This window comes from Durio zibethinus, chromosome 13, assembly GCF_047325235.1.
Source record: "Durio zibethinus cultivar Kanyao isolate XHJ-2024 chromosome 13, ASM4732523v1, whole genome shotgun sequence".
Taxonomy (NCBI): domain Eukaryota; kingdom Viridiplantae; phylum Streptophyta; class Magnoliopsida; order Malvales; family Malvaceae; genus Durio; species Durio zibethinus.
In genome coordinates, this window is record NC_143174.1 from 20,704,924 (window position 1) to 20,777,012 (window position 72,089).

At 29.8% G+C, this 72,089-nt stretch overlaps 4 protein-coding genes and 2 pseudogenes across 7 annotated transcripts; 3 read left to right on the forward strand and 3 right to left on the reverse strand.

Annotated features, from left to right (window-relative positions):
* Window positions 1-6,292: 6,292 nt before the first annotated feature.
* On the reverse strand, window positions 6,293-7,699 carry LOC149515410 (uncharacterized). Its single transcript, XM_089742476.1, has 2 exons — window positions 6,950-7,699; window positions 6,293-6,887 (listed from the first exon to the last, which is right to left on the reverse strand). Exons 1-2 carry the CDS (start codon window positions 7,387-7,389, stop codon window positions 6,815-6,817), a joined length of 513 nt encoding a protein of 170 aa, XP_089598602.1. The 5' UTR covers window positions 7,390-7,699; the 3' UTR covers window positions 6,293-6,814.
* Window positions 7,700-11,140: 3,441 nt separating this feature from the next.
* Window positions 11,141-14,592, reverse strand: LOC111304113 (zinc transporter 4, chloroplastic-like). 2 transcript variants are annotated; one of them, XM_089742008.1, is made up of 4 exons: window positions 14,129-14,592; window positions 13,979-14,036; window positions 12,977-13,648; window positions 11,141-11,812 (listed from the first exon to the last, which is right to left on the reverse strand). In XM_089742008.1, exons 1-4 carry the CDS (start codon window positions 14,188-14,190, stop codon window positions 11,357-11,359), a joined length of 1,248 nt encoding a protein of 415 aa, XP_089598134.1. In that variant the 5' UTR covers window positions 14,191-14,592; the 3' UTR covers window positions 11,141-11,356. The 2 variants fall into 2 exon arrangements, with proteins under 2 accessions (XP_089598134.1, XP_022756363.2); XM_022900628.2 differs by having other exon boundaries at window positions 12,977-13,662; window positions 14,129-14,578.
* Window positions 14,593-30,829: 16,237 nt separating this feature from the next.
* On the forward strand, window positions 30,830-32,024 carry LOC111304114 (uncharacterized). Its single transcript, XM_022900629.2, has one exon. The coding sequence runs from the start codon at window positions 30,917-30,919 to the stop codon at window positions 31,853-31,855; it is 939 nt and encodes a 312-aa protein (XP_022756364.2). The 5' UTR covers window positions 30,830-30,916; the 3' UTR covers window positions 31,856-32,024.
* Window positions 32,025-36,066: 4,042 nt separating this feature from the next.
* LOC111302544 (uncharacterized) lies at window positions 36,067-40,579 on the forward strand (annotated as a pseudogene). The gene is made up of 8 exons (XR_016326881.1): window positions 36,067-36,611; window positions 36,718-36,816; window positions 36,917-36,943; window positions 38,766-38,866; window positions 39,301-39,421; window positions 39,532-39,654; window positions 39,899-40,038; window positions 40,454-40,579. The product of XR_016326881.1 is annotated as an uncharacterized LOC111302544 (transcript).
* A 3,497-nt stretch (window positions 40,580-44,076) lies between these two features.
* Window positions 44,077-45,529, forward strand: LOC111304115 (NDR1/HIN1-like protein 13). Its single transcript, XM_022900630.2, has one exon. The coding sequence runs from the start codon at window positions 44,293-44,295 to the stop codon at window positions 45,124-45,126; it is 834 nt and encodes a 277-aa protein (XP_022756365.2). The 5' UTR covers window positions 44,077-44,292; the 3' UTR covers window positions 45,127-45,529.
* A 6,425-nt stretch (window positions 45,530-51,954) lies between these two features.
* On the reverse strand, window positions 51,955-54,102 carry LOC111304116 (acyl-lipid (9-3)-desaturase pseudogene; annotated as a pseudogene). Its single transcript, XR_016326562.1, has one exon. The product of XR_016326562.1 is annotated as an acyl-lipid (9-3)-desaturase pseudogene (transcript).
* Between the last annotated feature and the right edge of the window lie 17,987 nt (window positions 54,103-72,089).

A 72,089-nucleotide genomic window follows, 5' to 3' on the forward strand; every position in this document is an offset into this window, starting at 1 on the left:
TTTTATTTATTTTATTTTGTTTATTTTTATTTACTCTTATTATTTTTTATTTTAAATTGAAAAACATACATTACATATTATTATGATTTTTTTCGTTGTGAGTTTCATTTTACTTATTTATAAAAAAAATAATAATAATAATAAAATGTTTCTAAAATCGATTCACCAATCTTACCAAACTCTTTGAGGATTTTTCATGAATTTAACTTTTTATTGATTCTACCAAACTATTAAAGAATTCTATAAATTATTTTTTTGATAAAGTATCATATTTTTCATCTTACCAAACTATTGGAGGATTACATCTTAAATTAAATCTTCTCAAACTATTAGAATATTTAATGAATTTTCTCAAAAATAAAATTTTATAAATATTTTACAATAAAATCTCAACAAACTATTAAGAGATCTACATCAAAATAAACCCAACCAAACTATTGAAGGACTTTACTAATTATTTTATTAGGTAAAATACATTAATAAATCGATGATGAAACCTCTTTAGGGTGGGACACTAGTCTTCATGAATATTCTTGAAGTAAGAAAATTATCTTAAATTGTTACCAAACTATTGGAGTAATTTTAGGATTAATTTTCAATATTAAATATTTTGGTAAAATATAAACATATTTAAGGCTTAGATAATTTGAAATCAAACTAATATTGTCTTTTGAAAGGGTGTTGTGAAGGTACTATAACCTTCCTCACGTGTAACCGTACTTTCAAACCTGAAATCTAGTTTCGTTGACTAAAATTTACTATTTAAATAAACCTAAGTCAATCTTGAGATTGTTCGTTAAATAGGACAGATTCAATTAGGTAGTCAATCACAACTTAATAAAAAAAATTGGTGGTGACTCCTAAAAACTATATCTAATGGTAGGTTCACGGATCTATACGTTATGATAGATAATAACATTTTAAAACCAATTAATAGGGTTGGTTTAGTATATGAAGTATGCAATGAACCTAAGCTTGTTGCAATATTTAGGAAAATGGTTACTATACATGTTTATGTGTGTGGGATGATTGAAATGGGTTATTTGATGATGACTGTGATTGATAATAAGCTAAGGGTGGTTTATGACCCTTATGGGTTCAGGTTATTAATAATGGAGATATGGGATACAAATGAGGTTATTTGGATTAGTAAGGAGGCAAATTATTGTGGAATTGGTAAAATGATTGGTGGGTTTACTGAAAGTGGTTTATATAAAGAAACTCAATTGTGTTTTTTCTAGAAATGAATGGTAATTATGCCATAAGACTTGAGAGCGAGATTTTTGTAACTGTTGATACTTACATTGGTATAGGACTTTTTGGTCTTGTTAAGCATTTACATGTTCAAGTAATTATGGAGCGCTTGAAGCATGATGATTATGATTGTCAGTCTTATAATCTTATGATTATTGGTTATATCTATATGGGGTAGTGGAGAAAAATTCAACATGGGTTTTATGTAACACCTATCAAAGATAAGGCCTTATGGATTTCAATAATTGATGTTTATTTGATTACTAAACCTATTCTACAAAGGAATCCTAAAATGCAAAATTTTCAACTAATGGCCATCTTAGTGATCAATGGTTTCGGCCTCAAGGTTCATCCATGGTTTCTTTTAGCAGAATTTGTGGAAGGATTTATTCCAAATCAACAAATGTGGGTGTTAACAATGTTTGGGATAATATTGGTGTTATAACTGGAGTGGTGTCTAATTTTTTTTGGGTCCTATGTTGGATTATGTGATGCACTTGTTGTTGCCACCCTTCCTTCCCTTAGCATCAATCATAAGTTGTCTTGAATGTTATATCCTTTCATCATTAGTATTGTTGAGATCAAGACTGCTAAGGAAATAGATCATTGCAAAAGCAGTTTATCATTGCTATGGTTCGCATGAAGGTTAGAATCCAATTTGTTTGTGGGATGGTTCTTTCGTTTTCCTCTACCATTTTTAGCCTTGGAGATCAGGAAGATGTGATGAAGTGGCAACAATTCCTATGTGATGCTGTTGGTCTTTGGGTTGGCGTAATTAATGGTTTTCTAGTTGACTATCATATTAATAATACATATAGCCTTGTACAAGATGTTGTCTACAGGACTAGCGCTGCAAATATTGTCATTGTTGGTCTTGCATTGAGCTAAAGTCTTGCTGAAGGAAATAGCACTGCTACTATTGGAGAAGGTTTTATCATTGGTTTAGCAGCCTTGGTGTCCTTTGTCTTCTTTGGTAGCTGTATGAGCTATGTTTCTGTTATTCCAACAATTGATAAAATGACTAGTGAAGTTTTCATTGGTTTGCTTGTTGGGCAATGCTTCTTTATAGGTTCTTTGCTTTTGGTCATGACTTTTTTTTATTTTTGAAAAATGGCTAAAAGGCTGAAGTATTTGGGTAAATGTGATCATAAGGTTGTCTGTACCATTGAAGAGTTGGGAGAGCACATTGGTGCTGTGGCTGGAGAACTCCACCTTGAGTTTTATCTCATGCATTTACAAGAATATTTTAAGGGCGGTGGTCAGATTATTACAACTTATGTCGATGGTGCTTCGGTATATGCTTGCCACAAAATAGTTAAAAAATCTGTTGACTTGGCAATACTAAGACTTAGCTTACTTATTCTGTTAACCATCATTGACTAGTCCTTTGTTGTAAATGATCAATTTCCATATCATGAAGAAGTTGTCATTATGGAAATTCTAAAGCTACAAGTATCTCTCTTGCTCTCCACTAATGTCATTACTGCTGATAACTTTGCTAATAATGCTAATAGCATGGTGGTATCAAAAGGTGATACAAGGAAGGTTTTGTTGGAATTGAAGAACAAGTTTTTGCATTTAATCCTCGAGGACAAGGATCATTTCTATGAAGGAGGTATTGATATGGGCCAAATAGTGATTGGGTTACAGCCATTTAGTGTCATTGGGTCTATCTAATAATCCTGGACCTGAATTCTGGACTCACAGGAAGACTTCATTTTAGACAATGCCTTAATAGTTTTATTTCAATTTTAACTACTTTTTACAATCGTTAGAGGTAGTTGCTGCTGCGTCCGATTTTCTCGGGTTACATCTTAAATCTATTAGAGGATTATAAAAAGAGAGTGAGAAAGGAATTGTAAAGGATTCTATGCAGTAATATCAGAAAATATCTTCTTTCCAAATTTTCTACTCTTTTCTTCTTTTTTCTTCTTCTTCTTCTCTATTTTCCTTCTTGTCCTTCTTTCTTCTATTTCAGGATCTGATATTCCAGTAGGCTAAGCAAAGGTTCGTATCACGGGGGGCCAAGAAGAGGCCTGAGAGGCATTCACGTGACCCAAACAAAACAAGGTAAACAAGATAAAGTTAAAAAGGTGTAGAATGCTACTATTCAAGTACCCAGTTATGACAAAACAAAACCCTGTCTGCAAGAACCTTTCACCTCTTTGCCTCTCAAAAACATTTCAAAAGAAGAAAACACTTTCAATATATATTACTATATAATAAAAGGGATAAATATCAACTAATAGACTTTGCTCTTTATATAAAGCATTTGCACATGCAAGTATTTGTCTTCAATGTTATTGCTCAAAAACTCATTAATGTCATCCAATAAGTTGTTCTACGCTGATATCCGGTACCCCGATGTATATCCCAAGTGGAATGAAAAGTTTAAGTTTCTATATTTAAGTATCTGAGCTGTATAGCTAATTAATTAATTAACTTTACAGAAATAAATCTTATTGCAACAAACAAGTTCCTCTGCAAACATATGAAAATAAATTATAACCTGTTTTTAGTCAAAGAATCCCTTAAAAATTAATTGGATATATATATATATATATATATATATATGTTGGTGAAATACTAAAAATGGAATCCTTTTTCTTTTGTTTGGGAGGGGGTGTTAAGGAGACTGCATGTACAAAAAGGCCATATTATATGTATAGCCGTTTTGGAAGATTTGGGAAAGAATACGAGAGGAAGAGGATTTTACAGATACGAAAAGATGTGTTGTAGATTTGCACGGTAGCATATGATCTTCTGCTGCCCTTTTAGTCTTGCCAAAAAGCCATCAATATGCTTGTGCAGGCTGCCCCTTTAGTCCCCACACCTTTTTGCCAAATTAATCCACCATTTTCTTCATCTTTCTTATTTCTTTTTACCATCCTCGATCGGTTAACTTATTCAAAGTACTTTTAATATATTTCTCCCTTTTATCCTGCTTCTGAGCTGTTTTTTGATGCTCAAATATCAAGGGTGCCAAGAAAAAATGTGCCCCAGAACAATAATATAACCTCTTACAACTTTGCTTTGTCTGCCAAATGCGAAGAACCATTGGATCAGAAGTTCAAAACATTCCCGAAATGGTATAAAAAATAAAATAATGCTAAACCTTTTTTTTGGAAATTTAAGTAATTATGTTTTCAATATTCAAGCTAGCTAGGTGCTCATATGAGAAAACAATAATTACACGAATCTGCAGTTCCAAGACAACCTGTTTTTACACCCTTTTGGTCACAATTTTATATATTTTTGCTTATCCTGATATTTCCTCCTGTTCCTCTTTCTGTATTCGTACACCATTATATATTGTATATATTTTATATATTCTTGTCTATAATGATGTTTCGAGTGAGCAGAAAATTTTGAATATTATTAATTTTGAGGATCGCTCAGATTAATATTTTAATGATGGAAAGAGATGCTACGAGAGTGTCGTGAACCACTCCTATGTATGCATGAATGTCTGCAAGTAGATAAATTTTAGATATATTTGTATACAGAATGTGATGATTAATCATGATTGGCTTTGCTTGATTAAGGGACCCGTTCCGCCGTGGCATTTCGGCTACATGAGCTGGCGAAAGGTCCCCATATATCCCCTACTCCATCCTTATTCATCTCTACCATTTGCAGACGATCATTATTAATTATTAGGACAGAAATTGGATGATCGACGGATGACATGACCAGCAGCTATGTTTAAGTGCGTCCGGACATTTAGCTTAACCGTTGTAAAAGTAGAGAGTTACAGGGACACGGTGATCGAAGGTTATGGAAGTGAAAGCGAGGGACACGGTAGAGGAGAGAGTGGATTGTGCATTGATGAAAGAGAGGAAGAAATATTCCCTTTTCCCAAATAATAATAATAATAAAAAAAGTTTATAGATTGAATATGATTGCATAAAAAAAATACCAAAGAATGTTAGGAGTTAATGGTATTGAATTTTTTTTTTTTTTGGCCATATGGTATCGGTAAATTCAATATACAGATATACATATATATTAGGGTGGAAATGGATATAAATTCGTAAATAGATTAATTCTAGCTTATGGAACTCTTTTGACAAGCAGAAGTAGGAAGTGTTTTGCTAGCTCTGCAGCTTCTGCTTATAAGCAAATCTACATCCTGAACTTAATAAGCAAACAAGAACCAGAGAATCTTTGCTTTGTATTAACATATGTAATACTTTATCAGCTTTGGAACTCGAAAGAGATAAAATTTCACTTGGGCTGTCAATAAAAGTAACAATCACCACTCTGGTTCTGTAGGAATATCCCTTCAAAATGGGAATATCCCTTTAAAATGGGAACACTGTGTCCATATACTTGGGCTTTAAAGCTACTGACTGGGGCAGATGAATCATTGGCCCTGCAATTTACAATACTGGACCAGCCAGTTTCTTCTTGTTTTGTTCTTTATTTTTCTGCACCGACCGTTGCTTCAAATCAGCCTAGTCTGGACTCAGCTTGCTTACAACTCGTCCGCTTTATGTTTCTTCGGTTCATTAAAATGTAACAGTAGCTATAACTTAATGCAATTCGCTGAATTCGATTATAATAAAATGGCGTAAGAAAAAGAAGAAACAGAAACCACATAATACATCAATATCAAACAATGTATTTATATGTACAATTTATTGACTATTACAATTGCGCAGGTCTTCAAACTTTTTTGTTTTCAAGGTGGTGAGTGGATTATGATTATCATTAAATTCCTAGTGACAGATTTTCTACCCTGAAATTGAATCAACAAGTGCTCTCAGGTGTTTGTTTTCTGATCATAATTTATTGATTAAGCGTCGAATAACTATCACATGATGATATCTGATTATCTGATGATATCCTTGGTGGAACGCATTACAAAAGCTTTTGTTATTCTTAGTAAGGGGATCTTAATTAGGGGATCAAATTGGTATAACTCAGGTCCCCAAACACAAGCATTTGTAGACTACCCAGTACCCACCCATCCACCTTCCTAAAACATGAAAGTTAGGGAGAGGCTTGAATATAATGCACGAATACTCACAAAAACTAGACATTTAAATCCCACATATTTCCAGTGATTCAACAGAAATAGTCATCAAATTTTGCATCATGCAAGAAGAATCAAATTGACCATTTCCTAGCTAGCTTTCTAACACAATTAGCCTAGTAGTAGTACTTCAAAACAAATTCAATTGGGGTGCCAAAATTTTAAGCCCAAAAATAAAGACTAGTTATTATTAGTATTAAGTTAGGTAAGTCAGTATAGTACTGCTCATATCATTGATTATTTTTTGGATTCAACATTTACTTGGATTTTAGTTGAGATAAACTCCAAATCCGAGGTGAGTGAGTCGAGCAGCATTGCTAGAATTCATGCAAAAAATTACGGTTTTTTAATTACTTTGTTTTGTTTGAAAGGCACAAAAGAGAAGCTTGAAAAAAAAAAAGAAAAATACAAGGAACCAAAAGATACCAAAAACTACCGTGAGAGAAAAGTAAAAAACTATGCAGAGAACTATTAGGGACAGTCGTTTATCGAAAAAATCCTCGAGTTCCACTGGACCCCACCCTAGAACTCTTGCCAGCCACTGGCCATCACCAACCTCCCCTTCATTTTCTCTTTTCGCAATCCCTCTACACCCCTGCAACAACATTATTGTTATTATTATTATCATCATAATTAATCAAACGACATCCCCATTACCCATAAATTGTTCTCCGGTGATCCGTTTCGGTCTCTGGTAACCCTATCTTTCCGTCGGATAACTTCCTGTTGGGCCCCACTAACTCAATACCGGCCATTACCGTGGACAATGAGTCAGACATTGAAGCCCCACAGCTCTCACTCTTAACGTCGCTAACGGAAAAGAACGGCAGACAAGACAAAGAAAACGGAGATGAAGACGACGATGACGGTGACATCAAGGTTGCCGTTGGTGGTGAAGTGTTATAACAAGAGCTTGTTATCTCTTTGTAAAGTTCTTGCATCATCGCCTCTAGTTTCTCTTCTTCGACCAAACCCTCATTGGAGAACTCGCTTTCGTCGTCGGATTCAGTCAACAAGGCGTACAACTTCCCCGCAACATAGCCGGGAAGTTCAGTCTCCGGCGACTTTGAATATTCTTCTCCTCCTAGCATCATCATTATGTTTTTTTTTTCTTTGTTTTTTTTTTTTTTTTTGTGTTGAGAGTTGAAGGGAGTGAAGGAATGAGAGTAACTAGTAATATTATAAACAGAAAGAGGGAAAGGGGAGAGTAAGATCGTGAGGAGTGAGGAGTAGGCAAAAGAAAGCTGTGAGGCCACGTAAGATGGAAGTGTAAGAGAGATGGCGTGGCGAGAAGATGGAAGATTAGATTTGTAGTAAGAAGAAAGAAGGAACACGACTTTTGTCTTTGCTTAAAGGAAGAGAGAATCCGATTCTTTGCCAACGGAGTGTTTCAGTTGGGTAAAAGGACAAGGATTGGCTAGAGGTAGAAGTGAGAAAAAAAAAAAAAAGAAAAAGAGAAATTCGAAAGTTGATTTGATTTGGATTGATTTTTTTTATTTAATTTAAGTTAAATTTAAATATTAAATGTATATATTAAGTTTAAATTGAATTTTAAATTAAACGTTAAAAGTTAAAAAAAAATGATTCGAATTATATATTTTTTTAATTTTTATATATATTTTAAATTTTTATAAAATAAAAATAATAATTTTATATCAAAATTTATTTAAAATATTAAATTTTTATAATAAAATAATATAAAAATTAATAAATCATATCAGATAAAATTTTAATTGAATTGATTCAAATCAAATAAAATTTTGATTTAAATTTAAATTAAATTTAAATTTTTCATAATGTAATATTTTAAAAAGTTGATTCGAATATAATGTAAACCAAATCCGCATCGTCCTTACTTAAAGAAAATATAATTTTGTATTTTAAGTTTACGAGACTACCCCTATCATTAATTAATCGACAAATATGAGCTTACATCTATCCACTTTTTCTTTTTCCTTTTAATATATTTTTACTTTTCGTTTTTTTCTATTTCTTTGCAAATTAATTTATGTATTTTTTTTTTAATTTAAAGCAAGTTTTAAGATTAAATTTGATCAAAATTCATGATTCTTAAAGCTTGACTATCTTAATTTTTTAATTTAAAAACATCAAAATCATGCTCACTTGCTGAGCAAGTGATACGTCGTTTTAATTTATAAGTAGTATATTTAGTTTTTTTTTTTTTGTTTTTTACTTTCAAATGAAGATATGAATTAAAGAAATTAATTAGGTAAACATATTTAGTTGTGTTAAATGGAGTACAAATAATATAGTACGATTAAAGAATACAACAAAATCAATTGAAAAATGTAATTTTGAATTTAATCTCAATACTAGGAAGTAGGACCAATTACCAAACAAATAAACAAATTAAATACAACAAATGTAGCAAAAAAAAAAAAAAAAAACCAAGAGAGTACTGCCTTGGTACTTTTTATAGCATGGAGCTTGATGAGTGAGTGAATTTTTTTGAACTCCAAATAGAAAGATTTTGCTTCTTGTGAGAAGCAGGGATTTTACTTTGCTTTTTACATCTTCTTTTGGCACATATATGATTAAGGCGTTAACAGAATATGAAGCACTCAAATTAAAACTTAAAATTTTATTAGCATTAAACTATGAATTTATTATTAAAATTTTGATTTTTTTAATGAAATATGATAAGATTCCATTAACCTCAAATATAACTTTCATATCAACAATCACATTTTCACTTACGCATCATTTTTAACATAAAAATGAAATTCCCATCTTATAAATTTTAAGTTACACATTAAAAATTTTAGTATATGAATTCAAATTTTAACTTAATTGATTCATTTATTTATTTAAAAAAAAGGACATGTAATGAATTTAAAATTAAATCTTAACGTTCAATTTTTTTTTTTTTTTTCAGAATGCAAATTGTATTGTATATATTTGAAAAAAAAAAACTTTAGTATATAAAAATGAAAATGGAGAGCAGGAATAACAAGGAGTGGTGCATGCTTTAAATTCAACGGTTGAGAATAGCGGTGGAGATTGAAAAGTACCACAGTACTAGAAATTGGTAGTTGCTTTCTTTCGAGGATTAGCTTTTCCAAGTTTACGATTTCTTTTTCCTATTAGAGCTTCACTGAGAAGGTTAAATTATTTGGTGTTTTGGCAGAGCCCACCACCATTACCGATTTGAATCAGTCCTAATAAATTATGTACTCAAGGGGAACAGAAATGTATCCACCATACAGGGTGGAAACTAGACAGTCTCAGTAACACTATTAGGATCATTCTTCTAAAACCACTTTCTCAGATTATCATATTCAACATTATTCTCAAATTTACTATTATACCCCAGACTTTCGCTACCTCCTGCCTCTATGTCTGTGTATTTGATGAAAGACACTTGCCATCTTATTTACCGATGAAATCATTCTTAAACAACAAGGAATGAGCCACTCTTTAAAGAAGAGACCTGTTTCCCTCTCAAATACAACTCTAGCTCCACCGTCACTACTTTGATTCCTCCATTAACACACTTCAGCATCTTTATGGTCTTTTGGTTTCTGTTGCTCATGCAAAATTAGCAACAAAGATCTTCCGTCTTCTTTTAGTGGTTTTAATGCGGGAAGGAAGGGAAAAAGAGATTTTTTAATTGCAAGCCCACAAACCTTCCCTGTAAACCAATTTTCAAGCAATACAGGTTTAGATAGAAACTAAGGCCAATCACTAACGGATGGTTAACTCAAGAGAATGTGCTTCAATCTTCGTTAGCTAGGTCAAAATCATTGAGAGCCCGTGGGAAGATAATTTTTATGAATTTTTTATGTTTAATGCAGATAAATTTGTTTAGATAAAACCAAAACAACAAAAAAAAGGACTGGTTTAGATTCAAAAATCTTTTCCTGATAAATAAAAAATAATAGAGAAAGGCCAATCATTTCATCTAAAAGCAAAACTCTATGAACTAACACTATGTTTGGATTGAAAGGAGGGAAAGAAAAGAAAAAAAAATAAAAAAAAAATAATGAAAACAGAAAAAAAAATTTATTTGGTTAAATTTTTAATTTTTTTTAAAAAAGAAAAGAAGTGAAAACTCAATAATTTTTTATTTTTTTTAATCCTTAATTTTTTAATACCTTAATTTAGAAAAAAAAGCTAAAGAAATGAAAGTTAAAAAAATTTTACTTTTATAAAAAGATTATTATATCTATATTTTTATTATGACATTAGATTTAATTATATAACAGACATTTTTTACAAAAATAATTTTTTTATGAGTATTTTATATAATATCATAGTTTATAAATATTTTATGATTTTTCAAATCTTGACAACAAAACAAGCTAAATTATTGTTGGAATAAATTAAAATATTGAATTAAATATAAAATTAAAAGTAAATTAATAACTAACTAATACATCTTACTATATTAAACATACTTAATTATGTTTAGAAAGATTTATTTATACAAACTTAATAGTATAAAAATATATTTATATATTATATGTTAGTTTATAAAAAAAAAGTTATAATTGAAAAAAATATTATAATAAATTTTTTTTTTTCATTTTCACTATTTATTCAAATAATAGTTATTAAATTTTTTTTCATTTTATTAATTTTAATTATCTAAACAAAAAGTACATGCATAGTTTCTTTTCTTTTAAAAACCTTTCATTTCTTTTTCTTTTCTTTCTTTTATTAATATCTATTCAAACATAACATAAATATCAGCTAATTATTGTAACAAAGTGTTCATGGAAGAACCTTGGTGCGGAAAAAAGAACAAAAGGAAGGAAAAAAAGAGTAGTTCGAAGGATTGAACCATTAATTCCCTTCCTTTTGGGGTATTGCTGTTCATACATAGACTAGAGGTGACAACGGTTTGAATCGAATCCTACTTGAAAAAAAGGTACGGAGCCTACAATGTATCATCCGTCCAAGGTTACTTCATATTTTTCTTCTTTTTCTGCAGCCTTCTTTTCCGTCGTTGAAGAAATTAACAAGTGAGAAATTTATCATTTCCGCTTGCATTCCAAAAATAATAATAATAATAATAAACAGACACCTCTGTTGTAGCAAAATTTAGGCCCAGATTGCAAGGGAAGCCATCAAACCAGCTCCGAGGAAAAGCATGAAGTAAGATACTACTTGATGTCTAAAATTGCAGCTCATCCTCTTACTCAGAAAATCTGCAGCAATTAGATCTACTAAAGCCATATAAACTAGAATTCCAGCTGACAAAGAGTCTAAAATGCCTTCAATAACCAGAGCCGCTGGGCTGTAAGGATTGTAGAATGAAGCAATGGCAGTCCCAATGCCAATTCCAGCTGGGGTTGTAATGGTAAAAAAACATGCCATGATTGTGGCTGATAGAGTTTTGAAATGAGCTTGGGAGATGCAGCCTCCAAGTGCAAATCCTTCAAAGAACTGATGAAACGATAATGCTGCAATTAGAGGTCTTATTGTGCATGGACTCTGGGAAACACCCAGTGATAGGCCAATGATGACTGAGTGTGACACAATTCCAAGCTCCAAAATCTGCAAAAATAGAAAGAGACGTGCCTTCATTAGCACAGTTCTTAAACATGCTACATAAAAAGGGCTGCAATAATTTTCACCACAGTTTCAGTTCCTCCTGCAGTACACATTCCAACTATGACAAAATATGCAAATATCAACATCTCCAACTTTTTGACCAAAATTTTATCAGCCATTCATTAGAAGAAGATAAAGTTTAGAAAGCAATTAAAACAGGCATTGAATGGAAAAAATCCACAAAGTCAATAGTTGGAACAATTTGTCTAATTCACAATTAGGATAATTTACTTGCTGGGCAAAGACAAGGGAAGAGACTAGTATGCTTATTGTTGTAGTAGAAAAGTTAATCACTGCCAGGCTAAAGCTCAACACAGCAGTTTGCACCGGCCAGACATGGAAGATTGATTACCAAAAGTTACACAAGGGTGAAGCTTAGAAGGTTCCAATAAGCTTTGAATGAACCGAGAGAAATACGGACAAAATCTTTTCCTAGCGATCATTATTTTGTTCGGGAAAAAAGAAACACTTCGATCTTGTGGCACATATTAAGTGAAACAATGCCCAACTTTAGGAAAAAGGAGCAGATCTCTGCTACAAAGACTAAATGAGAGACACAGGAATATGTCATTTGTTGGTGTAGTGGAAAAGCATCCCACTAGAATTCTACCATTAGATATGTTAGCCTAAGTCGAAAGAAGACGACTCCTTGGCAAAAATTAGTTACTCTTTTAACATCAACTGTCATCTTTTTTTTTCCCATTGACAATTTGAGAACCAACCAGCAAAGCCGTAAATCTATGTAGATCTCCAATTCCCAACCCCAAAAACCTTTGATAGGAAGGAAAAGAAAGCCACACAGGAGGCCCCATATGACATAAAACAAAATTCCACTAAGTTCTCATAGGGCGTTAAGGCAAATTTTAAGCCACCTCAAGCAAGCACGATCAGAATAAATAGCACTAATTTACTTCCAAACAACACAGAAACAAAGACAAAGTAAAGTACTTAACCAACACGTTATAAGTAAAGAAAAAAAAAAAAGTTCAGCAAGACTGGGGTTCGATCCCAAAATTTGTAAATTCTCTTTCTCTAATTTTCTTTAGGCTTTGCTTCCAAGTTCCAATGTACAGAAAAAAAAAAAAAAACACACACACACACACACACCTGGGAAACGATGACGTGCCTCACTCTGCTATCATCATCCCCACCTCCATGTTCATGTCCATGTCCACGACTCCTCAATAGCCCATCACAGCCGTCTTGTCCATGTGGATGACTATGCCGATGATGTGCTGCATGCGCACGCATGCCAACAATGTGCACGCCCCCACCTTCCTCTTCCCCAAAAACCTTCCTATCCACAACTTGTATAATCCCAGACTCTGAATCCGCATCCAACGACCCGACCCATCCCTGCTCTTCCGTACTTCCTCTAATCAAACCTTGTTTCCTCTCATAATACTGAGTCCCCACAAAATCCACAAGCAAAGTAACCAAAGAAGCAATCATAGCAAAGAACCCTGAAAATGGGAACTTTGACCAAGGGTATTTTGGTAAGCATGGATCCGAGAGAGCATCGGAACCATCAGAGAGCATGTGGACGAAGCCAGTAGCAAGAATTACGCCGGCTGCAAAGGCCTTGGCGGCAACAAAGAGGCTCCCATCTGTACGGAGGAATTTACGATGCCTGCCAATAAGTGGAATAGCAATGCCAGCTACACCAGCGAGGAGGATTGAGGCTATGGCTATGAGCTTTAAAAAGGCGGCTGACTCGTCACGACAAACGTCTACCTCCGAGTATTGGCAGCTCGTGTTGCTCATTGAATCGGTTATTGTCTGCAAAAGGGAATCTGTTTTTTTTTTTAATCGAACAATAATCCGTTAGAATTGAATTAAACAAAGGAAAATTTGAAACTGATAAAATTTCCAACCAAGTTAAGAATTTTGACAAAAGTATATAATTTTCTAAAAAGATTGAAACCAATAAAATTTCCAACCAATTGAATAACTTTGATAAAAGTAGACACATTCGTAGTTCGATTGGGTTGAATTATGAAATCCAAAAACCCAAAAATCAATGTTTTCGAATTTTATTTCATTTGAAACGTTCCCCACCTGTCGACAACCGCAGAAAGAGAAAACAAACAAAAGGGTATTGAAAGTTACCTGAGAAAAGCCTAGTCCTTGATCCGAAACGATCAAGGCAGAGCAGCGGCCAGATCTCCTGAAAAGAAAATGGAAAACCCAATATACACCTTGAATTAAGAAAACAAAAATCAAGACAATAAAAGGATTTGGAATCCCGGAGAAGCTAACCTCAATGAAGAACATGGGAAGAGAAAATCTAAAGCAAAGCTGGTGTTGTGTTCAATATACATAAAAAAATAGGAACAAGGGAAAGGTTTTCCTTTTTTTGTTAGTTTTACAGTGACATATGAAATGGCAAATCAAAATGAAGAAGACGAAGGAAGAATCTCTATATTATACTTATATACGTATAAAGATTGTGAAAACTCTCTCACAATTAAAAAAAAAAAAAAGAGATCAAAGGATGATGGTAGTATTGTTGTTAAATGATGATGTTAAAGGAAGAATTACATGTTGCCGCATTGGCATAGCAAGCAAAGGTTCGGAAGATATAGATGAGAGAAATTAGAGGCAATATGGAGAGATTGTCGACATTTTTGGGCGAAAGAGTGTCGACATTGTTGGGCGAAAAGGTAAGGTAAGGTAAGAGGTGGCGTCTACAGTTGCAAACCTTTTGTCAAAAAAATGACCCCGACTATGTCCACATTGTTTCTAAGGGTCCGTTTGAATCCCCAGTTGGTTGTGACGTGATGCGGTTGGCACCGTCAATCATGCTGACATTTCATTTGGATCACTTGACTGTGATGTGATGAAGTTGTTTTCATCGTGTTGCTCCGTCAATTTTTTTCCTGAAGCTCAAAGGTCGGACAAAGATTTTGAATCTTCAACGGCAGCCTTGATTCCCATTATATCCGTGCTTCTCCCTTCTTCTTTTTTTTTCCCTCATGGCAATAGTATATGATATTTTTAATTTCACAGCTCATTCAAATGGATTCTAAATCTTTGTTTCTTATCTCGCCATTTTTTTCATGTTACTAAGGATATAAATCGGGTATGAAATGAATAGAACATCTTTCATTTTCATCTCTAATTTTTTATATTACATCAACTTATATATCCATATTCAAAGATATTTTAAATTTATTCTCATCTTTATGAATATTTAATAAGTATGAATTTTAAATTTTTTTAAAATTTTAATTTTTATCTTATATATTTAAGTAATTTTTTTATAAATATGTATTTTTAAAATTTAAATATATTAATTCTAATAAATTTAAAATAAAATTTATATTATTAAATAAAAAATTAATTTATTAAATATATATAAAGTATAAGTACAGAATGGATATTATATAATCCATCCCCGTATCATACCTTAAAAAAAATTTAAAATTATACATATTTTTATCCTATCTTCGAAATTTAATATTCATCTCATTCCTATTAGGTTAAAACATAAAATTTTCTGTCTTGTGTCATATTGATATCCCTAGATGTTACTATTAATTTTCTCTTTTTTTGTTTTAATATTACTCACATTTATTTGTTGAAATTAATATTTGTATTGGTCAGTCTTGAACTCAGAAGAAAATCAAATTTTGATTCATGTACAATAATTTAAATAAATTTATTGTTTAAACTTTTTTAAATATAAAATATCAATCTCAAATGTAATAAAATTAAAAATTCACCACGAAAAAAAAATTTGTTCCATGAACAGTGCTGATGTGAAATTTTCATGCTCCTTATTTGGATATGCGGATATGGCATTTATTCGGATAAATTACACTAACAATTACTCAATTAGGTTTAAAATGTTTATTAAATTACTAAATTTTTTAATTTAAACACTAAAAGGTAAGTAAATAATTTTTTTTAATCATCTAATCGTTAGTCTTTAATGGCACTATTACGTGGTAATATCACATTAGTTATTAAATGTCATGTGACACCATCATGTCAGTAATTTTCAAAATTTATAATACCACATAATCAATGTTACTCGAAATATAAGACAACATTGTAATGTCATATAACATCTGACAGCTAATATGGCAATATCACTTCAATACGTTGTTAAAGACCAACGATTGGGGGTACAAAAACAATTAGTCAAACTTTAATGATTAAATTAAAAAATTTAATAACTAATGACTATGTTTAAAATATGATCATAATTGAATGATCAATAATATATTTTATTTTTTCTTAAATATTTTTATTTTTCTCACATTTTCTCTCTATCTCTTTTTCCTCTTTCTTTAAATCCTTTCCTAAGAATTACATCTCAAATGCCCAGAATTCAATTAATGGGATGTTTAATTCGTGGATTCTTAGATTTCATGGGAGAAAATGATTTCGACGAAAGTTGATATTAAAGGAGAATATGTGATTCTTAAGTTTTGTTGAACTATGAAATGTTATATTTTTTAATAAAGTCTTTTAATAAAATATTTGATTTAAAAGAATGTAAGATTTTTTTAATAAAATCTTTTATTATTATTATCCTTGATGATACGTAAATAACACATGATATTCATAATATGTTACATGTGAATAATACATTTTCGTTGAAATTAAAGAATTTTGAAATTTTTTTTCATATTTTCAACAAAGATAATTTTACTATCCTAATTACTATCCTTATGTTGATTTTCTCTATATAGAGAAAATACACAAATCAACTTTCGTGGTAAGCTTAACATGGGAGTTGGAAGGAGGTGGTAAACTCTTTCTTAAAGGTTTCTGCCCTGAAACAAATTTTATATGTAATAATATTAAGTAAATATATTTTAGATTTTAAATAAAATAATATTAAAAAAGATATATTTTATTATATTATATTATATTTTTGTTATAAGTAGCAACATTCACTATATTTTTATTTTTAAAAAGTGTATTTGTAAAAATTTCAGAATTAAAAAAAAAAATTCAACATCTATAATATTTTATGCTCAAAATGCGATTTTTGTTAAAATCTTAGAATTGTAAAAATAACATTTTAATATCCACTACGTTTTATGCTAAAGAAGTGATATTTGTTAAAATTTTAGAATTTCAAAAATAAAGTTTCAACATCTACTACATTTTCTATGCTCAAAAACAGTCTTGTTAAAATTTCAAAATTATGAAAATAAAGTTTCAACATCCACTATATTTCTTAACTTAAAAACATGATCTTTGTTAAAATTATAGAATTTCGAGTATAAAGTTTCAACATTTGCTACATTTCTTATCTTAAAAACATGATTTTTGTTAAATTTTCATAATTTCAAAATTTTAAGTTTCAATGTTCATTATATTTCTTATCTTAAAAATGTGATCTTTGTTAAAATTCTAAATTTTGAAAAATAAAATTTCATCACCCACTATGTTTTTATCTTAAAAACATGATCTTGTTAATATCATAATTTCGAAAATATAGTTTATCTTTCAAATCTCAAAATAGTTAATATTTAAAATAATTTTAATTTCAAATAATTTAATATTATTGTTTTTTAATTTTAAATAATGTAATATTATTTAAAAATATACATATGTTAATGTGAAAAAACTAAAAAATAAAACTATATGAAAAACTAAAAATAAAACTAAATGTATATTAAAAAACTACTCATAAAAAATTATACAAGTACATTCGATTTATATATAAGTAACTAGTGAGTCAACTGAGAAACTAAATCTTTCTAATTCTATAATTGAGCGATTATCTATCATAATTTCTATCATTCATTCTAGGGATACAAATATAAATATACAAATTACAATATTACAACCAGCTGTAAATAAGTGTTTTCTCATACTCCCCCTCAAACTAGTGAATAAGTGTTTTTCATTCCCAACTTAGAAATAATTACTTGAAATGTTGCACTGCTGAGACCTTTAGTCAATAATCTACAAACTGACCCTTGGTTGATACATAAGGTGTATAAATCAACCCACTGTCTGATTTTTCTTTTATGAAATGTCAGTATATTTCAATATGTTTTATTCTGTCATGTTGTATAAAATTATGTGCAATACTTACTGCAGACTCGTTATTACAGTAGAGTCACATTGGTCTATCCCATTTAATCTTCAAGCTTTTAAGATAATCTTTAACTATAGTAGTTCACAAATTCCTTAAGTCATTACTTTGAACTCTGCTTCAGCATTTGATCTTGCCATAATATTCTATTTTTTACTCTTTTAAGTCATAAAATTACCAATTAAGAGAGGACAGTAGCCTGAAATAAATCTTTCATTAGTTACTGAACTTGCATAATCTGCATCTGTATATGCCTCTAGAATTAGCCTTGAATTTTTTTTTTGTATAAGATATCTCTCATAGGATCGGCCTTCAAATAGTGCAATACACGATAAAATAACCTGTAGGTGCATTTTTTTTAAGACTGTGCATAAATTAATTTATCACACTCACAACATATGCTATACCAGATCTAGTATGTGAGAGATAAATGAGTATTTCAACTACTCTCTGATACATCTCTTTGTATGTAGTAGCATTTTTATTAGCTTTTTCAAGTTTATAATTAAGATATATAGGGGTATTTGTAGGTTTACATATGAATTTCTCAGTTTCTTTCAAAAGATCCATCATATATTTCTATTGTGAGATGAAAATACCATGTTGTGAGTGAGCTACTTCAATTCTTATAAAGTACTTCAATATCCCTAACTCTTTTATCTAAAATTCTCTAGCCAAACATTGTTTTAGAGATTTTTTTTCTTTTTCATCATCTCCGGTTATAATTATATTATCAACATACATTAATAGAACTATGACTCTCCCTGAATCAGACTGTTTGATAAATAATATATGATCTCTTTGACTCTGCTTATATCCCATTGCTAACATCATTTTGACAAATTTCACAAACCAAACCCTAGAATACTATTTAAGACCATATAAAAGCATTTTTCAACTTGTATACTTTATTTACTTCTAGATGATTTTCAAATTTCAGTGGAACCTTTACATATATTTATTCTTTCAAATCACTATGTAGAAAAGCATTCTTTACATCAAATTGTTGAAGCTACCAATTGTAATTTGTAGCCAATGATAACAAAATCCTAACCGTATTCATCTTGACAACTAGAGCAAAAGTTTATTGATAATCTACTTAATAAATTTAAGTGTAGCCCTTAGCCACCAACCTGATTTTATACTTTTTAACAGTACCATTCATCTTATATTTTATAGTGAAAATCCATTTTCATCAAACTAAATTTTTTTCGTGAGGTAACTTTACCAGTTCTTATGTCTTATTTTTCTCTAAGGCCTTCATTTTTATTTTCATGACTTGCTTCCATTTCTTACTGGATAATGCCTTGAATAATGTAATTGAAATAGAAATAGTATTTAGGGTCACAAAAAAACTTTTATGGGATGGTGAAAATTTTTCAAATGACATAAAATTAGAGATTATGTATAGTGGATGCTTAGTACATTCTATAGTTCCTTTCTTAATGGCAATATCATAATCACTAATTATATTTTTAGAAGATTCATGCTTATTTTGAGCAACAGAGTCAATGATTGTAGTTACCCCATTTTTAAAGTTAGGGTCAGGTTCTTAGACTTGTACTAGTTCAAGATCTGAAACTTTTCTTTTTGAGTACACCTGTAATTCTTTCATAGAATCAAAAATAATGTTATCATTTGTCATATCAATCGTATTTGAAACGGGTTTAAACTCAAATTTAATGTTTGACTTGGACTCAGAAAAGATAGGTTTAGACTCAGAAGAATTAATGGGTGAAAATGTTGAAGAAGAGGACAAGTTAAGCCAAAATAAGTCTTTATCTTTATCTTTCATGAATGAAGTCTCCCTTTAAAGATAAGATTGAGTAAAAAATGATTTATATTCTTTAAAAGTGACATCTGTAGACATATAAAATTTTTTTGTAAGAGGATGATAACACTTGCACCCTTTTTGAGTTAATGAATCCCTATAAAAATGTACTTCATTGCTTTAAGATCTAACTTTATCCTATTATGACTGTAAATATGAACAAATGATATACAACAAAATATCATAGGTGTAAGGTTATTTGTGGTATTAAAGTCATGATAGAATTGTGAGAGTAGTTTCATAGGAGTTTTAAATCCTAAAATCTTTAAAGATAACCTATTTATAATATGTGTGGCATTGAGAACAACTTATTCTAAGTAGTATTTATGTATGTTTGTTTGAAAAAGTAAAACTCGGGTTATGGCTAGTAAATAGCTATTTTTCCTCTTTGTCATTTCATTTTGCTTGGAGTATTAACACAAAATGACTTATGAATAATTCTAACCTTTTGAAAATAGGCAGATAAACTCTTACTGAAATAGTCTCTTGCATTATCAGACCTAAATCTCTTGATTTTTACTTTACATTGATTTTGGATCATGTTTTGAAAGCTTAAAAACACAGTATTTATGTTTGATTTAGATTTAAGTAAAAATATCCAAAAGACCTTGATATAATCATCTATGAAAAAAAAACCATCTTGTAGACACCTTATTTTGTCCGGGATCTTTTGTCAATTGAGACTAATCCTAGCTCAGTTGCAGAGATTTTTATTCATTTTTGTTTTAGATTTTTTTTATTTCATATTTATCAATTTTATTTTTATTTTTATGATTTATTTTCTTTTTATTTTCTTTTGATTATCTGATTAAAAAAAAAAAGGCTGAAAGCTTGGTGATTGTGATGATTGTTATCTAGATGCTAATCTTTAGCATTGGATAATTAATTGGAATTGAATTGAAACTCTATCAGCATGAGTCTATATATCAACAATGAATATACAAGTTGAAAAAAAAAAAAGGAAAAAGATAGAAGAAGAATCTGATTAGGAAAGGGAAAGGAATCCAAATAAGAGAAGAAAAAGAGAGAACAAAAAAAAAAAGAGTCATAAAAAGACTCTGACATTCACCTATTCCCCTGGACTCTAGCAGCAACTTAACCCAACGTCACCCTTCCCATCATTACGATCACTAGCCTTAGTCTCGTGGGATGCCATTGCTAAATTGAAAACCAGACCTTATATTACACCGCCATTTCTGCTCAAGCCAAACTCCCTCCATTGCTGCCAGAGCCACTATTTCCATTCATAACCATTTCCAGCAGTATCCAAAACTACTTTTCACCTAACCACAATTCCAGATTCGATAAATAGAACCCAAGCAGTCAAGAGCTAGCACTCGACAGCGACGTAACGTCCACAGCTCTCAGCAGGCCAAGGTCGTATCAGTTACGCCACAAGAAAGTGAAAATCTTCTGACACTGGTGCTGTAAATACTGACACAACAGACAACACTTTCTCCTGATTTAGTAGCTACGGTGAAGCATTTATATGAAACTAAGCTGAAGGATGCTACCATCCTTATTCCAATGTTATCTCACTTTCCAAGAATGAGGTGTTACCTATTTTCCCTCTGCTTGTTGACTTTCCATTGGAAAAGTTCCAGCTTGCACTTGCTCGCATATTACAGGGTTCTGCTCATACTGGTCCTGCCTTGACCCCAACTGAAGTGTTGGCTGTCATACATGACATCATTCCTGAAAAATGTGGCCCCTCACTCAAAAAGATAATGGATGCTTGCTTGGTTTGTTTTGAGCAGCACACAGTTTTCACACAGCAGGTCTTAGCAAAGGCCTTGAATCAGATGGTTGATCAGATCCTTCTTCCTTTACTTTTCATGAGAACAGTTATCCAGGCAATTGATGCGTTTCCTACCCTGGTTGATTTTGTCATGGAAATGCTATCCAAACTTGTAAGTAAACAGGTCTGAAGAATGCCAAAGTTGTGGGTTGGGTTTTTGAAGTGTGTGGCTCAGACACAACCACATTCTTTTCCTGTATTATTACAGTTGCCTCCTCCATAACTTGAAAGCACGCTGAATAAATATGGTAGTCTCAGAAGTTTTCTAGCTACTTATGCAAGCCAACCAACTATAAAAGCTTCACTGCCTTCATCTGAGTTTTCCTCTGTGGTGGTGCATTACCGTGGTACTTCTGCTCGCAACTTGCCCTCATTTTGCTGTCTTGCCGTAATGTGTCTTTTTCTTCTTCCGTGTAGGATGAGACCCAGACTAATTTTCTTGAGTTAAAAGACTAACAGGAAGAGGATAAAAAAGAAACTGCTGTCTCTGCTGGAACTACACCACGTTCTCTTTTGAAACCTCTTATCTCTTTTACACATTCCCTTTCTGTTATTACCTCAAGACAGTTGTATTCTGCTCCCTCCTACCCTATCCTGCTTTTTACTGAGCGAGAGCCTTCCTCCAGCTCTTTTCTATCCACAATTCGATTAAAAACTATGGTGACGAAGCACTGTAGCCCGATAACTACCAGTGAGCGATGATTTCAACCGGCGTCCACCCGTGAAGAGGGAAAGATTTGAAGAAAGCAAACATGAGTCACATGCCTTTCTTTTTTTAATTGTTGTAAGATGGCTTGCGATGTGCCAGGTCTCTTCGTGTACAGTAATAGGATTTGACAGCATTAAGGATGGCCAAAGTTTTAGAGACACATCCTAAGCCTTGAGGTGGATGGAGATGGCCACCATTAAATTTGTTGATGCATTGAAGATACCATACATTGCTTCATCCTTTGGTGGCTGTAGAGCATTGTGGATCAACCGGCTCTAATGTCCTATTGTTATTGTTTCTGAGCCAAATTATTCAATCACTTTTTACATCTCAAGCCATCTTTTATGCCTAGAGTCACGTCGAATTCCACAAGCCAAGATATTCTTTTATTTGGTATTTTATTCATTCATTCACTTATTTTTTTTTTTTTATGTGTTAGTTATTTTTAGGAGTATTTTTTTTCTTTTTTGCAAAAAAATAAAAATTTTCAAAAAGAAATATTTTTGAGGAAAAGTTGAAAGTATCAATTTTTCTTGAAAATAAATTTTCTAAAAGATATTTTTGAGAAAAAGTTGAAAGTATCAATTTTCCTTGAAAATAAGCTTTTTAAAAAATATTTTTTGAGAAAAAATTGAAAGTATCAATTTTCCTTAAAAATAAATTTTTAAAACGATTTTTTTGAGGAAAAGTTGAAAGTATCAATTTTCCTCGAAATTAAGGTTTTCAAAAAATATTTTTGGAAAAAAGTTGAAAGTATCAATTTTACTCGAAATTAAGGTTTCCAAAAAAATATTTTTGGGGAAAAGTTGAAAGTATCAATTTTTCTTAAAAATAAATTTTCAAAAAAAGAGTTTTTGAGGAAAAGTTGAAAGTATCAATTTTCTTCGAAATTAAAGTTTTCAAAAGATATTTTGGAAAAAAGTTGAAAGTATCAATTTTCCTCGAGATTAACATTTCTAAAAAATATTTTGAGCAAAAGTTGAAAGTATCAATTTTTTCTGCACAAAAATAATCATTCTTTTATTCTTTTTTATTTTCCTTAATGTCAAATAATCCGACGACGGAGCCTCTGCAATTGAAACAGTAGTTTTTCTTGCATACTCTTGAGGTGAGGGAATTTTTTCAATTTTTTACTAAAAGTATTAGAGTCAATTGAGAATAATTTTCAATAATTAATTACTTGATAAAATTTTAAGGCTATTTGGATAACACAAAAATTATGCTGGTACCATCTTTTGATGGGCGTTGTGAGGGTGCTATAACCTTCCTCATACGTAACTGAACTCCCGAACTCTGTTCTAGTTAGTAGACCTGAACCTATTCTTTTAGGAACCCTTAAACTTAGGCATTTCCTAAAAGGACAGATTCTTTAGGTGGCCAATCGCACCTAGATAAAAAAGATTGGTGACGACTCCCTTAAGTCAATGTCTAGCGATAGATCCTCGGATCTAGACGTTATGACACATCTTACACTAGAAGTATTAAAAATTATAGAGAGACCTTATATGTTACTATGAATCAAGTAAAAATGAGTAAAACTTTTTTTATTGCTAACTGAAAAAAGATATAAGTCTATGCTTTGCAAGTTCACAAACATCACAATGAAAATTTTTTGCATATCATTTGAACAAAGAAAGAAACATATTTTTTGAAATTCTAAAAAAATGATGTCTAAGATGAAAACGATAAAGCTAAATTTTGTTTTTATTAGAAGATTTTTTAAAAAAAATGACAAATGTAAACTATTCCTGATATTACTTATGTTGTTTGATATATCAAGATAGTATAGTTCATCTTTTTCCTCAGCAAGTCCAATCGTCTTCTCCAAACTTTGATATTAAAATTCACAATAAGAAGGATAAAAAGTTATTTTGCAGTTCATTTGTCTAGTAAGTTTTTGTATAGATATCATATTAGTAAACAATTAAAAAACATAAAGAATATTTTTTAGAACAAACGAGAGATTAATTTGAACATTCCCTAATCTTGGCACTGTAGTAAGTGAACCATCTGTAATAATAATTTTTTTATTCTTAAGACACAGGGTATATGTACTAAACTTTTATGAGAAATGTGTTATATAGTATGTGGCTTCTTAGTCAATGACCCAAGAACTCGTAATAAGCTTAATCGAAATATTTAATTCGTTAGAACTGAAAGTTTTACATGAACTAAAGATCTTAAAAACAATACCATAGTAGACTTTTCAAGAGTTTTCAACAAGCTTTTTAGTTTTTCAATTTCTTCTCTATCCAACTCTTTTTGTTTTTGAGACTTCTATAGTATTCTTATGGTTTTACTAATTATCACTTTCTCAAAATCAGATAATAGTGACAAATTCTACTATCTCTGATATGGTTATCTTTCTCATGATTGAAACGAATATTGGTAGTAAAAATTTAATCGGAGATGATTCTAGGTAATAAAAGTCAAAGAAGAAAAAATAAGATTGAAAGATTTAACAAGATTTAACTATGGAGGCCTGAAATAGAATTTAATAATAAAGGCTAAAACTAAGAAAAGCCTAAAGCTTTTAATATCATGTGAAAAAACTAAGAAATAAAACTGTATGAAAACTAAAAGTAAAACTGAATGTATATTGAAAAACTGTTCATAATGAATTATACAAGCACTTTAGTTTTATATACAATTAACTAGTGGGTAAATTAGAAAATTAAATCTTCTTGATCCTATAATTAAGGGATTATCTATTTTAATTTTTTATTTTTAATTTTAGGAATACAAATATTTAATTCTAGATATATAAATATGAATATATAGATTATAAAATTATAATTAACTGTAAATAAGTGTTTTTTCACAATTAATAATTATTGTATTTGTATTAAGCAAATTCAAATCAATTGTACAAACTAAATATAAATTTAACCTTAACAAATAAAAACTCAATCAAATAAAAATTGAATTAATTTTGTATTGTTTTAAAAATAAAATTTAAACATAATTATTACTAGGTGTCAAAAAATGATACTTGAAATACTTTGTGCATGTCAATTTTGGTCTCGATTTATTATGCAACTTTTTTTATATTAAAGGGTAAAATAAATCATAAAAATCATTTATCTATGACAAAAGTAAGATAAATTTTATATTACATAAAGAATTTTAGAAAACCTTAAATAGAGAAAAGTTTATAATTTAAGGCTATTTTTGTCTTCTTGATACTGTTGAAAGTTCTAAAAAATTTTAAAGAATTATATTACAGAAACCAAACATAAAAATAACAATCAATAAATCTTGCTTTCTCCTGAATCAAACACCTTTAAGGCTTCGTTTGGAATGCATGTAATTGTTATGAAAAGAAGTGCTAAATGCGACTTTAAAAGTCAAACAATATCACAGTACATTTTGCTTTTGACCGAATATTCACCGGAGTCTGCCCCTCCAGTCCACCACCATCCCAATTCCTTTAAATTTTTCTTTTTCTTCTTCAACTTAAGAATTTTTAACTTTTCATTTTTTATTTTTTTCTATTTTATTTTTTATATAAAAAATATAAAGTAATTTTTGTTAATTTAATATAAAAATAAATATTATTATTATACCATAAATTAATTAATAAATAAAATTTATTGTATAATAAACTAACAAATATTTTTAATTATTTATTAACAAAACTATTATTTGATTTAAAAGCTTAATAATTTTTTAATAATTTTTTAATTTTGAAAATATTAAGTAATTTACCATTTTATTGTATATAATTTTTAACCAATGTTCTTAATTTTTTAAATATCATGATTTTACAATTAATGAATTACCACTTTTAGAATGTAGTGGTATGTTAAACACGAATTATTACATTTATTTCATCTGATCTATTGTCTCTAGGACATGGTCCACGTGGACAATTGGGCATCCCTTCATTTTCCCATGTGCTGTTTGGAGATGGATTCCGCTGCTCTCCTGTTGATTTCTCAACTGGAGTATCCTCTTTATGGTTGGATGAGCTGTCATCTCATTAAAATTGAGATAGATGGCTCTAAAGCCTGCCACGTTATTTAACATAACTAAACAACAAAAATATGCCGTTAAGTTTTCTTTTCCATTTTCAAGTCATCTATTCCTTTTTTATTTTTTTTTAATTATTTTATCTCGCTTAAGCCTTATTTTCAACTCTTCTTCCACAAAACTAAACAAGGTTAAAAATAAGATGTTAATCTTATTTATATTTAATAAAAAATTTAATTTTTATTTGATTGAGATATAAATAACTATTACATTATGAAAATAAAAATACAAATAAAAATAATTTTAAATTTTATTGAATATAAGAATAAAAACAGATAATATAATATCTGATTTTTATTCATATCCATATAGTCGTAACTTATATTATTACATATATTTAGTAAATAAATTTTTATTAAATTTTTTATTTAAATATATATTAATATATATTTATAAAAATTATACAAATATGCAAAATAAAATTAAAAAAAATAAATAATGCATTTTTAATTTTTTAAATTAGAATATGAAAATTATCTATATTTATTAAATATTTATGAAAATAGAATAAAAAAAATTTTAAATATCTTTTAAATATAAATACAAAAATAAATATAATATAAAAATCTAAAAATAAAAATAAAGAAGACCCTACTTATGTTATATCCTACCGATTGACATTCTTAGTTGAAAGCCTAGCCTCCCAAAAAGTTGTCGATGGGTTGAAATTTTCAGCAACAATGATACTTTCAATTGACACAGTTTACTTATCCAACATGTAACCATTTTTTAATTTATAATAAATCATTAATTAAATTTTCTTTTTCTTTTTTTATGAAAATCTAGATTTTTAACTTTTAGTTGAGTTAACATCAAAGCATGAATTTCGAAAAAGAAAAGTTTTAGAAGACCGGAAAAATATTTAAAGCATATTAACGGATGAAGAAAACGGCCGTTAGAACGTAAATTTGTGATTGATGTGGACTGTTTTACAGGAGAGGAGCCGGATCCATGGTAAGTGGGCACGTGATTTTCAAATCAAACGACATATTTGTAAATCTATTTCTGCGTTTCAAATCGACAGCGCCTATTCATAAATCAAGATCCAAAGATAATCTCAGATTCTTCTTGTCCTGTGAATTTTTAGATTTTAGATGTAAGCTTGGTCAATTCCCAAATCTCCTTGTGTTGAAGTTGGCCTTATTCAGACAGGCAGAACTCAAAAGAAAATGCCCAATTCCGCTGAGGCAGTGCAGCCTGCGGCCTGACTAGCCTTCAAATATGATAAACAAAGAATCCAAGGCCAAATCATCTTATTTTAGGCTCCCTTTGTTCGGTAAAAAATAATTTTTATATTTTTAAGTATTTATTTGATAAAAAAATTAATTGGGCAACAAAATACGATTTTTTGAAAACAAAAGTCATTTTTCTAAAAATTATTTTTCAAATTAAAAAAAAAGATATTTAAAAAAAAATTATTTATGAGTAGAACTATTTATTAATATTTTTTAACATAATTTTACTTATAAATAATATTATATTAATAAATAAATATATTAATATATATTATTATAAACAAATATTATATTAATATATTAATTTTAATAAATAAATAATATTATATTAATAAATTATACACTATTAATATAATATATTAATAAATAATATCTTAATATCTTAATAAATAATATAAAGAATAATAAATAGTTTTTTTTTACATTAACCTAATATTTTAATATTAAATATAATTATTTTTTAATATTAATAATTTAATAATAAATCATTACAATAAATTTTAATAATAAATAATTTTTAATATTTTAATAGTTATGTTAATATTATTTGAAAAAAAAATAGATTTATTAAAAAATAGTTAAATATTAAAAAATATTTTTATTAACTCATCCAAAAAATAAGAAATCTCTTTTAATTTAAAAAATACAAATATTTTTTAAAAATGATTTTCTCTAAAATAAACGGAGTTTTAATTTCATCGATTCGTTTCCCCTTCAACCTCAGTTTATAACTCTACTTCAATGGCCCATTTTGGCCTCAAATAGGAAGAAGAGGAAAATGTTTACGACTAAAGGACAATTAATAATAATAAAATTATTATATTTAATGATGAAAAAATTAATAGAATGACATGTATTTTTTAGAATATAATCAAAAATTAAAAAAACATACCAGATTGCCTTTTAATTTTATTTGTGAAATTAAAATTTTATAATAATAATATATCAAATGTAAACTTTTAATAATAATACGTGCATTTGATTTAGTATGTATAACTTATTTAAACAGTGGGTTTGAATTCCTCTTTCTCAAATAAAAAATAATAATTAGAATATAAAATTTAACTTAATTAATTTATATAATTACTTTTAAACGATAATATATTTTTTAAATATAATATTAAATAAATTCGAATTCAATTCTATGTATTTACAATTTCTTTCTCTTATCCTCAAATTAAAACCTTTTTTATACAAAAAAAAGTAAGGGTAAAAATTTTTTTTAATTTAAAATTAATTGATATTTTTAAATTTGAGAAAAGAGATTTGCGTTTGTTCTTTAAGCAAAAAAAAAAAAAAAATGCATTAAATATTGAATTAAATTGTGTGAAATTAATCGACAATTTAGCAGGAAAACAACGAGCAAAAAGTATTAAGAAGACATGAGGAATTTAGGAAAATAAATGTTGGCATTTATGAGCTTGATTCGGAAATAGTATAAATGGGGACAAAATGCTGCATAAAAGCTTCCTAAGAGTTCCAACGCAAGTAAAAATCGAAAGCTACAAACGTATTTGAAATATTTGGTCTTTGCCAATCGGTCCAATCATGCAATGCAAATCATCTTCCTTTTGGACTTCCATCTCTCAACTCTCTTCTTGCTCCAGGGACACAACTAACCCCTTCATCCAAACAAGAAATGTTAGCTTTACCATGTTTTGAGCAATTTTTCTAAAGAGTTGGTAACATGTTACATTAAAATTTACACATGTTATTTCTCAACATATTCTTTATTTAATTCTTTTTATATTATGTTATTTGATTTCTATTAATAATATTAATTTTTTTCTTAAAAACGAAAATATTGTTATTTTATATTAAAACTCAAAATTATAACATGTTTGAACGGTAGGAATGGATATTCTAAGTGTTGAATTATTGTCAATTTTTAATTTGTATTTTAAAAAAATTATCATAATTTAAAGATAAAAAATTATATATATATTTGAATTTAAATTCTAAATATAATGAATATATCTTTTAATAATCATTATACAAAATAAATTGAGTTAAAGTTTGATTTTTTTTAAAATTACGCATTTGGCAGCCATTAAAAGACTAAAAAAAAATTAAAGCATTTAAAGTGTTCTTAAACAAATAATTTGATCCATGGCTTTGCTTTCAACATAAAAAAAATAAAAGAAGATGAGAAAACCAATTGTTGAGCATAAAAGTTGGGTAATCAACGACAAAGACCAACCTCATTACTTGTTAAAGAGATAACAAAAAGAATATAAATACCAGAAAAGAAGTGAGGTTGAAACGTCGCCGTTGGAAAGTGAGGTGTAAATGCCATCCCTGTCAGCGTCCTTTAATCGGAGAGGCGGCTCCAACTTTACATTTCCTCCTCCAACCCTTCTCTCTTCTCCTCTTTTGTCCGTTCTCTCACGTATCCATTCCCAACTCAACACCTGCCTTTCTAAATCCTATCACTTAAAAAAAATCACCTCAAAAAATAAAAAATTAAAACACTGAAATATAAATAATTATTAAATAATTATTATTTTATTATAATCAAATAAATCTTCATAATTTATTTTTATTTAATTAAATTTTTAAAAATTTATCTTTATTAAATTAAATATTTATTTTTATTTAATTAATTATTTTAAAAAATAAATCTTGATGATTAATTAATTTTTATATAATAAAATTTTAATTAAATGAAAATAAATGTTTAAAATTTCAATTAATTATGATAAAATGATAAAAATTTAAATAATTATTTAATTTTATTTAAAAAATTATTTTATACTTGCACCAAAATAAAACTCATAAATATATTTATCTATAAAAAGAAAATGGTGCCTTTCCCAAAATATCCAAACTTTTAGTGACTATTTGCCCCCTTTGGATTAGAAAAAATGTGCCAACTGAGATTATGTTATCCAACGATTTAATAGCTCGTTGATAGGCTGATCCGTTATCACTAATTAATTTTGGTCCAGTTGATGATCGCCCAATAAGCTTTTTTTTATATATATATTTTTCTACTATATTTTATGATTATTTTGAAAATGTCCTTACATTATTTTTTTATTTAAAAATTATAAAATAACTTTTTAATTTAATATAATCAATAAAATTTATTATTTAATATATTAATAAGTAATTTAAATAAAATTTATATAATAAGTAAAAAATTTTAAAATATTAAATAATTTAAAATTTTTATTATATATAATTTTAATCTAATATTTTTAATAATTATTTTTTTAATGCTACTGATATTTCCACTGTTGGTGTCAAGCGGAGCCGAAATGAATATGCCCAAATGGACCATTAAGCAATGGCCTTAACTTAAGGCTCCACTCCATAATCCACCCTCCATTTTGTTTTTTATTTTTATTATTCTCCTGGCAAGAAAAAGAAAGCAAAGCCATGTTGGAAGAATCAATGCCGACGGTACCTTCTTCCATCTGGGCTTCCATATGCAGTTGGTTTACTCCAACTGTTTTCTTTGTGTTCCTCAACCTCACAATCGGTACCATTTATTTTACTTCCACCTTGGCTTCTAACAAGTCTGGTGTTGGTGGTGGTGAAGGGCAAAGCCAGGAGGGAGAAGAAAACAACCCAAAACTTGTTAGATCTCCATCTGTTTTACAAAGGCTGAAATCTAACAACTTGTATTCTTGTAGATCCCAAGAACCTGTTACTGCCACTGCCTATGGGAAAGTCAAAGATGTGGGTGATTTCCATTTCTCCTTTCAACAACAAACCCCTGAACAAGATCAAAGGCAGCAACAGCCTTACCTCGATAGATCTTCTTCTGTTTTGCCAAGGCTTAAGTCTATTAACCTCTATAGTTACTTCTCTCCAAAGCAGACCACCTTGCACAAAAACCAAGAAATTTACTCCCATTACCCTCCATTGCGAGCCCGTGAGGAAGAAGATGAACAAGTACAAGAACCTGAAGAAGACGGAGAAGAAAACCACGGAGGGCTAGAGGGAACCCAAGGTCAAGAGCAAACCCTGGATGAAATATACAGTCAGTTCAAGGATAGTCATGTTACCAGGAGGTCCAGGACCAAGTCCGACACCAAACCAGCGTCTGGCGAGGTACCAACTAAGCTTCCGAGGAAGATGAGGAAATCTGCGAGTGCTAAGTCCGCCTTTTTGCATTTTGAGGAAGATGACATAGTGGAAACTCGAAGGCCAGCTACTGTGAGGGGAGGGAAAGCTAAAGCTACGGAGGAGGATGACGAGGTGGATGCCAAAGCTGATGATTTTATCAACAAGTTTAAGCAGCAGTTGAAGTTACAAAGGAGTGATTCCATCCTTAGGTACAAGGAGAAGGTGAACAGAGGGAGTGGAAGGTAAAGCTAATTTCAAATTTTTCTTGGGGCAAACTTAGTTTTCAACCTTTTTTTTTTTAATGTCGGGGTTTAATTATTGGGATGTAATGTAATTGTAGATCTACTACTGGTATTGTTTACGTGTGTTGAACTTTCTGTTCAAAAATATTGCACCTTTCATTTCAATTCTGGTTTCCTACTGTTTTTTTTTTTTTCCTTCTCCTTTCAATGACGTTTAGGTTATTTTGGCCATTCTCAAGGCTCATAACCAATAATGCCCATAGCACTATGGTTCATGAATCCTGTTTGTTTCCATTGCCATTCCAAGCATTAGCTTTTAGCTGCGCTCCGGCCTCTGCCGAGCGCTGCTAACATACATGTAGGGGCATTTTAGTGATTTCAGTCAAGACTGTGAAACCTGTCTGTTCAACAAGCGGAGAAAAACTGGAAGGAGAAGGATTTGTTTTGCAGGAGAGAGCCAGTGTTACTAAAATGCCCACGTTTGCTTGGACTGAAAGAGACAGAAAGGGAATCAAGGGGATGGGGCGATTTGGTAAAAGGGGTTTTGTTAAATTTGTTTGCCCACATAATGCTGATCCATATGTGGCAGGTGCTTGACCTGTGGTGCACGTGGAAGATTATGTTCGGGTGCTATGCAGTAACACCCAATTTAACGTGCATGCAAAGCATGGATTTTCATTTTTATGTAATGGAGAAGGAGGATTACCAAATGGTTTCGCCAAAACGACGCTTTCCTTAAGCCATTAAACACCAACCAGGTTGAATTTTGGGCATTCGGGATTTTTTTTGTGATCATTCTTTATGTTGATGGGATAGATTAAGGCTGCATTTGGATGAATTCAAATCTTCAATAGTCAATGAAGATTGTGTGGATCACTTGTTCGATGAGGTTAAGCTTTCTTTGACCACAGTGGAGCCTCTAACCGTAGGTGTCCGGTGGAAAATCAATCTCTCCACTGCAACATTTCTTTGCTATTATGCCCCTGCCATCTTCTTTTTGTATTTTTGCCTTCCAATGTATAGTGTAAAGACGAAAATACCCCTCATCACTTATTGCCTCTTATGCCGCCATTTTTTTCCTGCAATGTATAGTGCAGGGACGAAAATACCCTTTATAATTTAGTTTTTATCTTTTTTTTTATATTTTATATTTTTATTTAAATTGTTTCACATAACATCATTATAATTATCTAATAAATTCTTTATATATTTTAATTAAATAAAATTTTAAAATTTTAAATATTACATAACTTTAATATGTAAAAATTTGTCATTACATATTTAGATTAATATCTTTAATAACACTTTTTCTTCCATTTATAATTCATCTTGTTACTATCGTTATATTTGTATTCAAACGTATCACATTACTGATTCTAATTTTATTATTACATTTATTAATTTCACCTTTATCATTATATTTAATCTCATCAAAATTAATTTTACTTTAATAATATTAATTTTATTTCAATAACTATATTTAATCTCAATGAAATCGATCTCATTACTTGCCCCAAATAGATCCTAATTTCCAAGTGACTTAGCTCTTTTTCATAGCACTACGATCATGTGTTTTACTTTGAATGGAAGCGGGTGGTTATCATCCACGACTAGTGACTATTTTAAGTCATCTTGAGAGATCTACCAAAATATACAATTTTGTATTCAACATTAATTGACCCATATTGGCCTTTCACAAAGTTTTGATTTCAGAGTATCCAACGCCATTACCTCCTCTTTTTCTTCATATGAATTGATTCAAAGAAAGCATCGAGTTGGTAGATCTTCTGGTGTAATGGCATAGAAAAATTAGAAGGTTGTTTGCTACTTTGGTCAGCCAACCAATATTGTCACTTGATGACAATTTTAATGTGTTTGCTTGTAGGTTCAGAAAGGGCTGATTTTGGAGTAATGTCACTGGAAAATTCACTATTCAGATTTGGTATGACAGAGGTCTAGCAATCATTATATAATAACAATAAAATAAGTAAAACGTTTTTTACCAAAAAAATAAAATAAGTAGAACTGGGAAAGTGTAAAGTTGTAGAACATGGCAAATTGGCAGTTCGACCATTTCCCTTTTCTTTTTCTTGTATTAATTTAGGGTTCAATATACTTTTAAACCCTATACTATATACTTTTTATCAGCTTAATACCTAAAAAATAAAATTATTTGTTTCATATTTTAATTTTCATTTTGTTATTCATTTTAGTATTTTAGATTAATATTGTTAGTCAATTTGATGATTTGATATAAATATCAATAAATTACTAAAATATATCAAAAAAATCAAATCAATGTCATATTATTAATTACCACATAAGCGTTAAAACAAAATTTCAAACAAAATTAAAATATTTTTTTTAAATTCTAAAAAAATATAAAATATTTTTAAAAATTAAAAAAAATAAAATTTTAAGAAAAAATAGAAGAATTTTTTAATATTTTTAAAAATTTTAAGAATTTTAAAAAAGTATGAAAAATTCAAAATCTAAAAATTAATAAAAATCCAAAAAAATCTGAAAAATTCAAAAAAAATTCACAAAAAATAAAAAAATGAAAATTTAATAAAATAATTTTCTTAAAATTCTAAAAAAGTGTTAAAAATTTTATGAAAATGTGAAATATTTTTAAAATAATTATAAAAATTAAAAAATTCTGAAAATAAAATTAAAAAATCTAAAAATTTATTTACTAAAAAATAAAAATAATTGAATAAATTGTGATAAATTAAAAAAAAATTTATTTTTAAATTTTTTATAATTTTTAATATCTTATAATTTTTTTAAAATGTTTCAAAATTTTTAATTTTTTAATATTTCAAAATTAAAAAAAATTCAGATTTTTTTTAAATTTGTAAATTTTTTGGAGTTTTTTATTTTTAAGAAAATTTTATTTTTATTAAAATTTTTATTTTTTTTTTACTTTTTTCTGATTTTTTAAGACTTTTTAAATTTTCTTGGATTTTGTATTAAATTTAAAAGTTTTTTTTCTTAAAAAAATTTCAAAATTTTTTTTATTAAAATGTTTGGATATTTTATATTTTATTTTTTGATTTTTCAAAAAGTTTTGATTTTTTATAATTTTGTTTAAAATTATTTCATATATTTTAAAAATTTGTAATTTTTAGAATTTTTGAAAAAAATTTTAAAACTTTTTAAAAATTTTCAGATGTTTTTACAAATTTTTTTATTTTTTAAGTTTTAAAATTTTTTTGAATTTAAGAAAATTTTATTTTTATTAAAATTTTCGTTTGTTATTCAAAGATAAGTATTAGATGCAGTATGTGTGCAATACAAATAAGCTCATTTTTTAAAAAGTTTTTAATCATATCTGGATGGTTCAATATTTATTTTTGTGTTCAACGCATATGTCTCAAAAATATATATATTTTAAGAAAAATGAAAAATTCAATTAATTAATATAGTTCATTTGAAATTTTATTGAACTAAAAGAAAGAAAAAAGATCATAAAAATATGAGAAAATAAATGCAGGCAGCTAAAAAAGCAATACATCTTTTTATACTTAATTAAAGACTTAATTTTATTGAGAAAATTAAAAAGTTAATTTTTTTTTTAATTTATAGGAATAGGACTTAATATTTCTATTTTTTTAAGAGTTTTTGAATAATAATTGAGGGTATAATAAATAGACAAAATTAATAAATTGATTTTAATTTTTCTAAATCATAATATTTAAAATTAGGATAAATATGAAATAATAAAAATAATAAATAATAATTTTAACGTGTGAGCTAATTAAATCACGAGCCCTCTCAGTTCTTACCCCTAAACTTTAAATTTTTAGATTCTAATCTTTAGATTATATTGGAGAATTTGTATATTCGTATTATATAAAATATTAAAATTTATATTTTTATATTATATTTATATAAAAATTATGTGTCATAATTCGTGTTAATATAAAAATATAAAATATAATTTTTTTATTAAATTTATATATAATTATTATTATAATTTTAAATTATATTATTTTATATTATATTTATATCCTATCATTATATCATATTTTAAATTATCAAATTTATTTAATATTTAGCCCCGTGCTTTTTTACTTTAACCTCTTCCACTCTTATAGCATGGTGTTTTTTAGCTGCTCATTAGACTGCCCCTGGCTTTAAAGGGTTTCAAAATTTTGGGGTGCTGAGGCCCCAGGCTCCAACGATGGCCCGCCTTTGAAGGCTTGAAGCCATGCCTTTTTCATTTCAACAGCCAACTTATAGAAGGTTGCCGTAAACCGCTAGAAATTTCGTTACTGGTTTGCGAGTCTGCCTGAAGAATCAGATTGGGCCATCATTTATATCCATCAATAAAGAAAGTGAACGGGGTTTATTTGGATCGTATTTTCAAGTCATTGCGCACCTGAAAACAGTCTCAAAGCAAAGGGCAAAAAACCAATGTAGGGAGTAACAGCAAAAGAAACATCATCAAATCGAATGTCAACAATGCAAAATGGAACATAAAACGACATTTGATTCCCCAACAAGAGAGCAGACAGCGAAAAACTAAACATAACAAAGTGAAAACAGAGGAAAGGGAGGGAAAAGTTAACAGCTTTCTTTTACAAAGTAAAAAGAGGAAAGGATGGCTTGGATGGTGAATCAACAGGTAACAAGAGGAAGAAGAAGTCTAATATGGGGGGTTGCGTTGCTTTGTTGGCTTTTCATCATGTTCGTTACTCCTAAGATCCCACTTTCTCATCGGAACCATCTCTACGCTGACATGTGCAATTTTTTCGGTATCCTGTCTTTTAAACCTCTTATCTCTCTCTTATGATACACCATTTCGTCAAGCGCATAATCCGTGACTTTGCACTATCTGGGTGTTATTTGTTTTGTCTATAGGAGTTCCTAATACGTTGAATGTGATCACCAAATTCCCTTTTTTGATTGTGGTGTTATGGGTTTTGTTCTTTGCATAATAGGAGGAAGCTTTTTCAACATAAGGTTTTTTTCCTTTTCTATCGATGTCTTTGAAGTTGAAAAGGCAAATTTTTGTGATCATTTGGTGAATAACTGATGCTTTTGGACACTGGGTTGATTGCCGATTACGGGGAGAGGTGTGGGGTTGGTGTTGGGCTAAAAACCTCAAATTGAATCACACCAACGGAAGCGAAATCAAACAATAAATCAAACATAAAAGACAATAATTTAATGTGATTCTATCCAACTGACCTACATCCACGGATGAGAAAAAAGATCCACTAGTTGTAGAGAATTATAAACATACATCAAATCATCAATCTCATTCAACAATCAATACTCATAAGGCACTCTCAATCTTTTCTAGCCCTATGGAGTATTCTCAACCCAAATAAACACAAACCCAAACCCTAGTGCACTCTTTCAACATAACCAAATACATACCCATATGCTCCTGTACATCATACCTATGTGGACCCTCTCAATCTCTTTTAGTCCACTCACAAATAAACATACACACCCATAACACGTAAAGCCTCAATACTCCTATGGGGTATCTATCCCACAAAACTTTACAATTCTCTTACATCTTTTTCTCATACCTAACCTTGTAGAGACTTCACATATTTATAACCATACAAACTTGCTCATTAAGAATCCCTCTCCTCTTAGAATTCTTCTCCTGTAAGTCAAACTTACCTATTAAGAATCCTCTTTCTCTTGGAATTCTTCTTTTGCAAGTCTTCTTGTCCATCAAGCAATATCTGACAAATCCCAAACAAATCTCTAACAAATCTCAAACAAATCTCTTATGGGATTTGAGTCAATATTCCCAACAATCTCCACCTTGACTCAAATTCTATCAATTATCTGTTTTCATGCTAGACATGCTTGGCTCTACCTGCAATGGAAGTCTTACAATCATCTTCTCTTTTCTTGTGTCTTCACGCTTCATACAAACCAATCCTCAATATTCAAAACTTAAACCCGAACTCTTTTCTTGAATCGAGCTCTTCTGAACTTGCTTCTTCCCATGACTCAAACCATGCACTTCACATATCTTAAACCTTTAGCTCTTCCACATCTCGAACTTTCAGCTCTTTCACATCTCGAACCTTCAGCTCTTTCCATATCTTGAATCTTCAACTCTTCTCACATTTCAAACCTTCAACTTTGATACCACTTATTGGGGAACACCACAGCTCTGATACCATTTGTTGGGCTAAAAGCCTCAAATCCAATCATACCAACGGAAGTGAAATCAAACAATAAATTAAACAATAAATCAAATACATAAGAGACAACAATTTAACGTGGTTCGATCCAACTGACCTACATCCACGGATGAGAAAAAAGATCTACTAGTTGTAGAGAATTACAAACATACATCAAATAATCAACCTCACTCAACAATCAATACTCATAAGACACTCTCAATCTTCTCTAGTCTTATGGAGTATTCTTAACCCAAATAAACATAAACCCAAACCCTTGTGTACTCTTTCAACATAACCAAATACATACCCATATGCTTCTATACATCATACCTATGTGGACCCTCTCAAACTCTTCTAGTCCACTCACAAATAAACATACACACCCATAAGAGGTAAAGCCCCAATACTCCTATGGGTGTCTATCCCACAAAACCCTACAACTCTCTTACATCTTTTTCTCATACCTAACCCTGTAGAGACTTCACCTATTTATAACCATACAAACTTGCTCATTAAGAATCCCTCTCCTCTTAGAATTTTTCTCCTGTAAGTCAAACTTGCCTATTAAGAATTCTTTTCCTTTTAAAATTTTTCTCTTACAAGTCAAATTTATCTATTAAGAATCCTCTTTCTCTTGGAATTTTTCTTTTGCAAATCTTCTTGTCCATCAAGCAATATCTGACAAATCCCAAACAAATCTCTAACAAATTTCAAACAAATTTCTTATGGGATTTGAGTCAATATTCCCAACAGCTGGGTGCTTTTCTATAGAGGGATGGCAAGTGTGACTTTTGGTTGGACAATGAAGGGATCTTAGGCCTGATGACAATAGAATAATGTTGGATACCTTGCCGGCTAGCATTGCAAGTTTACTTATTTATTTTTTCTTACTTTCTGTTTTGGATTGTTATTTCTATGCTTTTCCTAAGATTGAATTTTTGTGGAAATGATGTTGGAGGTAACAACATTTTCTCAGTGGTGACAGTTATCAGTTTTATTAGAAGTAGAAGCTATGGACTTAACTCAACTTGTGCCTAATTTGATATTTAGTTTCATTCTTCACTTCTTTCATTGCCAATAGCCAAATAATTGAAATTTCAGTGCTTTGTTTCTATTTCCATGCTTTTATTGTTTCTTTAAGAAAAAGAATCAGAAACTGCAGATGACTTTTCATTCAATTTGTCAATAACCAAGCGTCATTTGAAATTTTACTACCATATTGCCGTTGAATGTATATTAATATTAAATATATATTGTACTTTTAATTAATTTAATTCACAAATTGCAGATGATGACTGCATATTCCTCACTTTTTCTAGTTTTATACTTGAAAGACTCAGAGAGAGGATTCGATTAAGTGGCGTGTTTTCACTGTTACTTCTTGCTGTTCTAAGTGCAAGTTATGCAAGGTTTGGTTCTTGCTCAGAATTTTCTATTTATCTGTTTTTTTAATTGATTGAAGCTTCTCATTCAAATTTCAATGTGTTTTGGCTGAATGTGACTTGCTAGTTGTTTGCAGAACATTTAATGATCTTCGGCTGTGCATGACATTCTAGTTAATTCCATGCATAGCTATTCCGATCATGACATTTTTTGTTCCCACCTAAATATACGCACTCAAGATACTGGCTTTGGATAGCAGGTATGTCATATGCCCTCCTCTTTCCCCATCGTTCTGTTTTATTTATTTAAGAAAAATCACATTCAATTTCCTATTTATGGTTTTGTGCCTTTGTCTGAGATGGTCCTGTAGTATATTGGCAACTATGCACATCAAATGGAAGGGGTAATAATGTAAAAATCTGAATATCAGCAATTCATATATTTTTATTTCCTACTCAAGAGTTTGTTGTTTTACTTAAAAATTTGAAAACCATCTGGTATAGGGGTTTGCATCATAGCCAAAATGGAAGCTCTTGGTGAGATGAAAATACACCATGCAAATAATTATATTATCATTGGACGCTCCTTGGAACACCTGTGTTCAGCAATTGCCCCTGTTCTGGTTACAGTTATGCTCATGCAGGTATTAAAATTTTAAGGTTTGGGATAGAAATAATTATGAGGCAATTTAATATTTCATGTAAATGAGGTAGTCCCAGAATCCAAATGAAATGACAGAAATGCATGTTTCTAAAGACATTTGGAAGTGTTATAATATTTGAGTGTCTGCAAGGGTGCTCAATGTGCTTCATTTTGGTTCCCCATTCTCCTTGGCTTCGGGTATACTATCCATTTTTGTGTTCAAATGATTAGGGTAGACGGTTTGCTTCTTCCCCCATTATGCAGTTAGAACATCCTTTTTTTTAACTGCTATGTGAGGATCAAGTTCAAGATGCGCTCTTAAATGTTTGGTCTTTGTGTAAATTACATTGGCTGGCTGATGACTTGCAGGAAAAAAAGTTCTCTTTTTTCTTACTTGTTAATGGAACTCATGACAGATTAGGTGAAAACAAAGAATGTCCCTCACTAAGAATCCGAGGTGGATGAAGGCGACATGTAATCTTTATGTGAAGAATCATCGAAGGTGATAAGTGATCCATGATCCGATAACCATTTAGCTGTTACTGGACACATCTTGCCCGAAGAAGAACTTGACAAGATTTCTGCTCCCATGCTTTCCGCATTGCTCTGGATCCGCAAAGAATGAAGGCGAGTAGAATCTGTTCAGCCATCATACCATCTAAATTTGCGCATGATGGATTTGTTGTCTTTTGACTGAGCTCTTAAATGTTTGGTCTTTGTGTAAATTACATTGGCTGGCTGATGACTTGCAGGAAAAAAAGTTCTCTTTTTTCTTACTTGTTAATGGAACTCATGACAGATTAGGTGAAAACAAAGAATGTCTCTCACTAAGAATCCGAAGTGGATGAAGGTGACAAGTAATCTTTATGTGAAGAATCATCGAAGGTGATAAGTGATCCATGATCCGATAACCATTTAGCTGTTACTGGACACATCTTGCCCGAAGAAGAACTTGACAAGATTTCTTCTCCCATGCTTTCCGCATTGCTCTGGATCCGCAAAGAATGAAGGCGAGTAGAATCTGTCAGCCATCATACCATCTAAATTTGCACATGATGGATTTGTTGTCTCTTGACTGAGCTATCACACCTTGTGATGTTGCCATACCATGCCATTTTCCGGGTGTGAAAGCTTGGCCATAGTGTCAGCACATATTGCTAGCATTGTGTCTCCTTTTTATTATTATTTTTTTCACTTTTTTCATTTAGTGTTGCACTCACCTCGTGACTGGTGGACCTCCGTAACAGCTTTTGGAGCTATTCTAGGAACTTACTAAAGGTGTGAATGCCCTTCATGTAGCAGTTGTCAATATGAGATACGCACTGTGAATCATAATCTTTTATGTTGTAATTTGAGAACTCATGTTACTTTTTTCCTAAAGTCATATGCTTAAAAGGGATGCTGTAACTATTGATCAAAGTTTTCTTTCATAGAAAGAGAATGTTCCCATTTTCATCCTTCTTTCACCGGTTTCTATTGGGAATGAGGTTGTTGGATGGCTGGTTATTGAAAGCAGATTCACATGAGTAATCACCAGTATGTTCATGAGGCTTTTAAGGTGGAGGATATCTCCAAAGTCAACCTCGTTGTGATCTCCTTATGATTAATTTTGTCAAAAAATACGATCATGACAATGGGAAATCGACATAAAAAATTTTGTGCCACATGCATAACATGTGTTTTGGTGGCAAACATGCTTATGCTTTCACATGCAAACTGTTCTTTAGACAAATGTATCACGCGGTTATGCCCGTATACCCCGGTTACATATATTCACATGCATATGCTGATGCAAGTGCATAAGAGGCACATTAGCATGACTAAATTCTAGTTCCTAAAGGATATAAGATTTGAGCTTTGAATCTTTGACCATAATGTTTTTGGGGGGTTGGGGTCAAAATACGCTTACATTGAATTTCTTTTCGCCGCAGCTGAAGAATGTATCAGCATGGCAAGTATATGTAGACATTGAGCTTTCTTACAGAATTAGCGTTGTACCCCGGTACCCCGATTTACCATGTACAAGTAACAAGTGCTTGCTCTCGTCTCTTTGCAAAGACTCAGGTTCCCCTTCATGCATATATAGATCATTTCCACTTCTATGTTTTAGCTAGAAAAATTCACTATAACAATGTATCTTTATCATTTCCAAGTATAAAAATAAGCAGCAAAGTGGGAAGGCTAACTAGGATCATTTTCCATGTCGATCAAGTTTTGGTGCTTTGGGGAAGTAATTTTGAAACCAACTTCCTATGATTACAAAGAAACAGTGTCGTATCTCAACTGCAAATACATGCTTAGCCCCAATTATTTGAGTTGAAATTAAGTTAGAAATTCAACAATATCTATTAAAATAAACTATAGCACGTAGCAAATTTAAGATTTATTTAAAAAGAGAGGAATTTTTATTGTGCCATAATATTATTTTATAACTGAATTTTTAAAAATTTAATTATAAAACACAATTATAATAAGATAAAACTTTCTCTCATTACAACAGCAAATGAATCTTTAGTAATTTGGTGCGAGAAAGCATAAAGTTAAGCAATGAAAGATCAGTTCGATCTTCCTATTGGCTTATTCCCCATGTCCTTACCTACAAAAACATAAATTACTCATGGGAAGCTGTAAAATCAAACTTGTAGCTAAAATGCCCTTGTCAAGGAAAGTACAAATTTCATAATTCCATCATTGCAACAATTTTATAATCAATTCCTTATTATTCTCAAATTTATAAAAAAAAAAAAAAAAATCAAAGCCCTAGTGATTATATAGTATTATATATATATATATCATTATTGTGGCTGCTCCGATTTTACTTTTATAATTTAATCATTCAATAAATTATAAAGATCCTCCAATTTTGAAACCAGCATTGGTAATTAATGAAGTAATTATGGAGTTGGGTTTTAAGTTAATGCAACTAGATGATTTGGATGATTTAACTACTAATTAAGTTTTTTTTTTTTATACCTGTGCTTGATGTTTAAAATTTGATTTTAACTAAATTAATTGAGTAAATAAATTTAATTTAATTTATTAATAATTTTTTTTAAAAAAATTTAATTGAAATTCAAAAATATTTTGAAAATTTTAATTAATTTGATTTAAAATTTGAATTAATCAAATGCATAATCAAAACGTATTTATAATAAAATGTATCATTTCAATTCGTAGACACAAAATTCAATTAAGCGAAATATTTTATTTTTGTGTAACATAATTTTATTGTTTGATTAATAGAAATATTAATCCAATTATTTTTTTAAATTAATAAAATGGATTTAATTAATATAAATAAAATAATTTAATTTAATTTAAAATTAACCAACCCAACTAAACAAACGCTCATCAACAACCTTGCATTTGTAACATTACCTACAACGACCCAGGACAGGACAGACGAGTCGGTGGCCTTCCCAATTTCCCCGTTTGCTTTGAGATTTGGACAGGACAGCCATCTGGTCTAAAATTCAATGGCCCCCCCCGACAATCTTTCTACTGTATTAATTCCAGTGTATTTCCTTTTCTACTACAAGTATTACTTTTTACTTGGATAAAAAAATTGTTTACCGTTTATCTTTTCAAATTAATCCAAAAAGTTTTCTTGTCCAGCTATGATTCTTGCCTTAACAGACAAGATTAACAACACAAATCAATATGTTTTTTTTCATATAAACTGTCTAACTTTTGTATGAATGTAAACCCAGATTTGAGTGGTCCACCCAACATTCCATTATTCCTCATTTCAGTGATACTAAAAGAACTTTTATGGTTAGTTCAATAGTTATTTCCTAATAATTGAGGTGTAAATTCACTTTGCATAAAAATGTCTGGAGACAGCTAGGGCAAATTGATTAACCATCATATCAAACTCCTCGAAACCGTCTGATCTAAAATCTCCAACCAAAGAGGAAATGTGGACCCCATTTTTCTGATAATTTACTCCATCATCATATCTCAAAAGCCAAGTGATGTTAGAAAAACTAAAGATCACCAACGTGTGAGATATTCCTTTGGATTTTCAGACAATTGAAGTTTGAAAATATAAATTTTTACAGTCATAAAAAAAAAAAAAAATCCAAATAAGGTGAGGTGGCACCATCCCCTTTGGGTGGAGAGTACCTCTCCCTCCTCTTCAATTCCTCTCCTCAAATTCCCTCTTTGTCTTTTACAAATCTCACCATTCACTCCTCCATTTCCTTTCCAAAATCACTCCAACATTCTGTTTTTTTTTTTCTTTTCTTTTTTCACAATGTCAGAGAGAGTCTTTCCCTCCTCCAAGCCCAACGCCACTGCTGCTCCACCTGCCGCCAACGGTGGCACTGGTGGAGCCGCTGCGACTACAACCGCTACAACTAACGGTGGCACCACAAAGTCCCACCTTTATAACCCCACTTCTCGTCCACCATACCGTCCACAACCCCATCACCGTCGTCACCACCACCGTCCACAGCGGAACTACTGTTGCTGCTGTTGTTTCTGGACCATCCTCACAATTCTCATCGTTGCCCTTTTGGTAGCCATAACTGGCACCGTCCTTTACGTCCTTTATCGGCCTCACCGCCCTTCTTTTACCCTTGCTTCCCTCCGTATCCACCGCTTAAACCTAACAACTACCGCGGACTCCTCCTCCCATCTCTCAACTCTTTTCAACTTAACCCTTTCTTCCAAAAACCCAAACTCCCATCTTTCCTTCTCTTACGACCCTTTTGTTGTTTCATGCGTATCCAGCAACAGCAATGTTTTTATAGGCAACGGAACATTGCCAGCTTTCGTCAGTAACAGCAAAAATGAGACAACTTTCAGGGGAGTTGTGGTAACGACATCAGTTGATCTAGATGTGGAGACAGTCAACAACTTAAGACCGGATCTGAAGAAGAAAAATGGTATCTTGTTAAAAGTTCAGATGGATACTAGAGTGACAGTGAAGACGGGTGGATTGAAGAGCAAGAAAGTCGGGATTAGGGTTACGTGTGATGGGATTAAAGGGGTTTTACCAAAAGGCAAGTCACCGTCTGTGGCTAATGTTTCTGGGACGAAGTGTAAGGTTGATCTCCGGATCAAGATCTGGAAATGGACTTTCTGAGAACGGGCTCTTTCTTAAATCCCAATTGTTCAATTTACTTGTTTTTTTTTTCCTTCATTTTTTCGATGCTTTTGATTTTTTTAAAAAACTTTTGGGGTTTTCTGAAGAAATGGCCAAAAGAATGTCATGAAACAAATCAAGAATCAGTTATGGGATGAGAAATTGAGGGAAAAAAATTGATGGATTTATAGTTAGTAGATTTAGGAAGAAGAGGCTGAACTCATGAAGAACAAGATGTTGAAATTAGTATTCTTTTTTTTTTTTCTTTTCTTTTCTTCTTAGACAACTTTTATATGGTACTGGTATTGTAAGTGATGTTGGATTTTCATTTTTATTTCATGAATGCAATGGTATAATAGCTTGAGAGAATTAATATCAATTACATATGAAATTTAAGTTCCAACGTTATTGTAATTTTAGTCTAGTCATCTTGTTCCGATTACCGGTTTTAGTTTTGCCCTGTTTTTTTATCATCACGATAATTAGGGGTGTAAAAAAAATTAATATGTTTGTGATTTATACTACTAATTAATATTATTTTTTTATAAATTTTAATAAATAAACATAAATAAATATTAAATGAAACTTCAGTTTATTCACAAAATATTCGGGGAAATGTGGAATATTATTTTCGTTTGTATTATCGGATATAAATAAATTAATTACTATATTCATTAAAAAAATATTATTTTATTAAATTCAATAAGGAAAACATAAATGGTTTGTTAAACGTTACAACATTATAATTTACAGCAGGTTGATAATTAAGTAGCACACCCTCCGAAACGCCACGCCATCTAATTAAGCAAACGACGAACTCTTCGTGTTAAAAACTAAAAGGAAAGAAGTTTTAAATTAATGCTTTTTGGCTCTTATAGGAGAGGAGGAAGACAGTAAAGTGTGAATCGGCATCGAGGGTAACCGCAACTGATAAACGGATATTACTCCTGCTTTTTTGAAGTAAAATAATGTGCCTGGCTTTGCGTTGCGAGCAGTGCAATCATATTACCAAGGTTAAATTCGATGACCTTTTTGATGATTTTAGAATGTGCCCAAATCCAGCTCCAGGGAAAACCCCAATGCCTAAAAGTGCTCAAGTCATTGGTTTTCTCTTGCTTTCCGTGAATCTTAATTCAAGTACAGTTCCATGCAGAAAAAGTTCGAAGTACCGGAACAACATCATGGGGCTGCAATCGCTTGTGTTGTGTTCCCAGAGTTTTAGTGTGAACATTGTCGGTAGAATTTAACCATGAGAGAAATGCTAGGGGCAGTCATTTTTACCGTCACTAATATTCGAACAGCTATAACTCACCGTCATTTAAATTTTAAGTTTGAAAATCTGTCACAAATTGTTCCGATTGCATTTCATCTTCTTTTTTCATTGAAAGAGTGAAAGTTGATTTGCTTTTTATATTTTTTCTATGAAAACTGATTAGTTCAAAGCCTAGTTTTGCTTCTTTATCTAAAACCTTTTTTACAAACACTTAATTAGCCTTATTATCTCTTTTCTTTATAATATTCTTTTTAAATTTTGTCTCAATTTCCAAATAAAAGAATCATCTCAATTTTTTCTATAAATTTAAAAATAAATTCTATCTCCATTTTTTTTTATAAATCTAAACAATATGAAACATTACTGTTTCATCAAATATAAATTTAAGGAGATATACATATATTGTATCAGAATTCAGAAAAATAAATCAAATTTATTGTATCTATAAATTTTCCATTTTTTTGCTTAACTAGACAAAATGTTTTCTAAAGTGATAAGTAAAGATATCAATTTTATTTGCATTAAAAAAAGATATCAATTTTATTTATTTAAAAAAAGAACTATTTTTTCCTCCACAAAACCAACATAAAGAGGAAAAAAAAAAAGGGAATTAAAAAAATATAAAAAAGTTAAATGAGAACCCATCAGAAGAAAAATAGGAGAATTAAAAAAAAATCCATGTGTTATTGGCTTGTTTAGGCTCCAAAACACAAACAGATTGAATAAGAGCATGATTAGGCTGCAAAAACATATAGAGCTTGAATAGTGACAACAAATATGTCAATGAGTGATTTGAAGAGTGAATCTTGAAGGAAAATCAGCAGAACTCTATTAACGACGGATTGGAATTCTTGTTTCAAATCCCAATGTATAGTAAAGTTAAGAAGAATAAGAGATAAAAAGGTAAAAGTACTCTGGTAAAAGCAAAAAATCTAAAATAATAAAATCACTTGTTATAAGCACTTGCCTGTCTACAAATTAAAGCAGTGGATGAGGTGATTCTTTAGAGAGTCGAGTGTTCAAAAGTGATTGTTATGGGCGACTGGCCCTAGCATTCCTCTAACCATGATTTCTGCCATGGCAAATGAAGCTGTTAAGCATCCATCAATATTTGATGGTTTGATTTCAACTTCAAGCCATAGAATTGCTCAATGATTAGAGCCAAAGGTTCTGCAGACAACAAATTATTCAGAGGAAAGCCTAAAACCACTGTCTTATGAGTTATGAATATCACTAAGAGTTTTTTTTTTCTTTTTTTTTTTAATATAAAAGGGGGATGAGACCTGTCAATCTTACATACTACTAGTATGATTTTGTAATTAATAATTAATATTTTCAAGTGCATCCCATGATGGCGAAAGGAAGTAAATTCGTGAGCACGTGGTTTCTGTGGGTTATCGGTCCGCTTAGACTGGGGCAGATGGAATTTCATCAAAAGGTGTTCAAATCCCACCGAAGTTGACTGCAAGTATGGATTTGGACCATTTGTTTAGTAAGGTTTGTTTTTTTTTTTCCAAGCATAATGGCCCAGGAGCCTACAGTAACCATAAGCATTACATATGCAACAAAACAAAAAGTTCATCAGGTACATGAAAGACCAGTCTGCAGGGCAGTTTCTCTGTCTTGTTTTCCTAGCAACCTAGTCAGCAATACAATTGGCTTCTCGTCTCACATGGCTGAATGAAACGAAACTGCAAACACCCTGTCATTGACAAAATGTATTCTTCAATGGCCAAAGTTTCCCAGTGCCGAGTCATTCTGGCAGAATTTAACCTCTGAATAATCTCTGCATTGTCAGATTCAAAGATAACCTTGCTCCATCCCCTTCTAATAGCAAAAGCACAACCAAACCTCAATGCAAAGGCCTCTGACACCAGTGCAGATCCTGCCTGAACAAGGGCATTAGTTCCACCAATAAGACACCCATTCTCATCCCTAGCAATCACTGCGATTCCTGCTTTTTTGGAATCATTGTCTAAAGAGGCATCACAATTGATCTTAACCACAGACAGAGGTGGTCTTTGCCAAACAAGATTGCTCCTACTGCTATTAGGTGGCTGGGTAGAATGATTCGGCCCTTCAAATTCAGAGAAGTCCTTACAAGCGGACGTCTTTGGTAAGTTCAAGAGGAGGTTTTAGATCAATAAATTTTCCTAGTTGACTTGTTCCCGAGTTTTACATTACTGATATCTATTCAGAAAAGTTTGTCAAGAACAAAACTGAAGAGTTTATTGATTTGAGGCGGAAACACGAGATTCTTGCACCCTGTTACATGGCTAAACACTAAAAAAAGCCATTGCCCATGGGACATGACAAACAGAGGACAGTGATCGTGTCAACTGACAATCTAGGCCTTACTTCTGGACCTTCTTACGTTTTGGACTGGATTAATCCGCTCAAAATGGTTTGAGGTGGGCCTAACCGTTGGAACTAATATCTGCCACGAAAATGTCAGCTTGGGCTGTAAAGGTTCGCTCAATCATGCTATCACTAGAGACGTAATCGATCAAATTTGAATTGATATAGTATTAAGTTTGAGTTCAAGCTTGATTCAAAATTTTAGGTTCAAAACTCGATTCGAATTCGATCGAATTTTATTTTTTTAGTTTGAGTTCGATTTGATATAGAAATTAAATTACTCGAGCTTGTTCAATTAGGTTCGAAAACATGTAAAAATAAGCTCAATTATTTATGTTCGAGCTCGAGTTTAAAATATTTTATTAATTAAAATAATAAAAATATATTTAAATATAAAAACTATATTAAGTTCATGAGCTACTCGAGTTAGATATAAAAACACTCAAATTCGATTTGATCAATAAGTCAAACTATTCGAGCTTGAACTCGCTTCGATAATAATCGAATCGAATTTAAATTTTATTCGAATCGAATCCAAATAATTTATAATTAATAATATATCATTTACATCCCTAACTGTCACTAACTAAACTTTTTTTTATTAAGCAATAATCCTTACGATTTTTTAATGGACTTTTTGCACATAAATCAATTAACATAACTCAAAATCTGAACAAATAAAAAGTAAATCACGAGTTAATATAAAAAGAAACGTAAAATTATATCTACGATAATGAGTGGATACCAGCTTGATAATTGATACTAAAAAAAAGGTTTTATTAATATAATAAGATTATAGTGATTATAAAAAAATTTAAAATTTTCACCATAATTGGATTTAAAATGATGATTTTAGATAAATAATTTAACACGTATCTTAATTAACGAAACAATCCAACAATTTATCAATTGTCCACCTCTTAAAATTCTAAAAAGCCTTTACTATTATGTTACTAAAAACCATTACATTATTACAAATGAGATTTTTTTTAACTACGTAAAATCTATGCCTTTACATTTTTATCGGTCATTGTCCCAAATAAAGATGGCTTAGGACATCCTATGTCTTATTTCCTCCCTGTACAAGATTCGACCATAACACATGGCCTGGCGGTTTGTACCACTAAAATTTGTCTGTCCATGATCTGGCTTTCTAGAGTTGGCTCATAGCCAGCTACCATCGCACCAAGTCACGAAGAAATCAAGCACAGAAACTTTTGTGTATTTTCTGTTGACACTTGACAGAAGTTGCAGAGGAGTCGACCGCAAAGCTTCTGCACCTCGGTCATGCATTTTACTCATCTATTTCTATCGAGTTCAGATTCAAATTCCTTTTTATTCTCTGATTGTAAATTGAGATTATTCTTGTTATTATTCGATATAAATTATTGATTGATATGTGAGTTTTTTTTTTTTTTTTTTTTTTTTACTTTAAGCTATAAAACTTCAAACTATAATTATTGGTATTAAAATTTTAATATTTTACTAATAAATTACATAATTATTAACAGGAAGTTTTAAATGCATTCATCACATCTTTCAAACAATTTTAATTTTACATTAATTCAATCAAAATTGTTAATATTGTATTGAATAACATTTCGATTTTTTTTATATGTGATATATGCTAGTACTAATTATTTTAAAAATTTTAGTTTAATATAAATATATTTATAAATATATATGAATTTGTATAGTATAATACTATTAATAATCTACAAAATAAATATGTAATATTTTCAAAAATCAAATAAATAAATTTAAAAGCATAAAAAATAATATCATAAATTTTTTATAATATTTTTAAAAATTAAATCTGATTATATGATTTTTAAATAAATATTTTTTATATAAATATTAAGATAAAAATAAAGAAATGAAAATTAATCTCGACTTCATAATTATTAAATTTTAGAAAGAGAGCAATTGCTTTTTAAAAGAGATTAAAATACTTATGAATTTTGATTTGAATAAATAAAGTATAAAAGAAAATAAGTTATAATACAAAATAAAGAAATTTAACTTTCAAGAATTATTTTATTAATTAATTTTATTTTTATTAGGTTAAAAATATTTAAATAATAAAAAACAAATTAAAAATTATAAAACCTATTCACATTCACGTACCGAACAAATCCACTTAAATTCATCGAAATTAACAAAAATAATTGATATTATTTGATATTAAATTCGATACAAAAAATTAATTTTAAATGTTATATTTTGATATAACTAAAGTATATTATATCAAAATAAAATTAACAACTATAAATTCAATAACTAAGTTACAAATAATTGAAAATTTTTGAGCATTTATATAAGTTTCACGGTGGATTTCTAGCAAAATCATATTTTATTTATTTATTTTTATCATCGATGGAACCATTACTTTTAATTAGGCCATAGATGTATTCATTTCAGTGTTTTTTATCAGTGAATTGGACTGATACGGACCAATTAGGTCCAATTATCATGTGAGCCCATATATTTCCAAGTATGGGAGGGAATAGCTAAAACATGCCCAAACTCAAAAATTACAATTTTAAGTTTTGGTTGCAGCTGTTTCGAGAATCAAACCAAACATTTGGAGTATTGACTGTGGGAAATGGGAATAGCTTGAGAGATCCCCATTTGTTGTTTATTGAACTGGCCAATCAATGGTCCCAACCAAGTCCCAACATTCTTCCTCCTATCCAATGTAAACCACATCTCACAGATGTGAGATGCCTGTTTAAGGGTGGAGGGTTGGGTTTGGGTCTTCTCTTGACCACTAATCACTCGTGCAATACTCTTTTTTATAGGTTCCTCCCCAGGCTTCAGAGCTCCCATGTGGCAACTAAATTATGGCTCATTGCATGTTGATCAGGAGCCAGATTAGCAACTAAGAGGAGAGGTCCTCATTCTAAGCTGGCAATGGCGATGCTCGTTTCAAGGCCTAATTTCCCAAAACAAATTGTCTGTTTATTGATGGAAAATGTGAATCAGAACTTGTCGAGAGGGGAAATTAGGTTGAATCATACAACAATTCACAGCCATTGAGAGGAAAGTATCTTTGTTGCACTACAAATTTAGAAGGCATTTTAGCGTTAATCTGATGGGAGATAAGGATCTGCAATCTGCTTTGTTGAAACTTGAAACTAGAATCAACGGCATTATGAAGAGAAATTTATCAGGAAATCCGATCAGAGAAGAGGCTGGAAAAGGACTGCACAACTTCAAATTTCAAATTGACTTAAAAACCATCAAATGCTACATCCATAAAAAATCTCAAACAACCATAGAGAAAGGACCATAGCGTCATAAAAGTATACCATCAAGAGAAACCACTAAATTAAATGCAATATTTTACATCCAAATAATGCCCTGGCTGCACTCTTGAGCATGGAGGAAATTTCGTCAGCCTACAGGAATCAGTACGCAACTTTTAATACTTAATCATAAAAACATAAGCTGATTCACAAACATGCAGCTCAACTATAAATACTTGAAGCCTCCAAGCAAAGACAATGGTGATTATTCTTCCACTGAAACCAATGATAACCACCCTCAGATATCAATCCATTCATGGCAAAAAACTCCAGCAACAAAACTTAGAGAGCTTCAAATTTTCCATCTCACCCATGAGTGTTAACTGCTTCCCAGACCAAGTTCTTAGTAACTGGGTTGGTGAGATTCCTAGCCTGCAAGGCTGCTGATCGAAGAGTCCCAATTGTCATTGCATTTGCCCTCCAAAATGATGCACTATTGTATTGTAAATTGTGTTTCTTGCATAGCTCCTTAACAAATGGAGAAATTTTCCTGAGATGACACCGGGGCAACCTTGGAAACAAATGGTGCTCAATCTGGAACTGCAAACCACCATGAAACCAGTCCATCCAAGATGAGCACAATATATTAAGTGTTCCATCAGTTTGCTTCTCAAACCAATCGTTTCCACTAGGCGGTCCAACATAGACACTCGATGAAAAATGATTTAAACAGAACTGAATATGTTGAATTCCAGTTACAGAAAAACTGGCAACCACAAACATCACTCTCTCACTCCAATTAGGCAAGCAAGAAACAAGTAGCGGATACCAAGTCCAGAAAACAAGAAGTCCCAAAATCTCCTGACCCCTACTTGGTACCTTCCTCTTAGATAACAACAATTGGAAAGATTGTGCAAATAGATTAATCCTAGCAAAACACATTACAGGATAAAATGTCCAATGCTGGTAACTTACCAAGAACCTAGCAACTGAATCAAAATTCATCTTCCTTTCATAGAAATAAGATGCAAGCGAGTGAAAAAACTTTGAAGATACCGCAAATAATGGCATGTGTTGAAGATCTGGATCGAAATCTAGACTGTTACAAGCAATGTGATGAGCATTGTGGTTCCATTTCCACCAACCAATACTGATCCCTGCAAGGCAATTCCCAGCGAGGACCTGAGTAAATCTACTGAATTTTCTGCTAGACATAACCTGGTAATGCCCAGAATCATGTCCAATCCATCCACTCTGTATCCACAAGAACCCCATTAACCCACCAGAACAGAGATGCACCCAAGCACTGTTACAGCATAAAACACCATAGACACTGATACAAAACAACAATGCTATGAAGAAAAGTGAAATGCATGTCCCGTGTCCTTTCTTTTCAAAAAGATCCATCTTGGAAAACTCAGCAACAAGTTTTCTGTAATCTTTGGATACCTCCGAGACAGAGTAATCTTTGAGATAGTACCTGGTAAAGAACTTGTCAAGATATTGCGAAGCTAAGCCTGGATGATAGGCTACAAACGCATCAGTGGCATCTTGGCCAGCCAGATTCAGCAATGGAAGTGCCCCTCCAGGGTGGTCGTGACTCCATTCCGTGACATCATAGATCTTGCCATGTATAGAGATCCACAGATCTCCCGGTTTTTTGTGGTTTTCAAGCTCTGCTTGGGAAATGTACCTCCTTGACTCCGTCATCGATGCAAGAAATGAGCAACCAAAGGAGGGATCTGAGTTTTAGTGTTTCTCTTCCTTCCCAGGGTATGAAAGGAAGAGACTTTGTAGCTGTGAAATGATTATGGCATGAGAAAAGAAAAAAATAAAAGAAAGGCTTTTTTGGGTTCTACTTTCCTTCAATGTAGGAATGAAAAATTCTGTGCTTTATTTCTAGAATTTTGCTTTGCATTTGCCTTTGCCTTTAGGGGTGTGATGGAGAAACGTAGGGAGGCGATATCATGATGTATAGAGGAAGGGGGAGGGGTCAAGCAAAATGAAGAATCACCACAGAATAATAGTTTAAACAATAAAAGGCTGATTAAAGCAGATGCTAGAAAGAATCGTGGGCATACATGGGTACAAGCATTAACATCACAAAAAAAAGGATGAAGTCGAAAGACTTTTACTTTTTATTCTTCCTACGGGAGAAGTTATTTTTTTTTTCATTTTAATTTTAATAGATCCAAAACCCATATTAAATTTTTTTTTACTTATTTTTTCATAATTTATTGAAATCAATAGTTAAATTTTTTTGTTTTTTTATTTTATATAGTTGTAATTTGATTTTTTCTTATATATGAGGAGAGATTAAGTTATATGAAGTAAAATTTTTTTAATTTTACATATTTTTTAATTATTGATTTTAATAAATTTAAAAATTTTTTATATTTTTTTAATAATTGATTTCAATATATACAAAAGATGAGATTAAACTATTTTTTCTTATTTTAACTTCTGTTTCATTCATTAAATTTATTAAAATCAATAATTAAATTTTTTTTTTTAATTTTACACTGTATAAATTGATTTCTCATATATATATATATATATATATATATATATAAACGAGATTAATTTACACAAAAAAAATTTTACATTGTTTTACTTGTTGGTTTTTTTTTTTTTTTTTTCACTTACCTCTTATATTCTTGAGTATATTAAAATCAATGATTAAAAAAGTGTAAAACTTTTTAATTTCATATTGGTATAAAATTGATCAATTCCTATATATATATATAGTTTTTGGCATATACGTATGTGTAATTTTTATTTTTAAAAATTTATTTCAATAAATATTTTTTTAATACTGTGATAATAATGATAAATTCTAATAATTTAATTTTGATTTTGGTATAATATAAGTAAAATTTGATAACTTTTGATATAATTTTGATGTTGATAACCTTTGATAAAATTTTGGTAATCTTTGATACTATTTTGGTAACTTATGATATAATTTTGGTAACTATTGATGCAATTTTGGTAATTTTTTAATAAAATTTTAGTAATCTCTTGATATAATTTTAATAATTTTTTAATAACTTATGATATTTTTTTTGTAATTATTAATAAAATTTGTATAATTATATATTTAACAATAAATTCCAGTAGAAAAGTGCAAGTTCAATTTTAGTACGACATAAAATTTTTTTTATACAATAACATTATTGTTTTAATCAAATTTGAAATTCTTTCACTAAATTTTTTTATTGAATAGGTTTATGGTAGGTTTATCCTAATCTCCCAAGATAAAATTTCTAACTCCATTTTTGCTAGTAACCAAGAATCCAAGATTCAATTCTTAACAAGATCGAGTATAAAAAATTTTTATCAATGATTGATATTTAAGTTATTATTAATTTACTACTAAACTATCAATGACATATTGTTAAATTATCAATGATTTAATACTAAATAAACATTGATTTACTACTAAATTAGCATTGATTTACTATTAAGTTATGACTCATTTATTATTAAATTGTTGATAATTTATTATTAAATTACTAATGATTTGTTATAAAATTATAATTAATTTACTATTAATTTATTGATGATTTACTACAAAGTAATTAATGATTAACTAATTTGCTACTAAATTATCACTTATTTACAACTAAATTATTAGTAATTTACTACTAAATTATTAATAATTTACATCTAAATTATTAATGATTTACTATAATATTATTCATTTATTACTATGTTGTCATTGATTTACAACTTAGTTTTCGATTATTTACTACAAAATCATCACATATTTATTATAAAATTGACTACGAGTCATTATCAAGTTATCATTGATTTATATTAAAATATCTATGATTTACTATTAAGTTACCATTTATTAACTATTAAGTTATTGATAATTAACTACTATTAAGTTATATTGATACACTTTTAAATTTTCAATGATTAATTATTAAATTATTATTGATTTACTTTTAAATTATTTATTATTCACCACTAAATTTATCAATTAATTACTATTAAATTGTAACTAATTTATTATTAAGTTATCACTAATTTACTATTAAGTTAACACTAATTTGTTATAAGTTATCAATTATTAATTACTAAGTTATCACTTATTTTTTATTAACCTAACATTGATTTACTAATATATTGTTATGTATTTACAATTAAGAAATATGAAATTTAAAAGTCTACTAATAATATACGAGATAATTTTTTTTATAAATAACATTATTGTTTTATAAAAAATTATAATTTTTTCATTACTTTTTTATTGAATATGTTCATGGTAAGTTTACCCTAATTACTAAAATGAAAGTTTTGACTTCATTTACGCTAGTATCTAGGATTCAATCCCTGGCAATTTCAAGTATAATAAAAGTTACCAATGATTGATTGTTATAGCGTATAAATTCATATACCTACCGTTAGACATAAACTTTATGAGTCACCACCAATCTTTTTTGTTTAGGTGTGATTAGTCACCTGACTAAATCTATCTCATTTTAAAAAAGGGTCCTAAACTTAATTCGGGTATATTTAAAAAGTAGATTCTAATATATAAAATTAGATTTTAAGTTCAGGAGTACAGTTACACATGAGGAAGGTTATAACACCCTTACCATGCCTATCCAAAAAATAGTATTAGTTTGATTTCAAATTATCTAAGACATGAAGTAATTTTACTAAATAATTTAATTATTAAAATTGATCTTAAAACTACTTCAATAGTTTGATAGCGATTTAAGATAATTTTTTCATTTCAGGAGTATTCATAAAGACTAGTGTTCTATTCTGAAGAGGCTCTGTTGTCGGATTCATTTAATCTTTTTATTGTAAAAAAAAAAGTTTTACTTTTAAAAATAATTTATTCTCAAAAATATATTCTAATATGTTGGTAAGATTTTTCGTCAAAAATTATCTTCCAATTTGTTTGTAGGATTTTTAAAAAATATTTTTTTCAAGAAAATTCATTAAGTTTTTCAGTATTTTAGTAAGACTTAATTCAAGATTAAATCTTTCAATAGTTTGGTAGGATTGAAAAATATTTTTAAAAAATTTTTTAAACCTTTTTTTTAATTTCAAAGAAAAGAAAATTAATTAAAATAAAAAATTATCATACAAATAATTCTATGTAATAACAATATAATAATATAATAAATTATCATGCAATGAAAAAATAAAAATGAAATAAAAAAGAAAAAATAATAAATAAATAAATAAAACATCCATAAATAATCTAACTATTTTTTATCATATTAATTCACTCACACAATAAAATAGAAAATAAAAATATAGAAAACACAAAAAAAAAACCAATAATAAAGGAAAAACAAAAAATAAGAAATCAAAATTAAAATTAAAAATTAAAAGATAAAAAAGAAAGCTAAACCGTGCTATTTAGGTCGAGTCACTAAACGGATCGCATGTGAATTTTCACAAGTTCATGTAGGAAGGCCCTCTCCCCAAAACGGTGCTATTTTGCTGGCTTATAAAAGCTAATGTTTTGGTCTTTTCTTCATAAGGCCTTTCTCTTTTCTCTTTAATTCAAACTATCACTAAATTTTCTTTAGAAGTTTCATTGGGAAACTTAACCAAATGTAAAATCTGGCCAATAAACCCAAGTTTCGATGCCTAAAAATTTAATCGATCATCAAAAACTGTAAACTTTTTTAAAAAACCAATAAAATCCAAAAACTGGTCATCATAGACCCCTTCAGCCATCACTGAAAGCCACTAAAAAATTCAAACTCCACTAGAATATTCAAGTAAAACCCAGAAAAAGCCTAATTTTTTTAAAAAATTTCCAAAAAAACTATCAAACCCAAAAATTTTTAACAATTCCAGAAAAAATCCTACAAATCAACCAAAATATATTCTAATCCAAGGATTTGAGTTTCCAACTAATTCAAAAAAAATCCCAAAAAATAAAAAATTTCCCAAAAACCAAAAAAATCCTAGATTAAGAAAAAAAAATTCAAAACCCGAAATCAAATCCAAACCTAATACCCAAGAACTTCCTAATCCGAGAAAATTGAATTTCCCATAAATTCAAACGAAATCCATAAATCCCAAAATAAAAAAAAAATAACCTAAATTGTTTTCAAAATAACTCAATGAACTTTTGTGAATTGAAAAAATTCTCCCCCCTTAATTGATTTTCTGTTTATCTGTTTATAGGGATTGATTCCCTATTATTTGGGAACTAAATCAAATTGATTTTATGATTAAGCATGTGATTTGATTTGATTTCACAATAATTGCATCCATAATCAAATTTGAGATTAAATCCCCCAAACAAAGTCCCCTTTTTTTATTTTTCTGATTTCCTTCCTCTTTTTTTTTTTGACTTTCTAAAACAAGTAAAATTAAACCAAAAAATTAAATCAAATAAAAATTAAAATTTTTTCTATTGGGCCAAAAATTTCACAACCGGGCCCATTTTACAATCGAAGGCCCATTTTCGATCCCAAAAAAATCTTGGACAAATTGGGGTATGTATAATTGTCCCTTTTTGCACAGTTTCTATGAAACAAAAATTATGCAAAGATAAAAAACATTCATTTTGTTTAGGTTCAAAAAAATCAAAAATTTAAAATTCAAAGTTTCATAATTTGGAAATTTAAGGGCTCACAAAATTTCAAAGATTCACAAATCTCCGTAACAAGAATTAAAAGATTCTAAGATTCCAAGATTTGCAAAAAATTCAAAAATTCCTAATGATTCCAAAACTCACAAAATTCAATATTCACAAGAATTCCAAAACTTTGTAAATGATTCAAGATTCTAAAAAATTTCAAGATTCGTAAAGGTTTCAAAATTCATAAAGGTTTCAAGATTAGCAAAAAAATTTTTTTTTTCAAGATTCGCAAAAATTTTAAGATTTTTAGAGGTTTCAAATTCGCAAAGGTTACATGTTTTGCAGAGCTTCTAGATTCACAAGGTTCCCAATTTTGTATAGGTTTCAGATTCGTAAGAATGAAAGATTTGTAAGACTTCAGATTTGCAAGAATTTAAAATCAAAAGAATGTAAGATTCACAAGGTTTTTAGATTTGCAATAATAAAAATTTGCAAGAATTCAGATTCACAAGGATTTATAATCACAAGAATGTAAGATTCGCAAGAATGGAAGATTCACAAGGATTCAAATTCGCAAGGATTTAAGTTTCACAAGATTTTTAGATTCGTAAGAATAAAAGATTCACAAGGATTTAAAGAATTTCATATGCACAAGAACTTCAGGTTTGCAAGAATTTAAAGTTCACAAAAACTGTAAATTCATAAGAACTTCAAGTTTGCAAAAGTTTCAAGTTTTCCAAAATTTTGGGTTCACAAGATTTTTAGGTTCACAAAAACTTCAAATTCGCAAGAACTTCAGGTTTGCAAGAGTTTTAGTTTCACAAGAACTTTCATCATTATAAAAATTCACAATCTGTAATTCACATATAAGATTCAAAAATTCGCATTCAAAAGATTTTTGTTAGTGATTCTCATCCAAATTTTAAAGTTTCACATTTAAAAAATTCACAAATTCTCATCAAAGATTTCAAGGCTCATTTCCAGAATTCAAAAGTTCTGATTTGAAAAATTTAGAAATTCACACCAAAAAGTTAAAGATTCTTTTTCAAAAACTTAAGGATTTTCATCCAAAATTTTAAAGATTTATATTTGAAAAATTTTAGAGATTTACATCCAAAATTTCAAAAATTCACATTCAAAAACTTTAATATTTCACAACCAAAATTTTAAGTTTCTCATCTAAAAAATTTCAAGGTTTCACATCCAAAATTTTAAAGATTCTTATTCAAAAAATTTTAGTGATTCACATATAAAATTTTAAAGATTCACATTCAAAAAATTTTAGAAATTCACAATTAAAATTTCAAATATTCTCATTCAAAAGATTTTAGTGATTATGCCAGGAAGCTTTACAAATTGTGATTTTTTTAAAAAGGCTTATTTAAGTAAAAGCTCTAAAACTTCAAAAAATTGAAAAGTTTTCTTTATCCATAAGATTTCATCATGAAAGATCTTAGTCATTTGAGGATTCAAAAGTTAAAAATTTTCTCCAATCAAAGTCAAATTCTTGTATGCAACAAATGTCATGTTAATGTCTTCTACATGTTGCAAATTTAACAATCTATATTCTCACTAATGAAATGCATGTTATACAATGATTCAAATATTTCCTACATGTTGCAAATTTAACAATCTATATTCTCACTGATGTAAATACATGCCCCAACCATGATGTAAATGCAATTATCAAAGATTTAAACACAATTTATGTAATGCAAATGTCACTAAATCAATGTCATAAAATTCTAATTATGGTAACAAGGTTCTCAAGACTCCACCATTCTTTCTTAGCTTCTCAGTATTAACAATTTCAAAATAAATTATGTCAACTGATTCATGTTATTTTCTTTATTTGGTCCCAACTCATAGGTTATATCGGCCAATCCATTATTGTGTTCATCACTAGGTCACCTCATTTGTCCTTTTCATTTCATCTTTTTAGGTTTATTTCATTTTTGTCATCTTGGATTTCTTTCAAAATAATGAAAAAAATATTTTACAGACATTGTCATTCACTTATTTATCACCATTCTAACTCATGACATAATTCATGACAAATATGATATAGTTCCTCAATTCATTCAAAGGATGCAAACTTGGTAAAGAATAAAAAAAAAAAGAGTATTTATTATCAAAAAAAAATATGATCAAGAATAAATCAAGGATGAATAAAAGAAAATTACTACAAAAATGGGATATTAGCATATAAAATAATGATTGTTCAGACAATTCAGAACCTAACTCATAATTCTTTCTCAAAAATATATTTTATCGATATTCTCGATCTTTGAGCCATCATAATTCATATTCTTGAGATTCTCAAATGAAGCTATTTTTTTTAGTCTCTATTTTTACTTAAATCACCCTTTTAGGTTTTCAGTTTAAGTTATCATTTTTTCTCATTTTTCTCATTTTTCATTTTTTTCTTTCTTATTTCACTTTTTTTTTTTGTAAATCTTTTTTTTATCTTTTCTTCTTATTTCTGTTTTCCCTTGATCTATCAATAACACTTTGATCAAAATTTCAAATAATTCAATGGTAAATTTATCTTAGTTTAATTCATGATTCTCCAATTTGAATATTCACATTCAATCAAAATGAATTTAAAAGTTGTAATGTAGGCTATGATAAGGGGTTATGAAAGAAATGGATAAAATAGATCCAAAATGTATTTGAAGGATAATCAAAGTAAGGATCATTTCTTTCCATATAGAGACTTTTGATAGTTTGCCATATCAATTTCTTTTTCTTTTTTTTTTTTTTTCACTTTTCATCACTTTTCAAGAAAAATTTAAGTACAATATGGCTTTGCCCCTGAAATCACTAAGGATATTTACTTTCTTAAGCTTTTCAAACTTTGCCTCTAGTGTCGGGTGATCCTTGGTTAAGGTTCTTTGAAAAAAAATTTTAACAGGCTCAAATAGGATAATAAAGGATAATTTTACTCTTTGTGTGAAAGGTAGAAGAAAGATGACTATTTCTCATTTTAAACATGAATACTCTTAATGCAGAACATTAATTGACAAAAATAAAGATCACTTCTACATCAAATTCATTTTTTAGTGAGAAAAATTCTTTGCCAAATTCATATTCTTTTATTTAGCAATCCTAATAAATCAACTATTTCAATTTATCAACATAAATGATGTTTTCAAAATCAAATTCTGAATTATTGTCATGATTGTCTGAACATTCATTATTTGAAATTTATGAATGGATATAGGAAAATACGTAAAAAGATAAAAGCATAAAATGGTGATTGACATGAAAAAGAAAATGTCCTAAAAATGCATAATATTTACCATTTTTATTAAAATGATAAAAAATAAAATAAAATTCTAGTACAATAAAAAAAGTTCATTATTTCAAAAAAATCCTAAAATAACAAATAATTTCAATTGACCTTTTCGTATCCTTCTTAAAATTATGCTCCTAAGTGATCAGGCAAAGGGTTTTTGTGGATATTCAGCTCCTCTGACTTGTTGGAGCTCATTGAGCCTACTTGGATCAAACTTTGTACCTTATACTTGAAAACAAGATAGGTTTCTATAAAGTGACTCACATTTTGATTATGATAATCACATGTGGCATTAACATTATACCATTTGGGATAGAGTGACTTTAGTGGTTCCAAAAGAACTGAGCATACCAAGTCATTCTTAATCAATTATGAGAATAGCTCAATATAGGTTATGGGTATAGGATCAATGTGAGCTCTCTCTTGATTATCCCTAGATCTTTGCAAATCACTTGTTTGATTGTTAGGCCTTGAAACTGGTGTAGTGACAGGATTAGGCCCATATGCAAGTGCTTGAAAGGTTAGTTAATAAGGGCTTGGGTATATAGTTCTCATGGTTAGGTGATGAGGCTAGTAAGGGAGTTGTGTAATATTATTAATTGCAAGGTTGTAAGTAGGGTGAACAGGTGGTGGATATAAAGCATAACCTTTGAATTGTTGCCTTTTAAAACTCACAGCTTAGGCTTTGGCTTTTTTCTTTTTAGGCATTCTACCTTTCTTGGTACTATTAACCTCTCTTTCTTCAAGCTTTTCATTTTTGATAGAATTTTCAATAATCTCCCTTAAGATCACCATATTAACAAAGTTTTTTGTTATATTGTTATAATGTATAGATCCGTGGACTTACCGCTAGACATAAACTTTAGAAGTCACCATTAATTTTTTTGTTGAGGTATGATTGGCCCCCCGATTGAATCTGTCCCATTTAAAGAGGAGTTCCAAAATTGAATTTGTCTCATTTAAAGAGGAGTCCCACCTGATTGAATTTGTCTTATTTAAAGAGGAGTCTCAAAATTGACTTAGATATATTTAAATAGTAAATTCTAGTTTATGAAATCAGATTTAGGTTTGACAGTATGATTATATGTGAAGAAAGTTATAGCACCCTTACAATGCCTATCCAAAAGATGGTACTAGTTTAATTTCTAGTTATCCAAGCCTTAAAACATATTTAAAATTTACCAAATAATTTAATATTAAAAATTTTTCTTAAATTACTCTAATATATTGGTAAGAATTTAAGAATATTTTCTTACCTTAAGAGTATTTAAGGAGACTATTTATCATACTTTGAAGAGGTTTAGTCATCAAATTTATTTAATTTTGCTTCTAGAAGTAAATATCTATAAATTGGGTTTACAGTCAGAAATGTCCTCCAACTAGTTGGTAAGACTTTCTATTGAAAATTATCCTCCAATCTATTGGTAGGATTTTATGCAAAAAAGATAAAAAATATTATTATTTTTTAAAACTTGAATTTTTTAGAAAATTATAAGACTTTTCAATATGTTGATAAAACCTTATTTTGAAAAAACATTGGCCTTTCAATCTATTGGTAAGGCTTTTTATTTTATATATTTTTTAAAATAAATAAAATTATAAGGTTTTTCAATATGTTAGTAAAACCTTTTTTTTTTTAATGATTACCTTTCAATCCGTTAGTAAGGCTTTTATTTAAGTATGTTTTTATAAGAATATAATTAAAGAATAAGAGATAAATAAATAAATAAATAAATAAAACTATTTAAAAATAAAATAAAATAAAATATCTGAAATTGACTTGGCTAGCCAACTAGGACACGTGGCTCGGTTTTAGGCATAGACGACAATTGAAGTGGTTTAGCTTGAATGGCTCAACTTAATTATAGAAAATGGGAAGCAGATCAAGTGGATTGTGCTGCGGGTCAAGTTGTAAAGCGATAAAACACACAGATCCTAGATATTATTATCTTTCCAAAATGATGTCATATAATTGGGGTATAAAAGTCTGAAACTCTTGTATTTCCTCAGAAAGCCTGCTACCCATTTCTCTCTTTACCTTATTTGTCTCTTTCTTTTCTTTAGAACTTCAAACAACAAATCCCAAAATATGATAAAAAAAAAACCTAGAAGCCGGTTAGATTCCCAGATTCTGGCCACCTATATCTTCAAATAGTTATAGTAAAACTCAAATGATTTTTTTGAAAAACCTAGAAAACCCATCAGAATTGGAATTCAAATCCAAACATTTTCAGCAATAACTAAAAACCCAGCAAAATGAAGAATTAATCCTAGAAAATCTATAAATAGATTAAATAAAAAAAATAAAACCAAAATGAACAAAAAAAAAACCTTATGATTGCTAGAATAAGTTTTTTTCTTTTTTGTATATTTTCTTTATCCTCTTTTATCATTTCAATCTTAGATCAATTTATAAGGCCTTTAGTTAGAATTTTTAGGGTTACTCATTTAAGAATGAATATGTCATAAATAGTTTTAATTATGATGTGGTTCAAGTTTTGATTCAATTAAGACCAATTTTTCCTTTTTGATCTTGTTTCCAATTTTATGTAGGTTGAAAAAAATTCCAAAAATCCCTCTTCGCTTGATTCCTATATAGGATTTCTAAAAAATTTGATTTGATTTAATTTTCTTTATTTTTTATTTATTCAATTTTTATTAAAGAATAAAAATGAAAATAAAATTGGAATACTTGTTAAGCCAAAGCCCACATTAAGGTAACATACATTGGGCTTAAAGCCCAAACAAGGTAGGGCATTGATTAGGCACCAAATTCTACCAAGATAAAACCACATGTTGGGCTCAAAGCCTAAAGATCAACTGAGGTTCATTTGGAGTCCAAAAGACCCAATAACTACTTTCAAAGCCCGGTAAAATTAGAACTGAGATTTTGGATGCATGTCTCAGACGAAATATGGGTGTCTACATGCATTTTCAATCATATTTTCATAATAGGGTGCCTTCAAGGTGCTTATTAACAAGACAGTTATTTCCTTATCAGTCAGAAGAGGCTGAACTTGAGCAACCATACCCTTCTATCATTGGGCATATTTTTTGAAGGACTTTATTGTCTTCTTCTCCATGCTTTGTAAAAAAAGGCGATCAGGGGCCAAGTTAATAATATGACAATACTGAGTAATAAATGCCTAAGCGAGTTTATTCAAAGAGTGGATGTGAGTTTGATCTAGCTAAATATACCACCTTACAGCTGAGCTAATAAGACTATCTTAGAACACATACATCAATAACTTTTTATTATCGGTGTAGGTGGCCATTTTTTGATAATGCATGATTACATATATGATAGGACATTTTGTACCATCATTTTTTTCAAACTCAGGCACTTTAAATTTTGAAGGAATCACAACATCCAAAACCAAGCAAAACCCAGCAATATCCATGGAGCCATAAAAGTCTATACCCTTAAAGGCCCGTAGTCTCTTTTCTAATAGGTTCATCTTTTGTTCAGCTTTTAGGTCTTCTAAAGCCTCAACCATTTTCAATTTCTCTTTTAGGACATCCAAATTAAGAACTTAGACTGATTCAAATGCCTTTTTAGTAAGGGTAGGGTTGTTGTAGCTTTGCATATTTCCTTGGCTGAGTGTAGGCGGCATTCCTAAATAAGTATAGCTTGTTAGAAATGCAAACTATTGTGATGGAAAGCTTGGAGAGAATTAGACCTGATATGGGCTATAACTCAGAAGATATAAAGGATCAATAACATCATGTGAAATATCTTCTTCTACTGTCTTTCTTTTATTCAACTTGTCCAATGCCTCAAAGATTTTGCTCAGCTTTCCTTTAATATTTTTTTAGGCCTTTTTTAATTTCTCAACATGATTTGTATTATCTTGTTTCATTTTAGCTTAGGCTCAGGTGTTATATTGGTGTTAAGCTATCTTTGAACCTTGATTTTTCATAATTAGGGTGTAAATTTATAGTGATGTTTATGAAACCATCCAATTATGCATGAGATTAAATGCAAAAATTTATGAATACAATAAGAAGGATTTAATGATGTGAATGCATACATATACAATAAAAGAAAAAGATTAGTAAACATGATATATATAGAGAACAATAAAATATATATATAAACAACAACGTAAAGGGTTAGTATGCAAATAATATATATAAAGAAAATATATAAATTTACAAGCAAAATAAATATCCCATAATGTGTCCTATTTAAGATTTTCTAACACAAAGGAAGGCATGGCTCTAACTTTGGTTTAGACCCGTAGGGTTTATTTATATGCTAGGTTCAAAGGTTTGATAGTCTAATGGTTCTCAAATTATTCTTTACATCAATGTCCATTATAGACTAGTAAGGCACCTCAATCATCATCTATTATAGGCTATAAGCAAAAAAGGTTCAATTTGAGTAGGAGTTTTTTGCTAGCCTATGTAGAAACATGAAATCTTACGAACATGTAGATACTTTACTCTCTTATAAGGGATAAAACTTGGGTGTAGAGCTTATGTTATGCATGTGCAAATGAATGACAAATAATAATAAAAAAAATTCATTTAAATTAAAATTAATAAAAAGTTTACTAAAGATATTTTAATCAATCACTTTTAACACTTTTAAAATTTTAAATAGTTTAATTTCTAATAAACCTATTTTTAATTCTAGTTGTTTAAATTAAATTTAAATAAATTAATAAAAGTTATATATTTAATGATAAATTTATTAATTTTAAAATTTATAAAGGTATTTAATTCGATTACTATTAACATCTTTAGAGTTTACACTTTTATATATAAATAATATCAATGGTTTTGATTTAGGGAAAATAAATTTTGGGTTAAGATATGAAAACAATTATGTAACACAAAAGTGAGAAAAATAAAATATTAATTGGTATTTGTTTTAAGATTTTCAAAGCATTGTTGAAACTCTCGTTACTCATAATTTAAATTAGTGGTATTGCATTACTGAAGTTTGCAATTTCATACATTCACTATAGGAATTTAGGTTTTTCGCCGCATTTTTTAGCAGCATTTCATTTAAAAATGTCGCGACCTACCATGAAATAAAGTTGTTAACGGCATTTTAAGAGAAAATGTCGCTATAAAGAAAAATAGCGGCGATCCTAATAACAAACTCCTTTATTCTTCATACTTTAGTAGCGTTTAGCTTTTAAACGCCGCTATTAGTTAAATTTTAGTGGCGCTTACTATATAAAACGCCCTTAATTTTTTTTCCCAAGATTAAACTCCTCGCCTCTATTCTCTTTCGCGTCTTAATTATTTCTTCCTCGTCTCCCTCTCTCTCGGGCTCTGTTCCGTTTTCCACTCTTCCCAAATTCCTCGCCTTCCTTAATCCATTCCTTCCCACGCTTCATTCCCTTCCTTCCTTCGCTTCATTCCCTTCCTTCCTTCACTTTATTCCGTTTATTCCCTAACCCATTTTTTGGTCCTTCCCGCTCAGGAAGCTCGTGCCCATTCCCTATTATTGCCAAAATTCACTGTAAGGTTTCAGGTTTAAGCTTTTAATATTATAAACCTCATTTTCAGTTAGAGTATTTAGGGTTAATGGTGAAAGCATAAGAGATCTTAGGGACTTTCCTTGGGCGATGAAAAATCCTTTGGGTTTTCTTGGGTTAATGGCCGAAAATCCACTTGGGATAGTGCTTTTTGTGAGTGGGTTTAGTTTATTTGTTTGCTGAGTTAAAAAGGAACCTTGGTTTTTCTTACCTTACAAAGCCATCAAGGGATTTGGCTGTTAGAGCAAAGTGCATGATTTGTTGAAGAATTTTGAATTTTTTTTTTTTTTACGTATCCTCTTATATTTAAGATACTATATTTGGAATGAAGTTATATTTTATATAATTTTGCATCTAAGTTGATTTATTGATATAATTTGGAATGAAGCTACCAGCATGATCTGGTAATGAACCTAGCTATCACTCTTTTATTTTCTTTTTCTCTTTTATGTAATATTCTTCTGCCTCTTTAGTCTTTATATAGATAGTTAAGCTATACCTGTATTGATGACAGATGCCCATAGTTAAGTAGGTTATATATGACCAGTTTTGGATCAAAATTCTTGAGTCCAAGATCTGTATATTTTCTGTGCTGAAAACATTTTCAGGATAAGGGTATTGTCCTTTTATTAAGGGGTTTTGAGTTTTCCAGGGAATTAATTTAGATGTCTTAGCAAAGAACCCTACTTGAACTTGGCTTCATAGATACAGTTCAACATCAGGCCATCTTGCAGCTTCAATCACTCACTCACCAACAAAAAGAACTTTCTAACTAGTTATGGATATTTCAGATTTTGCTCTTTGTCTTACAAGTAAGACCTTCATTACAGGTAATTCTTCTATTCTATGCTTGGTTCAAAATTTTCTAATTCTTTAATGAAGTTTTCCCTGATTGATTTGGTGAGAAATTGCTGTCTCTAATCTATTTCCTTATTGCTTGCACACATTATTAATACTTTTGCAATTATGCATTTATTTCTTGCACATGAAGCCACTTGCACAAATCTGCCTGTCATAGTCAAATAAATACGATAAATTTTCAACTTTATCCTTGTGCCTGTTTAGACCTCTTATTAATAGCTGAAAATTTTCATCATTGATGGTGGTGGTGCAATTTGACAGTAGTTATGCAAGGCTGGCATTGATGGTGGTGAGCTGAATAGAGGTAGTGGACTGGTGCAAGGCTGGCAGTAATGGTGGGTTGATGAAGCTGATGCGATTTGATTTTAACATTGTTGAAGGTTGAAGAAGATAAAGGATGGAGGAGACGGTGAAGCTGTAAAGGTGAAGAGTGGAGAAATATCCAGTCAAATAGACATATTCAATTTGTTTTTATCCTTTGGTTTTTTCTTTCTTTAGTTATTGTACTGTGTTTTTTTTTTTTTTTAATTTTGTAAACACCATTTTTTTATCATCATTATTATTATTATTATTATTATTATTATTATTATTATTATTATTATTATTACTTTTAATTTTAATTTTTTAATTTTAATTTTTCTTTCTTTCTTTCTTTTTTCTCTTTTTCTTATCCAGTTCAGTTGATAAAATCTAGTACATTAAATGTACCATCACCAAAGTCCAAAATGCCAGCCACCGCTAGCTGCTGGCAGCCGCCTGACACTTTGCTCAACTTGATAGCGTGGATTTCGGCTACTCAAAAGTCTAGACTAATTAAAAATTTGGGATTCAAATCCCAAAAAATCTGGGATTTGAATCCCAGAAAGCTTTATAAATAGAGCTTGTTACCTGCAATAAAAGGGAGAGGATCAAAAAAAAAAAAGGATCGAAAAAAAACAGTAAAAGAAAATTTATAAAACAAAAGGCTTTCTGTAAAAAAAAAAGAGGAGATTTACAAAAAAAAAAAAAACCTTTTTGGCAAAAACAAAAAATAAAAAATAATCCCCTGGAATGGGAAACCCAGTGCAAAAAAAAAAAAAAACACTTGCAAAAAAAAATTCAAGTCAGAATACAAAAAAAGAGAGAACGAGAGAAAAGGGTTTTGGTTGAAATTTAGAAGGCAGATTTAGGGAATTAAAGACTTTTTTTGCTGAAAAAAAGGTCAGATTTGTGTTCAGGGAGTCGAGAGGAGTTTGTAGGTATTTTTTAAAATTTTTTGACAATGACGACGGCTGTCTCGTCGCCGACAAAGATCATGGCAGCCGTCAAGGCGGACGGCCACCGACCTTAATCGGCTTGAAAAAAAAAAGAGAAAAGGGATTTTTTTTTTCTGAGAGAAAGAGAAATGATTGAAAAAAAAATTTATGACTTTTTATATAAACTACCAAAACTAAAACAAAGTCGTTTCAATAAAGGTCCAAAACGACGTCGTTTTAAGCACTCAGATCCTCGCGTCAACCCGTCGACCCGACTTGGGATCCGTACAACCGACCCAGTGACCTGCGTCTCCTTCAGCCTTTGACCGGTTCAGCCAAATCGACCTAGACTGAACCAGACCGTCCTCGAGTCGGACCTTTTTGAACCGCCAGACAGAACCAGATTGGACCGATCTGACGATCTGATCGGATCCGCGTTGACTGGTCCGGTTCAGGTAAAAATTTTTTTTTATATATTATTTTGTTTAATATTTATGCATATTAAAATATTTATATTTGTTAGATTAACTGATAAATATGCAGTTAAATCTTTTTTATAATTTTGTTAATTTTTAAAATAAAAAATAAAATAAAAATAAACTTAATAATAATACAAAATAATAAAAATGTAAGAAAATGAAAGTTTTTATCCGACGATGAGATTCAAAGATACTCCGAGTAGTGATGCCTACGCAATCTCTAGGTGAAATTTTTTTTTTAAATACTACCAATGTATTAGAGTATTTATAAAAAGTTTTCAATATAATAAAAACTTTTTTTAATAAAAAATATTAATTAATTTATTAAAAAATAATAGTAATAAAAAAGAGAAAAAAATTTTTATCTGATGGTGGGATTCTAAAAGTATTCCAAGTAGAGATGCTTTAAGAAATCCGTATGTGAGAAGATTTTTTTAAATATTACCAGTATATTGAAATATTTATAAAAATCTTCAATATAATAAAAATTCCATTTTCTTCAAAGTTTTAAATGAAAAAATTAATAAAAATTAATAAAATTTCTAAATAAAAAATAAAATATGTGTATTAACGTATTATTATTTATATTGTATGCATTGCATAGTTCTTTTACCAAAAATAAATTTGGGCATCCGAGAATGAGATTATAAGGTATTTTGAGAAACGACGTCTAACAAATCTCTAAGTGAGAAAAAGTTCTTCTAATGTTACTAACGTACTGGAACATTTTAAAAATTATTTCAATAAAAATGTTCTAATTTATTTTTCTTGAATAAAAATGAAACAATAAATAAAAAATAAAAAATTAAGAAAATTATTTTTCAAACACCGAAAATGGGACTATTTTTTTTTATCAAAATCAAAGGATAACACGTAGTTAATTGGTACCGTTTTAAACGGGCACTGTGGGGGTGCTAATCTTTCCCTATACGTAATTGACTCTCGAACCTAGATTGTTACACAGACCTTAAAATTATCTTTTTAATAAATTTTAATTAACTTTAAGATTTCATTAAAAGGATATGTTTTAATAGGTGACCAATTACACCTAGCCAAAAAAGATTGGTGGTGACTCCCTTTTTTATTTCGTTTTCAAATTTGTTAGGCAGACACAAAATCGTTACGACAGCTTGACGACTCTGCTAGGAACGTCATTCGAGAGTCAAGCCAAAATTAATTATGTATTATCCTTAATTTTTTATTTAAACAGTCTTAATTGTTTTCTTAAATTTTTATTTTTCACTTTCAATAAGAAAAAAGCCAAAAAAAATAACAAATTGAAAACAAAAAAAAATTCACACATGTTTTTTTTTACTATGCTTCTTATACTTTATTTTCTGTATATATTACTCTTGATAAATTAGGAAACATATACACACACACACAATGACACAATGCATCTTATGCATGAGCTTTATGCCCGAGCTCCGTCCCTTATAGGAAAAAGTAAAGTACCTATGCTCTCGTAAGGTGATAACCTCCGTAATAGCAAGTGAAATACTTTCACTCAAATTGAACCTTTTTCACTCGTAGCCTGTAATGGGTGAGGATCGAGGTGCCTTACTAGTCCAGTGTGGATGACAGTGAGAAACAATTTGGGAACCTTTAGACACGTGTCAATCTAAATCCAGCATGTAATAAACCTAGGAAGCTAACCTTAGGTAGAACTTTGCCTACCCTCTTATAGAAAATACCTAAGTCCAAAGCGTATAAGAATAAAAGTTGTGTAATACAAAACAAAACAAAACAAAAAAAATCTTAAAACTAAAAAAATGTTTTTCTCAAATCACATCATCACACTAACTCAATTTTATTTTATTTTATTTTCTTTTTTACATTAATCATATCATACAGTTCTGCATCGAGATATTTGCCCTAGGACATATTTCTCTCAAGAAGTTTTTATGGATCCCATAGAACTACATATTTGCTCATTCTCAGTTAGTGTCTCATATGAGCCGTATAATGAAGTACATGTTTGGTCAAAAGAAGTTTAACAAAAGAGTGAAGATTGTTTGCCTACCGATTATGTGTCTAAATTATCCAAAAAAAATACATTTAGATCTCACACAGAATCATTTAGAAGACTTAGCTACCATCTGGGGTCAGTTAAATAAAGAAAGAAAAGAAAGCTTTTGTAAGAAGTACGAACAG

Bases quoted from the DNA above. Each gene is read 5' to 3' on its own strand.
- LOC111304113 (XM_089742008.1), bottom strand. From the start codon at position 14,190: ATGTATATTGAACACAACACCAGCTTTGCTTTAGATTTTCTCTTCCCA. The intron at 14,037-14,128 runs GTTAGCTTCTCC...TTTTCTTTTCAG, and splicing joins TTCCCATGTTCTTCATTGAG to GAGATCTGGCCGCTGCTCTG. The intron at 13,649-13,978 runs GTAACTTTCAAT...TCCCTTTTGCAG, and splicing joins AAGGACTAGGCTTTTCTCAG to ACAATAACCGATTCAATGAG.
- LOC111304115 (XM_022900630.2), top strand. From the start codon at position 44,293: ATGTCAGAGAGAGTCTTTCCCTCCTCCAAGCCCAACGCCACTGCTGCT.
- LOC149515410 (XM_089742476.1), bottom strand. From the start codon at position 7,389: ATGATGATGCTAGGAGGAGAAGAATATTCAAAGTCGCCGGAGACTGAA. The intron at 6,888-6,949 runs GTAATGGGGATG...ATGTTGTTGCAG, and splicing joins CACCGGAGAACAATTTATGG to GGGTGTAGAGGGATTGCGAA.
- LOC111304114 (XM_022900629.2), top strand. From the start codon at position 30,917: ATGTTGGAAGAATCAATGCCGACGGTACCTTCTTCCATCTGGGCTTCC.